The following is a 68605-nucleotide window of genomic DNA, read 5'->3' as shown; positions in this document are numbered from 1 at the left end:
ATATGTATGTGAATATTTAATTTCAACTTTTTTAGAATCCAAAAAAATATGATTTTGAAAAACAAGAGTACTGGTGCTCATGTGCCAAAGACACTTTTCATCTGGTGGTAGACTATAAACAGAACTAGCAACGTAAGACAGGAATGCGAGTCGGAGAGGGATGAGACTCGTGAGTAGTCTAACGGGCACCATGGTCTACCGATCAAGCATCCGCCACTAAAATAAAGTCGTGATTCGTGTGCACCATTAAGTTAAGGACTAAGTTACAAATATTGAAATTTTGTATTATGTAGCATGGATCACAAGGAGAAACGGATAATGGAAATTTAACCAGTAGGTCACGGCTCCGCTAGAAAATATCGCTTTTACCCCGTAAGTCGTTTCTCAGCTTCGTCTTATCAAGATTTAGTTATTTTCGATGTAAAATGAAAAAATGTATTGAAAAAGAAACAAGTTTGGCCCTAAACCGTAAATCTTAAACCCTAAACACACTAAGTACAAATTGTAAATGTCTTTAAACCCTAAACCCTAGATCTAGACAAATCAGCGACATCTTTCCTTAACAGGGGGTATATGCTTGTAAATGTCTTGCGAAAAGTTTTTTTTGTGACACCAAAAATTGTCTTTCTTACACATGTCGTAAAAAGTTGTTTAATATAATATCACTAGTACAAAAATGTTACGAGCGGGGTCGCAAAACCATCCTTAGTGGCATGGATTGGGTAGCCTCCTATTTGATACCGGTGGCATGTGCCAGCCATGTCACTGGTATTTGATATACCGGTTTCGGAAATTAAAAAAAGTTGTTGCTATCACTGATTTGCCGACAACATTATATATCACAACATCAATAGCATATAACAACAATAAAGCCTTTCCAAACAAGTTGGGTGGGCTAGAGGTGAAATCCATAAGATCTTGTAACCAACTCATGATTCTGGCACATGGATAGCAAGTTTCCACGCGGTTCTTTCCATGGCTAGTTCTTTGGTGACACCCCAGTCCTTCATATCTCGCTTTACGGACTCCTCGCATGTTAAGTTTGGTCTACCCCGTCCTCTCTTGACATTATCAGCACGTTTTAGCCATCCAGTATGCACTGGAGCTTATGGAGGCCTGCACTTAATATGCCCAAATCATCTTAGACGATGTTGGACAAGCTTCTCTGCAATCGTTGCTACCCCAACTCTATCTCGTATATCATCATTTCGGACTTGGTCCTTCCTCGTGTGGCCACACATCCATCTCAACATGCGCATCACCGCCACAGCTAACTGTTGAACATGCTGCCTTTTAGTCAGCCAACACTCAGCGCCATACAACATTGCGGGTCGAACCGCCGTCCTATAGAATTTTCCTTTTAGCTTTTGTGGCACTCTTATCACAAATAATGCCAGAAACTTGGCGTCACTTCATCCATCTGGCTTTGATCCGGTGATTCACATCTTCGTCAATATCTCCATCCTTGTGCAGGATTGACCCCAAGTATCGAAAAGTGTCCTTCTAAGGCAACACCTGCCAATCTAGGCTAACCTCCTCCTCCTCGTGCCTAGTAGCACTAAAACCGCACATCATGTACTCAGTTTTAGTTCTACTAAGTCTAAAACCTTTCGATTCCAAGGTTTCTCTCCATAGTTCTAACTTCCTATTGATCCCCGTTCGACTATCATCGATTAGGACCACATCATCCGCAAAGAGCATACACCATGGGATATCTCCTCGTATATCCCTTGTGACCTTATCCATCACCAAATCAAATAGATAAGGGCTCAAAGCTGACCCTTGGTGTAGTCCTATTTTAATAGGGAAGTCATCGGTATCGCCATCTCTTGTTCGAACACTTGTCATAACATTATCGTACATGTCCTTGATGAGGGTAATGTACTTTGTTGGGACTTTGTGTTTCTCCAAGGCCCACCACATGACGGGTCGCGGTATCTTATCGTAAGCCTTCTCCAAGTCAATGGACACCATATGGAGGTCCTTCTTTTGCTCATTGTATCTCTGCATGAGTTGTCGTATCAAGAAGATGGCTTCCATGGTCGACCTCCCAGTCATGAAACCAAACTAATTTTTGGTCACGCTTGTCATTCGTCTTAAGCGTTGCTTAATGAATCTCTCACATAGTTTCATTGTTTTGCTCAACAAGTTGCCATTAGAATATAACATGATGTTGCCATGATGATGGAATTATTGACCCCCCTGGTAGGATCTCTAGCGTCCACGCCGGCCGCCATGGTAGTAGGTTTGGGTCTAGACGGGGGAGTGATACGCGTACAGCACGCGTTCGTTGGGAACCCCAAGAGGAAGGTGTGATGCGTACAGCAGCAAGTTTTCCCTCAGTAAGAAACCAAGGTTTATCGAACCAGTAGGAGCCAAGAAGCACGTCGAAGGTTGATGGCGGCGGGATGTAGTGCGGCGCAACACCGGGGATTCCGGCGCCAACGTGGAACCTGCACAACACAACCAAAGTACTTTGCCCCAACGAAACGAGTGAGGTTGTCAATCTCACCGGCTTGTCTGTAACAAAGGATTAGATGTATAGTGTGGATGATGATTGTTTGCGGAAAACGAGTAGAACAAGTATTGCAGTAGATTGTATTCGATGTAAAAGAATGGACCGGGGTCCACAGTTCACTAGAGGTGTCTCTCCCATAAGATAAATAGCATGTTGGGTGAACAAATTACAGTCGGGAAATTGACAAATAGAGAGAGCATGACAATGCACATACATGATATGATGAGTATTGTGAGATTTAATTGGGCATTACGACAAAGTACATAGACCGCTATCCAGCATGCATCTATGCCTAAAAGTCCACCTTCGAGGTTATCATCCGAACCCCTTCCGGTATTAAGTTGCAAACAACAGACAATTGCATTAAGTATGGTGCGTAATGTAATCAATAACTACATCCTCGGACATAGCATCAATGTTTTATCCCTAGTGGCAACGAGCACATCCACAACCTTAGAACTTTCCATCCATCGTCCCAGATTTAATGGAGGCATGAACCCACTATCGAGCATAAATACTCCCTCTTGGAGTTAAGAGTAAAAACTTGGCAGAGCCTCTACTAATAACGGAGAGCATGCAAGATCATAAACAACACATAGGTAATAGATTGATAATCAACATAACATAGTATTCTCTATCCATCGGATCCCGACAAACACAACATATAGCATTACAGCTAGATGATCTTGATCATGTTAGGCAGCTCACAAGATCCGACAATGAAGCACATAAGGAGAAGACGACCATCTAGCTACTGCTATGGACCCATAGTCCAGGGGTGAACTACTCACTCATCACTCCGGAGGCGACCATGGCGGTGAAGAGTCCTCCGGGAGATGATTCCCCTCTCGGCGAGGGTGCCGGAGGCGATCTCCTGAATCCCCGAGATGGGATTGGCGGCGGCGGCGTCTGCGGAAGGTTTTCCGTATCGTGGCTCTCGGTGCGGGGGTTTCGCGACGGAGGCATTAAGTAGGCGGAAGGGCAACGCGGGGGCCACACCGGGGCCCCACACACCAGGGCCGCGCGGCCAAGGGCCAGGCCGCGCCGCCCTGTGGTGTCGGCGCCTCGTGGCCCCACTTCCTTTCCCCTTCGGTCTTCTGGAAGCTTCGTGCAAAAATAGGACCCTGGGCGTTGATTTCGTCCAATTCCGAGAATATTTCCTTACTAGGATTTCTGAAACCAAAAACAGCGAAAACAAGAATCGGCTCTTCGGCATCTCGTTAATAGGTTAGTGCCGGAAAATGCATAAATACGACATAAAGTATGCATAAAACATGTAGATATCATCAATAATGTGGCATGGAACATAAGAAATTATCGATACGTCGGAGACGTATCAGCATCCCCAAGCTTAGTTCCTGCTCGTCCCGAGCAGGTAAACGATAACAAAGATAATTTACGGAGTGACATGCCATCATAACCTTGATCATACTATTGTAAGCATATGTAATGAATGCAGCGATCAAAACAATGGTAATGACATGAGTAAACAAATGAATCATAATGCAAAGACTTTTCATGAATAGCACTTCAAGACGAGCATCAATAAGTCTTGCATAAGAGTTAACTCAAAAGCAATAAATCAAAGTAAAGGTATTGAAGCAACACAAAGGAAGATTAAGTTTCAGCGGTTGCTTTCAACTTGTAACATGTATATCTCATGGATAATTGTCAATGTAAAGTAATATAACAAGTGCAATAAGCAAGTATGTGAGAATCAATGCACAGTTCACACAAGTGTTTGCTTCTTGAGGTGGAGAGAGATAGGTGAACTGACTCAACATAAAAGTAAAAGAAAGGCCCTTCGCAGAGGGAAGCATTGATTGCTATATTTGCGCTAGAGCTTTGGTTTTGAAAACAAGAAACAATTTTGTCAACGGTAGTAATAAAGCATATGTATCATGTAAATTATATCTTACAAGTTGCAAGCCTCATGCATAGTATACTAATAGTGCCCGCACCTTGTCCTAATTAGCTTGGATTACCGGGATTATCGCAATACACATGTTTCAACCAAGTGTCACAAAGGGGTACCTCTATGCCGCCTGTACAAAGGTCTAAGGAGAAAGCTCGCATTTGGATTTCTCGCTTTTGATTATTCTCAACTTAGACATCCATACCGGGACAACATAGACAACGGATAATGGACTCCTCTTTAATGCATAAGCATGTAGCAACAATTAATGTTCTCATATGAGATTGAGGATATATGTCCAAAACTGAAACTTCCACCATGATTCATGGCTTTAGTTAGCGGCCCAATGTTCTTCTCTAACAATATGCATGCTCTAACCATTAAATGAGTGGTAAATCTCCCTTACTTCGGACAAGACGGACATGCATAGCAACTCACATGATATTCAACAAAGAGTAGTTGATGGCGTCCCCAGGAACATGGTTATCGCACAACAAGCAACTTAATAAGAGATGAAGTGCATAAGTACATATTCAATACCACAATAGTTTTTAAGCTATTTGTCCCATGAGCTATATATTGCAAAGGTAAAGGATAGAAATTTTAAAGGTAGCACTCAAGCAATTTACTTTGGAATGGCGGAGAAATACCATGTAGTAGGTAGGTATGGTGGACACAAATGGCATAGTGGTTGGCTCAAGGATTTTGGATGCATGAGAAGTATTCCCTCTCGATACAAGTTTTAGGCTAGCAAGGTTATTTGAAACAAACACAAGGATGAACCGGTGCAGCAAAACTCACATAAAATACATATTGTAAACATTATAAGACTCTACACCGTCTTCCTTGTTGTTCAAAACTCAATGCTAGAATTATCTAGACTTTAGAGAGACCAAATATGCAAACCAAATTTTAGCAAGCTCTATGTATTTCTTCATTAATGGGTGCAAAGTATATGATGCAAGAGCTTAAACATGAGCACAACAATTGCCAAGTATCAAATTATTCAAGACATCTTAGAATTACTACATGTAGCATTTCCCGATTCCAACCATATAACAATTTAACGAAGAAGATTCAACCTTCGCCATGAATACTATGAGTAAAGCCTAAGGACATATTTGTCCATATGCAACAGCGGAGCGTGTCTCTCTCCCACACAATGAATGCTAGGATCCATTTTATTCAAACAAAACAAAAACAAAAACAAACCGACGCTCCAAGCAAAGCACATAAGATGTGATGGAATAAAAATATAGTTTCGGGGGAGGAACCCGATAATGTTGTCGATGAAGAAGGGGATGCCTTGGGCATCCCCAAGCTTAGACGCTTGAGTCTTCTTAGAATATGCAGGGGTGAACCACCGGGGCATCCCCAAGCTTAGAGCTTTCACTCTCCTTGATCATATTGTATCATCTCCCTCTCTTGATCCTTGAAAACTTCCTCCACACCAAACTCGAAACAACTCATTAGAGGGTTAGTGCATAATAAAAATTCACATGTTCAGAGGTGACACAATCATTCTTAACACTTTGGACATTGCACAAAGCTACTGGACATTAATAGAACAAAGAAATTCATCCATCATAGCAAAAGAGGCAATGCGAAATAAAAGGCAGAATCTGTCAAAACAGAACAGTCCGTAAAGATGGATTTTATTGAGGCACCAGACTTTCTCAAATGAAAATTCTCAAATTTAATGAAAGTTGCGTACATATCTGAGGATCACGCACGTAAATTGGCATATTTTTCTGAGCTACCTACAGAGAGGCAGGTCGAAATTCGTGACAGCAAAGAAATCTGTTTCAGCGCAGTAATCCAAATCTAGTATGAACCTTACTATCAACGACTTTACTTGGCACAACAATGCACAAAACTAAGATAAGGAGAGGTTGCTACAGTAGTAAACAACTTCCAAGACTCAAATATAAAATAAAATACTGTAATAAAAACATGGGTTGTCTCCCATAAGCGCTTTTCTTTAACGCCTTTCAGCTAGGCGCAGAAAGTGTATATCAAGTATTATCAAGAGATGATGCATCGACATTATTTTCACAATTTATCCCATTAGGTATCTTAGATGCTCCCTTATCTATAGTGGTTTTAAGAGCTTTATCAATTTTAGGCCTATAATAGCTTTTTGGTTTAGGCCCCTTAGAGATATACATGAACCTTTGCTCCTTTCCCACATAAGCTTTCTCTCTAAACTTTAGAGATGAAAAGGTTGAACCCAATGTTCCCATAGCCTCTTCAAGTTCGCTAATCCTTTGGGTTTGATTATCATGAATAGCACAAGATTCTAAGATGGCGATTCTCTCATTAATTCCACCTAGAGATTTATCAAGTTTATCAGTGCTATCAAGTAATGCTTTCAAAGTAGTATCAATAATTGGAAGGTTTTGCTCTATGGTTTCCAACTTTTTCATAACATCTTCAAGAGAGGCTTCAATTTTAACTTCATTAACAGGTGGTATTCCAAATAAACTCTCAATAATGCAACTAGCTTCTAAAGCGAGGGCGCCTAGGAAGTTACCTCCCGCGAGACAATCAAGAACATACCTATTCCAGACTAGAGATACCAACATAAAAATTCTCGAGTAGGATAGTGGTGGAGTGTTTCTTAGTGCACCTATTATGGGCATCACTAATTCTATACCAAGCATCTTTTAAACATTCTCCCCCTTGTTGCTTAAACGAACGAACTTCAACTTCAGGATTACTCATTTTAGCAGTAGTAAATAAAGCAAACTAGATAAAATAAATGCAAATAACTAATTTTTTTGCGTTTTTCATATAGAGTGCAAGACAGTAAATAAAGTAAAGCTAGCAACTAATTTTTTTGTGTTTTGATATAATGCAGCAAACAAGGTAGTAAATAAAATAAAGCAAGACAAAAACAAAGTAAAGAGATTGGATTGTGGAGACTCCCCTTGCAGCGTGTCTTGATCTCCCCGGCAACGGCGCCAGAAAAGTAGCTTGATACGCGTACAGCACGCGTCCGTTGGGAACCCCAAGAGGAAGGTGTGATGCGTACAGCAGCAAGTTTTCCCTCAGTAAGAAACCAAGGTTTATCGAACCAGTAGGAGCCAAGAAGCACGTCGAAGGTTGATGGCGGCGGGATGTAGTGCGGCGCAACACCGGGGATTCCGGCGCCAACGTGGAACCCGCACAACACAACCAAAGTACTTTGCCCCAACGAAACGAGTGAGGTTGTCAATCTCACCGGCTTGCTGTAACAAAGGATTAGATGTATAGTGTGGATGATGATTGTTTGCAGAAAACGAGTAGAACAAGTATTGCGATAGATTGTATTCGATGTAAAAGAATGGACCGGGGTCCACAGTTCACTAGAGGTGTCTCTCCCATAAGATAAATAGCATGTTGGGTGAACAAATTACAGTCGGGCAATTGACAAATAGAGAGAGCATGACAATGCACATACATGATATGATGAGTATTGTGAGATTTAATTGGGCATTACGACAAAGTACATAGACCGCTATCCATCATGCATCTATGCCTAAAAAGTCCACCTTCGGAGTTATCATCCGAACCCCTTCCGGTATTAAGTTGCAAACAACAGACAATTGCATTAAGTATGGTGCGTAATGTAATCAATAACTACATCCTCGGACATAGCATCAATGTTTTATCCTTAGTGGCAACAGCACATCCACAACCTTAGAACTTTCTGTCACTGTCCCAGATTTAATGGAGGCATGAACCCACTATCGAGCATAAATACTCCCTCTTGGAGTTAAGAGTAAAAACTTGGTCAGAGCCTCTACTAATAACGGAGAGCATGCAAGATCATAAACAACACATAGGTAATAGATTGATAATCAACATAACATAGTATTCTCTATCCATCGGATCCCGACAAACACAACATATAGCATTACAGCTAGATGATCTTGATCATGTTAGGCAGCTCACAAGATCCGACAATGAAGCACATAAGGAGAAGACGACCATCTAGCTACTGCTATGGACCCATAGTCCAGGGGTGAACTACTCACTCATCACTCCGGAGGCGACCATGGCGGTGAAGAGTCCTCCGGGAGATGATTCCCCTCTCCGGCAGGGTGCCGGAGGCGATCTCCTGAATCCCCCGAGATGGGATTGGCGGCGGCGGCGTCTCTGGAAGGTTTTCCGTATCGTGGCTCTCGGTACTGGGGGTTTCGCGACGGAGGATTTAAGTAGGCGGAAGGGCAACGCGGGGGGCCACACCAGGGCCCCACACACCAGGGCCGCGCGGCCAAGGGCCAGGCCGCGCCGCCCTGTGGTGTCGGCGCCTCGTGGCCCCACTTCCTTTCCCCTTCGGTCTTCTGGAAGCTTCGTGCAAAAATAGGACCCTGGGCGTTGATTTCGTCCAATTCCGAGAATATTTCCTTACTAGGATTTCCGAAACCAAAAACAGCGAGAAAACGACAGAATCGGCTCTTCGGCATCTCGTTAATAGGTTAGTGCCGGAAAATGCATAAATACGACATAAAGTATGCATAAAACATGTAGATATCATCAATAATGTGGCATGGAATATAAGAAATTATCGATACGTCGGAGACGTATCAGGGAGCGAGAAGCAATCACGATTATAAATTTTAGTCGCCCTTCCATGTGAAAAAAGAGGCAAGCTAGTCCACAAGCCCACATCAGCCTTCTTCGGGTGGGGCCACTCTCTCTATGTATATACAGCCGCCAGAAATATGGAATATAAAGTTTTCTATATCATTCGCAAAAAAAAAGCCTGCCACATGTTTTTTTTAACCAGGTGTAATGGCATATGTGGGATGAACAGAAAATGGTTCTAGCATTTTTCGGATGTTGAAAGTTGCGGTGGCGTTTCTAAAATAGCTGAAAATTACAGTGATATGTATCTAATTAACCCAACTTTCAGTGCAGAGTGAAAGATATATAATTTACTGAAATACTTTAATTTTTTCAGAGGTTTAATTTTTGTGTTAAAAATTTAGATTAACCGTGTTCATTGGATTTTAATGCTCACAAAGGCAAAATATGTCTCTCAAACTCTATCCAAAGAGGATGTCGGCGAAGGCAAGGCACCTACTACCTCCGTTTTTGATAAATTAGACCCCACGTATTCCAAGGCAAACTTTGATCGAAAAATTGAGGAACAATATCTTGTTTATATCTTACATAATCAAGTATCTTCGGATTTCTATTAAAGACACTTTCTAATTATGTCAATTTTATAGAAACAATCTTTATATATTCGGAGTAACTTTGGTTAAAGAAAAACTTAAAAAATAAGGGCGCCTTATTTAATGAATAGATGGAGCAAGGTTTGACCTGTGGTATAGAGATAACTGCCGGTGAACATGCGGGGTGTTGCCTACATTTATTTACAATGTAGCTACATTGTGAACTAAAGTCGGAGTTGAGGCTGGGTCATTGACGCTCATCATAGTAGAAAGTAACAGTAGTAAAATATTCATGTTAGTAATATATATGTGCTAACATATTTATTAGGTGCAGACTTATCTTCTTTTGAGAAGTGTGATACCAATTACACTCAGTTTCTGTAACAATGAAATATCCTAAAGACATTACAGATGCATGATGTCTACGGGTGCTTCTATTCTTGTAGATAGTGTTGGGCCTCCAAGAGCAGAGGATTGTAGAACAGCATCAAGTTTCCCTTAAGTGGATCACCCAAGGTTTATCGAACTCAAGGAGGAAGAGGTCAAAGATATCCCTCTCAAGCAACCTTGCAATCACGATACAAGAAGTCTCTTGTGTCCCCAACACACCTAATACACTTGTCAGATGTATAGGTGCACTAGTTCGGCGAAGAGATGGTGAAATACAAGTAGTATGGATGTATATGAGTGGTAATAACAATCTGAATAAAATATAGCAGCGAGTAAACATGCAACGAACGGTAAATAAACGGAGATTCGATGTTTGGAAACAAGGCCTAGGGATCATACTTTCACTAGTGGACACTCTCAACATTGATCACATAATAAAACCACTCTATACTCTCTTGTTGGATGATGAACACCACTAATTGTGTAGGGCTACAAGAGCACCTCAATGCCGGAGTTAACAAGCTCCACAACATTCAATGTTCATATTTAAATAACCTTAGAGTGCATGGCAGATCATTGCAATTACACCAAGTACTAACATAGCATGCACACTGTCACCATCACACTATGAAGGAGGAATAGATCACATCAATACTATCATAGCAATAATTAACTTCATAATCTACAAGAGATTACAATCATAACCTACGCCAAGTACTACATGATGCACACACTGTCACCATTACACCATGGAGGAGGAATAGAGTACTTTAATAACATCACCAGAGTAACACATAGATGAATAGTGATACAAAACTCATATGAATCTCAATCATGTAAGGCAGCTCATAGTATTGAAGTACATAGGAGAGAGATTAACCACATAGCTATCGGTACCGTCCTTAGCCTCGATGGAGAACTACTCCCTCCTCATGGGAGACAGCAGCGGTGATGAAGATGGCGGTGGTGTCGATGGAGATGCCTTCCGGGGGCACTTCCCCATCCCGGTGGTGTCAGGGACCTTTAAATAGGCGAAGAGGCGGAGTCGGAAGGCTGACGGGGGCGCCACACAATAGGGGGGCGCCCCCCCTTGGGCCGCGCCGCCCTGTTGTCTGGTGGGCCTGTGTGTTGGAGATATGCCCAAGAGGCAATAATAAAAGTGGTTATTATATATCTTTATGTTTATGATAAATGTTTATATACCATGCTATAATTGTATTAACCGAAACATTGATACATGTGTGATATGTAAACAACAAAGAGTCCCTAGTATGCCTCTTAACTAGCTTGTTGATTAATGGATGATTAGTTTCATAATCATGAACATTGGATGTTATTAATAACAAGGTTATGTCATTGTATGAATGATGTAATGGACACACCCAATTAAGCGTAGCATAAGATCTCGTCATTAAGTTATTTGCTATAAGCTTTCGATACATAGTTACCTAGTCCTTATGACCATGAGATCATATAAATCACTTATACCGGAAAGGTACTTTGATTACATCAAACACCACTGCGTAAATGGGTGGCTATAAAGGTGGGATTAAGTATCCGGAAAGTATGAGTTGAGGCATATGGATCAACGAGTGGGATTTGTCCATCCCGATGACGGATAGATATACTCCGGGCCCTCTCGGTGGAATGTCGTCTAATGTCTTGCAAGCATATGAATAAGTTCATAAGAGACCACATACCACGGTACGAGTAAAGAGTACTTGTCAGGAGACGAGGTTGAACAAGGTATAAAGAGTGATACCGAAGATCAAAACCTCGGACAAGTAAAATATCGCGAGACAAAGGGAATTGGTATTGTATGTGAATGGTTCATTCGATCACTAAAGTCATTGTTGAATATGTGGGAGCCATTATGGATCTCCAGATCCCGCTATTGGTTATTGGTCGGAGTGAGTACTCAACCATGTCCACATAGTTCACGAACCGTAGGGTGACACACTTAAAGTTGGATGTTGAAATGGTAGTACTTGAATATGGAATGGAGTTCGAATATTTGTTCGGAGTCCCGGATGAGATCCCGGACATCACGAGGAGTTCCGGAATGGTCCGGAGAATAAGATTCATATATAGGATGTCATTTTATGTGAATTAAAATGTCGCGGAAGGTTCTATGGAAGGTTCTAGAAGGTTCTAGAAAAGTCCGGAAGAAACCACCAAGGAAGGTGGAGTCCACATGGGACTCCACCTCCATGGCCGGCCAACCCTAGTGGGAAAGGAGTCCCAAGTGGACTCCCCTTAGGAGGCCGGCCACCCCCATATGGGAGGTGGAACTCCCACCTTTGGTGGGAGTCCTAGCTTGGCTAGGTTTCCCCTCCTTTTGGAAGGTTTTGGTTCGGGTCTTATTCGAAGACTTGGAGACCAACTCTTGGGGATCCACCTATATAATGAGGGGCCAAGGGAGGGGGCCGGCCACCCCAAGACCACAACCTGGCCGCCCCCTTGAGTGGCCGGCCACCCCCTCCCAAACCCTAGCCGCCCCCTTCTCCTCCATAGCTCCCGCGTGCTTTAGCGAAGCTCCGCCGGAGTTCTCCACCGCCACCGACACCACGCCGTCGTGCTGTCGGATTCAAGAGGAGCTACTACTTCCGCTGCCCGCTGGAGCGGGAGGTGGACGTCGTCTTCATCAACAACCGAACGTGTGACCGAGTACGGAGGTGCTGCCCGTTCGTGGCGCCGGAACCGATCGTGATCAAGATCTTCTACGCGCTTTTGCAAGCGGCAAGTGAACGTCTACCGCAGCAACAAGAGCCTCATCTTGTAGGCTTTGGAATCTCTTCAAGGGTGAGACTCGATACCCCCTCGTTGCTACCGTCTTCTAGATTGCATCTTGGCTTGGATTGCGTGTTCGCGGTAGGAAAATTTTTGTTTTCTATGCAACGTTATCCTACAGTGGTATCAGAGCCAGGTCTATGCATAGATGGTTGCACGAGTAGAACACAATTATTTTGTGGGCGTTGATGCTCTTGTTATCTTTAGTTGAGTACTTTGCATCTTTATGGCATAGTGGGATGAAGCGGCTCGGACTAACTTTACATGACCGCGTTCATGAGACTTGTTCCTCGTTCGACATGCAACTTGTATTGCATAAGAGGCTTTGCGGGTGTCTGTCTCTCCTACTATAGTAAAGATTCAATTTACTCTTCTATTGAAAACATTAGTATCAACGTTGTGGTTCATGTTCGTAGGTAGATTAGATCTATATCGAAAACCCTAAACCGCGTAAAATATGCAAACCAAATTAGAGAGCGTCTAACTTGTTTTTGCAGGGTTTGGTGATGTGATATGGCCATAATATGATGATGAATATGTATGAGATGATCATTATTGTATTGTGGCAACCGGCAGGAGCCTTATGGTTGTCTTTAAATTTCATGTTGAGTAGTATTTCAAAGTAGTTGTAATAGTTGCTACATGGAGGACAATCATGGAGACGGCGCCATTGACCTTGACGCTACGCCGACGATGATGGAGATCATGCCCGAAGATGATGGAGATCATGTCCGTGCTTTGGAGATGAAGATCAAAGGCGCAAAGACAAAAGGGCCATATCATATCACATATGAACTGCATGTGATGTTAATCCTTTTATGCATCTTATTTTGCTTAGATCGCGACGGTAGCATTATAAGATGATCCCTCACTAAAATCTCAAGATAATAAAGTGTTCATCCTTAGTAGCACCATTATCAAGTCTTGTCGTTTCGAAGCATCTCGTGATGATCGGGTGTGATAGATTCAATAAGTACATACAACGGGTGCAAGACAGTTTTGCACATGCGGATACTAAGGTGGCCTTGACGAGCCTAGCATGTACAGACATGGTCTCGGAACACATGATACCGAAAGGTAGAGCATGAATCATATGATTGATATGATGAACACTTTGAGTGTTCGCCATTGAAATCACACCTTTTCTCGTGATGATCGGGTTTAGGTGCGGTAGATTTGGTTCGTGTGATCACTAAGACAATGCGAGGGATATTGTTTTGAGTGGGAGTTCACCTAGATTTTTAATTATGTTGAATTAAAATTTGAACTCATTTTGTCATAAACTTAGTCTAAACTATTGCAAATATATGTTGTAGAGATGGCGTCCCCAATCAATTTTAACCAGTTCCTAGAGAAAGAAAAGCTTAAGAGCAACGGTAGCAACTTCACCGACTGGTTCCGTCATGTGAGGATCTTCCTCTCTGGCGGAAATCTGCAATATGTGCTTGATGCACCGCTAGGTGACCCTCCTGCGGAAACTGAAACCGATGAAGTAAAAGCTGTTTACGAGACTCGGAAAACTCGGTACTCTCAAGTTCGGTGTGCCATCCTGTGCAGTCTGGAATCCGATCTTCAAAAACGTTTTGAGCACCACGATCCTCATGAGTTGATGAATGAGCTGAAAGCTATTTTTGAGACTCATGCGGCCGTGGAATGCTATGAAGCATCGAAACATTTCTTCGACTGTATGATGGAAGAAGGCAGCTCCATTAGTGAGCACATGCTTGCCATGACCGGGCATGCGAAGAAACTCGGTGACTTGGGAATAGTGATTCCTAACAGACCGGGGATTAATCGTGTCCTTCAATCACCGCCACCAAGTTACAAGAACTTTGTGATGAACTACAATATGCAGAACATGAACAAGGAGTTACCTGAACTCTTTGGCATGCTAAAAGCTGCTGAGATTGAGATCAAGAAAGAGCACCAAGTGTTGATGGTCAACAAGACCACCAGTTTCAAGAAACAGGGCAAGTCTAAGGGAAAACTCAAGAAGGGTGGCAAGAAAGCTGCCACACCTCCTGTGAAACCTAAGAACGGCCCTAAGCCTGATGCTGAGTGCTATTACTGCAAGGAGAAGGGACACTGGAAGCGTAATTGCTCCAAGTATCTGGCTGATCTGAAGAGCGGCCTTGTCAAGAAGAAGAAAGAAGGTATATCTGATATACATGTTATAGATGTTCATTTTACTGGTTCTCGTTCTAGTACCTGGGTATTTGATACTGGTTCGGTTGCTCATATTTGTAACTCGAAACAGGAACTAAAGAATAAACGACAACTACTGAAAGATGAAGTGACGATGCGCGTTGGAAACGGATCCAAGGTCAATGTGATCGCAGTCGGCACACTTCCTCTACATCTACCTTCGGGATTAGTTTTAAGCCTAAATAATTGTTATTATGTACCTGCGTTGAGCATGAACATTATATCTGGATCTTGTTTAATGCAAGACGGTTATTCATTCAAGTCTGAGAATAATGGTTGTTCTATTTTTATGAATAATATCTTTTATGGTCGAGCACCTGAAAAGAATGGCTTATTTCTGTTAGATCTCGATAGTAGTGATACGCATATACATAACATTGATGCTAAACGAATTAAATTGAATGATAATTCTACTTATATGTGGCACCGTCGTCTTGGTCATATTGGAGTGAAACGCATGAAGAAACTCCATACTGATGGATTACTTGAATCACTTGATTTTGAGTCACTTGATAGATGCGAAGCATGTCTGATGGGAAAAATGACTAAGACTCCATTTTACTGGTATGATGGAGCGAGCTACTGACTTATTGGAAATCATACATACCGATGTGTGCGGACCAATGAGCGTAGCATCGCGCGGTGGTTATCGTTATGTTCTAACCTTCACAGATGATCTGAGTAGATATGGGTATATCTATTTCATGAAACATAAATCCGAAACTTTTGAGAAGTTTAAGGAATTCCAAAGTGAAGTAGAAAATCAACGTAACAAGAAGATTAAATTTCTAGGGATTTCTATTTTCGTGCCCTCCGGTCCTTAGTTGTACTCAGTTTTCCCCAGCTCCTTAGTTTTTCCTCAGTTTTCCCCAAGCCCTTGTTTGAAACCCGCAGAAGCAGCTCAGACGGCAGGATTCCCGTTTAGTTGACCGTTCGTCACGTGTGGGGCCGCGTCTTGTGGGGCCGAGTCGTGTGGGCCCGCGTCGCGTGGGGCTGGTAGAAAGGGCCCGCGTGGGACAGGACGAGAAGCGTTTGGTTGCACGTGAGCAGGGAGCTGGGTTCTGTCTCTCTCGGCCCCAAATTGGCATCCCTATTAAGTGCACCTTTTTCCCCTCTTTCTCTCTGTCCTTTTCACCAAATTAGTATAAAATCTAGAGAAGCTTGCATTTCGACTTTCTTCAATTATTTGTGCCTTTTGGCCCTCGTTGTTTGCCCAATATGGCAGCAAATCTAGTACTCCCTCCGGTTCATATGTATGTAGTTAAATCTAGAAGCAAATCTCCAGGATAATGTACGATAAATTCACAGATCATAGTAAATCAAGAAAACTAAGTACGGCCAACAAAATATAGTAGACTAGGGATAGATAATCCCTAGATAATATGGATAGATAATAGGCTGCATACACAGCAGCCAACATAGTAACTGAGTTCTTCACAGCACCATCATACTAACATAACAACAAGGGATCCCTAGCTAACAACAAAGGGATCCCAACAACAAACTAGGAGGCAGACGAGCAGCAGCAGCACACGTCCAGGACTCCGCCTACCCCATCCGGCTCTCCCTTCACTTGTTGCTCTTGCTCCCCTTGGGAGCCTTGGGCTTGAGCGGAGGCATGCGCCCGGCGGAGATCTCCACCCGGCCGCAAGCCGCGGAGGTGCATGCCGAGCGCCCGTGCTTGGCGCGGAAGGAGTGGACGTTCACCGTCGTGCCGACCTTGGGGAAGGTGTTGCCGATGTTCTCAGCATGCGTGACGAGGCAGTTGAAGTCCGTGGCGCCGAGTCTCCTGGTGCGAAGGGGCACCTGTACACCTCCTTGGCGAAGTAGGAGATGTATCGGCCGACCCGCAGCCTCCGCAGCACACTGGCGAGTCTTGACGTCCTCCTCGCTCTTCGTCGCTGCCGACGTCGTCGCCAGTACATCCGATCCATATCAAACAGAAACTAGTGAATGAGTTGCAACGATGACTAACGTACATGATAACAAAGTTAAGAAAAACAGAGTCGGCCTCGGTTAGAGTGGACATGATTATATATCTACAGGGAAGGGGTAAGCGAACTAAAGCTCATGCACAACAGATTTGTACACAGCAATGGTTCGCTGAACCCTCCCCGTAAAAATTTGTGCCCAACCATTCATCATAGGCAAAGAAACGATTCTAGATCTGAACTAGATCTGAACTTGAACACATTCGAGATTATTTGCAAAATTAAACGGTTGATATCTTTTGATTAGTGCATAAAATAACCGATTGAGATCCCATGATTACTTGCATAAATTAACCGATTGAGATCCAATATTACTTGCATAAATTAACCGAACAGCCGAACCCCAAATCAAGAAGTGATCAAAACAAAATGGAATAAAATCGGCGCAAATATTAGCCCAATACTCGATCCATCTACAGATCCATCTACACCAGCAAAAATAGGGTTCAAAAAGGAATGGGGAACAAAAAAGGAAGCAAACCGTAGTTACCTCGTTCCATGGGTCCTCCAGGGAGGTGTCGTAGGGGTTCGGGGCGGGACGTACGGCACGGGGTCGTAGGGGTCCCATCCCGCCGGGATCCGATCGCCACCGGCGGCGCAGCCTCCGATGCACCGGCGGCGGCGGCGGCGGCCGTCCGAGGGGACGGGGCCGAAGATGGAGGCGTCGCGCTTCGAGCCAACCTCGACGATGGGATTGGCATTCTCCTTGTCCATCTCTCCGGCGGAGGAAGAGGAAGAGGAAGAGGGAGAGGGAGAGGGTTTTTGCTTTGGAGAAGATGATGGGACGTGGGAGAGAGTTGGCGATGCGTGAGCGAGTGAGAGTGACAGAGACGAGTGGGAGGAGGCGTCTATAAAGGCGAGGGGTGGTTAATGCGACCCGCGTCCCTACGCGTGCACAGGTGCACGTCCGCACGTCTTGGACTTCGCAACGCGACACGCGTCCACGATTGCACGTCTCGACTTCTCCACCGCGACCCGCGTCTACGCGTCAACAATTGCACGTGTCCTCGAGTCTAACCCCGGAAATTTAGATATACTCAGGTATACCCTCGAGTCTTATACTAGCATTTTTTGTGTGCTCAATTTTTCCCTCGAGTGCTAATACTCGGCTAGTGCAATATACTCAGTTTTACCCTCAAGTGGCTGGTCAACAGAGAGTCAACAAATGGGATTAACTAGTTAAATGAGTCATTTAATGTGCAAAAAAATCCTAAAAAGAGTGGCACTTACTCATGGAGTCTTTACCACAAATTGACACTTCTCAAATCATAGATAAATCATAGATAAATCAAGTTTTACCACAAATTGCCACTTCTCAAATCACCTAGTAGCTATGAAGGTGCATGGTTTTCCACAATAAGCCCTTCCCAAAACAGCTTCCCCCAAATCATACTTTGTCTAAATGAGGCCACAATTCTCACACTGATGTATATTGGTATTGCAAATAGTTTGAGGTAGGCCAAGATGGGTTTCATTGTACAAAACACGCATTTTCCATTTTTTAAATCTCATATTTGAATCCCTTAGTCTATTTACTACTCAGGTGCCCTTGGTTTCTTGATAGTACTCAGCTTTTGCCCTCTCTCTTCACAAATTCTCGCAGACGTGCATCATCGCTCCGATTGGTCTAGCCCATGTCACGCGGATCGTGCCCACCGACCGTTGATCGTATGATATAGGGAACGGGCAGGATAACCCCTCTCTCTCTCGTTGGCGGTTAATTAGCTTGCTCTGAAGGGCGGTTTTCCGTATTATTTTTCACGCGCTAAAAATTATAAACTGTTTTAGGCGTTATTTTTCACGCAAAAAATGATAAACCATCACCGATTTGTTGTTACCATTACTTTTCACGCAAAAAAATGATAAACCATCACCGATTTGTTGTTGCCATTACTTTTCACGCAAAAAATTGATAAACCATCAACAATTTTTTGTAGCCATTACTTTTCACGCAAAAAAAAATGATAAACCATCACCGATTTGTTGTTGCCATTACTTTTCACGCAAAAAATGATAAACCATCAACAATTTGTTGTAGCCATTACTTTTACGCAAAAAATGATAAACCATCAACAATTTGTTGTTGCCATTACTTTTCACGCAAAAATATGATAAACCATCACCGATTTGTTGTTGCCATTACTTTTCACGCAAAAAATGATAAACCATCAACAATTTGTTGTAGCCATTACTTTTCACGCAAAAAATGATAAACCATCAACAATTTGTTGTAGCCATTACTTTTCACGCAAAAAAATGATAAACCATCAACAATTTGTTGTAGCCATTACTTTTCACGCAGAAAAAACCTAATTTGTTACAAAAGCTGGTTTCAGTGAGACCTAACCAAGTTTGGCATACATGATGGCATACCTATAACAACAAGGAATATCTAAAAGGGAAAGTTTCGAGAAAATTTAGGGTGAAAATGATGCCATACATGATGCTTGTTTTTCGAGGTTTTGACCTGAAAATCAATTGGGTATTGTAAAGGGAAATAAAAAGTTCGAAAAATGTAAAAACGAAACAATCTATCTATCTATGTATAGAAGATCAGCTGTATGAAATTTGAGGTTATTTAGAGAAGGTAGAAAAAATCACCTTGTTAGAAAAGCTGGTTTCAGCGAGACGAAACGGCATGCGCTTAAGCAAAGTGATTTTTTCGAACATCTCCAAATGACCCCAAATTTTCCATACATGATGCCATACGTGTAACAACAAGGAACCCTATCTAAAAAGTGTCAAAAAAGTTTGCCCAACCGTATAGCTCTATCAAAAAGAACCTCACCATGGCGCTAGTATAATTTTGGGATAGTTACAAACTTTCGTTACCTAACCTTCAACATGAAACTTGTTTCAAATTCATTTTGGCCTACAAGAAACAAATCCCAACTTGATTCGAGCACCACAGCCTCCAAACGATGCCGATGCCGATATCGGCATGGTCGAACGGCTATGCTCGCCGCCACTCGCTAGGTCAACGTCGGGATGCACCCTCAATCCCGTCCCCTCATTCGATCACCGACACACCGGAGATACCGCCGAGGCCAATGCCGAACGTACATGCTGATGCCAATGCCGATCATGCATGCACGCCGGCTGTGGGCACGGCCACGCCGACCCGCTATGCTTCGGACGCCACGAGACCGCCGCGAGATCTTTCCCTTCGCCACCACACTCTCCTAGCACCCACCTATACACGCCGGAAAGGAGAGACACTAGTTTTCTCTACATTGCTCGCGTTAGTGTCCGACACGGTCGAGTCAAAGTTTTGAGGTGGTCGTCGATGTCGTCGACCATTTCTTCTCTTCTTTGCATGGTTAAACGCGTCTAGTTCATATCTATCTAATGCGTCCGGTCTCGCCTCATGCAGTTCTTTGTGGACGTCGATCTCATCTCGGCACCCCGCATGCCACCTCCTCCGTGCCATCGCTGTAGAGCTCCGTTTAAAAATCTAATCCTACCCGTGTATTGCCCCTTGTATCAGCGTCATGGCCGTACTTGTCATTTGATATACCGAAGCCCCACTCGTTCGCGTTTTGGTCGGGGATACGGCGATGCTTACGGTCAAACAAAGATGGATGGTCCGACGTGTCTTTGCGGGCTCTACGTGGCCCCACTAGTCGGAAGATAACGGTCAACCGTCGGGCAACCGGCCGTTACATCACGTCTGATGGTTTCAGACAAACGCTTGGGTAAAACTGAGGAAAAACTAAGGAGCTGGGGAAAACTGAGCACAACTAAGGACCCGAGGGCACGAAAATAGAAATCCCAAATTTCTACGATCTGATCGCGGAGGTGAATATCTGAGTTATGAGTTTGGCATGCATTTAAAGAAATGCGGAATACTTTCACAATTGACACCACCGGGAACACCACAACGAAACGGTGTGTCCGAACGTCGTAATCGAACTCTATTAGATATGGTTCGTTCTATGATGTCTCTTACTAATTTGCCGTTATCATTTTGGAGTTATGCATTAGAGACAGCCGCATTCACTTTAAATAGAGCACCATCAAAATCCGTAGAAACGATGCCGTATGAATTATGGTTTAATAAGAAACCTAAGCTGTCGTTCCTTAAAGTTTGGGGTTGCGAAGCCTATGTAAAAAAGTTACAACCGGACAAGCTAGAACCCAAAGCGGAGAAATGCGTCTTCATAGGATACCCTAAGGAAACTATAGGGTACACTTTCTATCACAGATCCGAAGGCAAAATCTTTGTTGCTAAGAACGGAACCTTTCTTGAGAAAGAATTTCTCACTAAAGAAGTGACTAGAAGAAAAGTAGAACTCGATGAGATTAATGAATCTATACTCGTTGATCGAGTAGCGCAAGATCGGAAGTTGTACCTGTACCGCCTACACCGGCAACGAGAGGAAGCTAATGATAATGATCATGAAACTTCGAACGAGGAAACTACCGAACCTCGCAGATCGACAAGGGAACGTGCCACTCCTGATTGGTATGATCCTTGTCTAAATGTCATGATTGTGGATAACAATGATGAGGACCCTGCGACGTATGAAGAAGCGATGATGAGCCCAGATTCCAACAAATGGCAAGAAGCCATGAAATCCGAAATGAGATCCATGTATGATAACAAAGTATGGACTTTGGTAGACTTACCTGATAGCCGAAAGGCTGTCGAGAATAAATGGATCTTCAAGAGAAAAACAGATGCTGATGGTAATATTACTGTCTATAAAGCTCGACTTGTCGCAAAGGGTTTCCGACAAATTCAAGGAGTTGACTACGATGAGACTTTCTCACCCGTAGCGAAGCTAAAATCTGTGAGGATTTTGTTAGCAATAGCTGCATTTTTCGATTATGAGATTTGGCAGATGGATGTCAAAACGGCGTTCCTTAATGGAGACATTGAGGAAGAGTTGTATATGGTACAACCCAAAGGTTTTGTCGATCCTAAAAATGCTGACAAAGTATGCAAACTTCAGCGTTCAATCTATAGACTGAAGCAAGCATCAAGAAGTTGGAACCGACGCTTTGATAAGGTGATCAAAGACTTCGGGTTTATACAGTGTCATGGAGAGGCATGTATTTACAAGAAAGTGAGTGGGAGCTCTGTAGCATTCCTGATATTATATGTAGATGACATATTATTGATTGGGAATGATATAGAACTATTAAGCAGTATAAAAGTTTATTTGAATAACAGTTTTTCAATGAAAGACCTTGGTGAAGCATCGTATATATTAGGCATCAAGATTTATAGAGATAGATCAAGACGCTTAATAGGGCTATCACAGAGTACATACCTGGACAAGATTCTAAAGAAGTTTAGAATGGACGAAAGTAAGAAAGGGTTTTTACCTATGTTACCAGGCAAGGTCTTGAGTAAGACTCAAGGACCGGCTACGGCAGAAGAAAGAGAAAGGATGAATCAGATCCCCTATGCTTCGGCGAGTAGGCTCTATTATGTATGCCATGCTATGTACAAGACCGGATATAGCGTATGCTCGTTAGTTTGACTAGCAGATATCAAAGTGATCCGGGAATGGAGCACTTGGACAGCGGTCAAGAATATCCCGAAGTACTTGAAAAGAACTAAGGATATGTTTCTTTGTTATGGAGGTGACCAAGAGCTCGTTGTAACAAGTTACACCGATGCAAGTTGGAACACCGATCCCGATGACTCTAAGTCACGAGTCCGGGTACGTGTTTATATTGAATGGTGCTGCAGTAAGCTGGGCAAGCTCGAAGCAGTGCACGGTGGCGAAGTCTTCAACAGAATCGGAGTACATAGCGGCTTCAGAGGCTTCATCAGAAGCGGTATGGATGAAGAGGTTCATTGTAGAGCTCGGTGTGGTTCCTAGTGCATTGGACCCACTAGTCATATACTTGTGACAACATGGGTGCCATCGCCAATGCACAAGAACCAAGGTCACACAAGAGGCTGAAGCATATCAAGCTGCGTTACCACTCGATTCGCGAGTACATCGAAGATGGAGAAGTAAAGATTTGCAAAGTACACACCGATCCGAATGTCAGATCCGTTGACTAAAGCTCTCCCTAGGGCAAAGCATGACCAACACCGAATGCCATGGGTGTTAGGTTCCTTACAATGTAATCTAGATTATTGACTCTAGTGCAAGTGGGAGACTGTTGGAGATATGCCCAAGAGGCAATAATAAAAGTGGTTATTATATATCTTTATGTTTATGATAAATGTTTATATACCATGCTATAATTGTATTAACCGAAACATTGATACATGTGTGATATGTAAACAACAAAGAGTCCCTAGTATGCCTCTTGAACTAGCTTGTTGATTAATGGATGATTAGTTTCATAATCATGAACATTGGATGTTATTAATAACAAGGTTATGTCATTGTATGAATGATGTAATGGACACACCCAATTAAGCGTAGCATAAGATCTCGTCATTAAGTTATTTGCTATAAGCTTTCGATACATAGTTACCTAGTCCTTATGACCATGAGATCATATAAATCACTTATACCGGAAAGGTACTTTGATTACATCAAACACCACTCGCGTAAATGGGTGGCTATAAAGGTGGGATTAAGTATCCGGAAAGTATGAGTTGAGGCATATGGATCAACGATGGGATTTGTCCATCCCGATGACGGATAGATATACTCTGGGCCCTCTCGGTGGAATGTCGTCTAATGTCTTGCAAGCATATGAATAAGTTCATAAGAGACCACATACCACGGTACGAGTAAAGAGTACTTGTCAGGAGACGAGGTTGAACAAGGTATAAAGAGTGATACCGAAGATCAAAACCTCGGACAAGTAAAATATCGCGAGACAAAGGGAATTGGTATTGTATGTGAATGGTTCATTCGATCACTAAAGTCATCGTTGAATATGTGGGAGCCATTATGGATCTCCAGATCCCGCTATTGGTTATTGGTCGGAGTGAGTACTCAACCAAGTCCACATAGTTCACGAACCGTAGGGTGACACACTTAAAGTTGGATGTTGAAATGGTAGTACTTGAATATGGAATGGAGTTCGAATATTTGTTCGGAGTCCCGGATGAGATCCCGGACATCACGAGGAGTTCCGGAATGGTCCGGAGAATAAGATTCATATATAGGATGTCATTTTATGTGAATTAAAATGTCGCGGAAGGTTCTATGGAAGGTTCTAGAAGGTTCTAGAAAAGTCCGGAAGAAACCACCAAGGAAGGTGGAGTCCACATGGGACTCCACCTCCATGGCCGGCCAACCCTAGTGGGAAAGGAGTCCCAAGTGGACTCCCCCTTAGGGGGCCGGCCACCCCCCATATGGGAGGTGGAACTCCCACCTTTGGTGGGAGTCCTAGCTTGGCTAGGTTTCCCCTCCTTTTGGAAGGTTTTGGTTCGGGTCTTATTCGAAGACTTGGAGACCAACTCTTGGGGATCCACCTATATAATGAGGGGCCAAGGGAGGGGCCGGCCACCCCAAGACCACAACCTGGCCGCCCCCCTTGAGTGGCCGGCCACCCCCTCCCAAACCCTAGCCGCCCCTTCTCCTCCATAGCTCCCGCGTGCTTTAGCGAAGCTCCGCCGGAGTTCTCCACCGCCACCGACACCACGCCGTCGTGCCGTCGGATTCAAGAGGAGCTACTACTTCCGCTGCCCGCCGGAACGGGAGGTGGACGTCGTCTTCATCAACAACCGAACGTGTGACCGAGTACGGAGGTGCTGCCCGTTCGTGGCGCCGGAACCGATCGTGATCAAGATCTTCTACGCGCTTTTGCAAGCGGCAAGTGAACGTCTACCGCAGCAACAAGAGCCTCATCTTGTAGGCTTTGGAATCTCTTCAAGGGTGAGACTCGATACCCCCTCGTTGCTACCGTCTTCTAGATTGCATCTTGGCTTGGATTGCGTGTTCGCGGTAGGAAAATTTTTGTTTTCTATGCAACGTTATCCTACACTGTGGCCCCCCTCTGGTTGCTCTCGGGTGTTCTGGAAGCTTCGTGGAATTCTAAGATGTTGGGCGTTGATTTCGTCCGATTCCGAGAATATTTCCTTACTAGGATTTCTGAAACCAAAAACAGCAGAAAACAACAACTGGCACTTCGGCATCTCGTCAATAGGTTAGTTCGGGAAAACGCATAATAATGACATATAATGTGTATAAAACATGTGAGTATCATCATAAAAGTAGCATGGAACATAAGAAATTATAGATACGTTTGAGACGTATCAAGCATCCCCAAGCTTAGTTCCTACTCGCCCTCGAGTAGGTAAACGATAACAAGGATAATTTCTTTAGTGACATGCTATATAATCTTGATCAATACAATTGTAAAGTATATGAGATGAATTAATGCAGCGATTCAAAGCAATGGTAAAGACAATGAGTAAACAATTGAATCATATAGCAAATACTTTTCATGAATAGTACTTTCAAGACAAGCATCAATAAGACTTGCATAAGAGTTAACTCATAAAGCAATAAATTCAAAGTAAAGGCATTGAAGCAACACAAAGGAAGATTAAGTTTCAGCAATTGCTTTCAACTTGTAACATGTATATCTCATGGATAATTGTCAACACAAAGCAATATAACAAGTGCAATAGGTAAACATGTAAGAATCAATGCACACAGTTGATACAAGTGTTTGCTTCGGGATAGAAAGAATAGGTAAACTGACTCAACAATAAAGTAAAAGAATGGCCCTTCGCAGAGGGAAGCATGGATTACTGTTTTTGTGCTAGAGCTTTTATTTTGAAAACATAGAAACAATTTTGTCAACGGTAGTAATAAATCATATGTGTTATGTATAAGACATCCTATAAGTTGCAAGCCTCATGCATAGATTACCAATAGTGCTCGCACCTTGTCCTAATTAGCTTGGATTAACATGGATTATCATTGCATAGCATATGTTTCAACCAAGTGTCACAAAGGGGTACCTCTATGCCGCCTCGTACAAAGGTCTAAGGAGAAAGTTCGCATTGGATTTCTCGCTTTTGATTATTCTCAACTTAGACATCCATACCGGGACAACATAGACAACAGATAATGGACTCCTCTTTAATGCATAAGCATACAACAATAGTTAAAATTCTCATAAGAGATTGAGGATTGATTGTCCACACTGAAACTTCCACCATGGATCATGGCTTTAGTTAGCGGCCCAATGTTCTTCTCTAACAATATGCATACTCAAACCATATGATCATGAAAATCTCCCTTACTTCGTACAAGACGAACATGCATAGCAACTCACATGATATTCAACAAAGGTAAAAGTTGATGGCGTCCCCAGAAGCATGGTTACCGCTCAACAAGCAACTTATAAGAAATAAGATACATAGCTACATATTCTTCACCACAATAGTTTTCAAGGCTACTTTCCCATGAGCTATATATTGCAAAGACAAAGAATAGAATTTTAAAGGTAGCACTCAAGTAATTTACTTTGGAATGGCAGAGAAATACCATGTAGTAGGTAGGTATGGTGGACACAAATGGCATAGTTTTTGGCTCAAGGATTTGGATGCACAAGAAGAATTCCTCTCAATACAAGGCTAGGCTAGCAAGGTTGTTTGAAGCAAACTCAAGTATAAAACGGTGCAGCAAGACTCACATATGAACATATTGCAAACATTATAAGACTTTACATCGTCTCCTTGTTGTTCAAACACCTTAACCAGAAAATATCTAGACTCTAGAGAAACTAATCATGCAAACCAAAATTTAACAAGCTCTATGTAGTTCTTCATTAATAGGTGCAAAGTACATGATGCAAGAGCTTAAACATGATCTATATGAGCACAACAATTGCCAAGTATCACATTATTCAAGACATTATACCATTTACCACATGCAGCATTTTCTATTTCCAACCATATAACAATGAACGAAGGAGTTTCAACCTTCGGCATGAACATTAAAAGTAAAGCTAAGAACACATGTGTTCATATGAACCAGCGGAGCGTGTCTCTCTCCCACACAAGCATTTATTCAGAGAATGAAGATAACAAAACGAAAATAAAAGCACACAGACGCTCCAAGTAAAGCACATAAGATGTGACGGAATAAAAATATAGTTTCACTAGAGGTGACCTGATAAGTTGTCGATGAAGAAGGGGATGCCTTGGGCATCCCCAAGCTTAGATGCTTGAGTCTTCTTGAAATATGCAGGGATGAACCACCGGGGCATCCCCAAGCTTAGACTTTTCACTCTTCTTGATCATATTGTATCATCCTCCTCTCATGACCCTTGAAAACTTCCTCCACACCAAACTCAAAACAAACTCATTAGAGGGTTAGTGCATAATCAAAAATTCACATATTTAGAGGTGACACAATCATTCTTAACACTTCTGGACATTGCTCAAAGCTACTGAAAGTTAATGGAATAAAGAAATCCATCCAACATAGCAAAAGAGGCAATGCGAAATAAAAGGCAGAATCTGTCAAAAATGCAACAGTCCGTAAAGACGAATTTTAAAGAGGCACCAGACTTGCTCAGATGAAAATGCTCAAATTGAATGAAAGTTGCGTACATATCTGAGGATCACGCACGTAAATTGGCAGATTTTTATGAGTTGCCTACAGAGAATCATACCCAAATTCGTGACAGAAAGAAATCTGTTTCTGCGCAGTAATCCAAATCTAGTATGAACCTTACTATCAAAGACTTTACTTGGCACAACAATGCAATAAAATAAAGATAAGGAGAGGTTGCTACAGTAGTAACAACTTCCAAGACTCAAATATAAAACAAAATTGCTATAGTAAAATAAAAACATGGGTTATCTCCCAAGAAGTGCTTTCTTTATAGCCATTAAGATGGGCTCAGCAGTTTTAATGATGCACTCCCAAGAAATAAGAGTTGAAGAAAAAGAGAGCATCAAGAAACAAGCTTAAAACAAATTTAAGCCTAACCCACTTCCTATGAAAAGGAATCTTGTAAATAAACAAGTCACGTAGGCATAATGCAACAAGCATAGGAAAACTAGACAAACGCAACTTCAAGATTTTCAGCATATAGAGAGGTGTTTTAGTAACATGAAAATTTCCACAACCATATTTTCCTCTCTCATAATAATATCCAGTAGCATCATGAGCAAACTCAACAATATAACTATCAAATGAAACATTCTTATCATGAGTCTCATGCATAAAATTATTACTACTCCCAACATAAGCATAGTCATTCTTATTAATTGTAGTGGGAGCAAATTCATCAAAGTAGCTATCATTATTATTCTCATCAAGTGTAGGAGGCATAGTATAATCATAATAAAATTCACTCTCCATAGTAGGTGGCACCAAAAGACCACTATCATTATAATCATCATATATGGGAGGCATGTCATAATCAACATAAACTTTCTCCTCAATACCCGGAGGGCTAAAGAGATCATTTTCATCAAAACCGACCTCCCCAAGCTTAGAATTTTCTATATCATTATCAACAATGGTGTTCAAAGCGTTCATACTAATATTACTACTAGCATGCAAATAAGGTTCCATAGGTTTTTTAATTTTCGCATTAAACCATTCATGTCTTGACTCATGAAATAGTACAAAAAGCTCACAGATGTTTTCCATTATGCCTTACTAGTGTTTAACAAGAAACAAAAAGATGCAATTGCAGGATCTAAAGGAAATAGCTTCGAACACTCACACAATGGCACCAGAAAAGTACTTTTACTTGGGACCGGAGTATGAGTGCCTTTTACCTTTCCTCCCCGGCAACGGCGCCAGAAAAGTGCTTGATGTCTACGGGTGCTTCTATTCTTGTAGACAGTGTTGGGCCTCCAAGAGCAGAGGTTTGTAGAAAAGCGTAAAGTTTCCCTTAAGTGGATCACCCAAGTTTTATCGAACTCGTGGAGGAAGAGGTCAAAGATATCCCTCTCAAGCAACCCTGCAATCACGATACAAGAAGTCTCTTGTGTCCCCAACACACCTAATACACTTGTCAGATGTATAGGTGCACTAGTTCGGCGAAGAGATGGTGAAATACAAGTAGTATGGATGTATATGAGTGGTAATAACAATCTGAATAAAATATGGCAGCGAGTAAACATGCAACATAACAGTAAATAAACAGAGATTCGATGTTTGGAAACAAGGCCTAGGGATCATACTTTCACTAGTGGACACTCTCAACATTGATCACATAATAAAACCACTCTACACTCTCTTGTTGGATGATGAACACCACTAATTGTGTAGGGCTACAAGAGCACCTCAATGCCGGAGTTAACAAGCTCCACAACATTCAATGTTCATATTTAAATAACCTTAGAGTGCATGACAGATCATTGCAATTACACCAAGTACTAACATAGCATGCACACTGTCACCATCACACTATGAAGGAGGAATAGATCACATCAATACTATCATAGCAATAATTAACTTCATAATCTACAAGAGATTACAATAACCTACGCCAAGTACTACATGATGCACACACTGTCACCATTACACCATGGAGGAGGAATAGACTACTTTAATAACATCACCGCAGTAACACATAGATGAATAGTGATACAAAACTCATATGAATCTCAATCATGTAAGGCAGCTCATGAGATCATTGTATTGAAGTACATAGGAGAGAGATTAACCACATAGCTACCGGTACAGCCCTTAGCTTCGATGGAGAACTACTCCCTCCTCATGGGAGACAGCAGCGGTGATGAAGATGGCGGTGGTGTCGATGGAGATGCCTTCCGGGGGCACTTCCCCGTCCCGGCGGCGTGCCGGAATAGAGACTTCGTCCCCGCATCTTGGCTTCGCGATGGCGGCGGCTCTGGAAGGTTTCTCGTACCGTGGCTTTTTCGTATCGAAGATTTAGGTCAGGGACCTTTAAATAGGCGAAGAGGCGGAGTCGGAAGGTTGACGGAGGCGCCACACAATAGGGGGGCGCGCCCCCCCCCCCCTTGGGCCGCGCCGCCCTGTTGTCTGGTGGGCCTGTGGCCCCCCTCTGGTTGCTCTCGGGTGTTCTGGAAGCTTCGTGGAATTCTAAGATGCTGGGCGTTGATTTCGTCCGATTCCGAGAATATTTCCTTACTAGGATTTCTGAAACCAAAAACAGCGTAAAACAAGAATCGGCACTTCAGCATCTCGTCAATAGGTTAGTTCCGGAAAACGCATAATAATAACATATAATGCGTATAAAACATGTGAGTATCATCATAAAAGTAGCATGGAACATAAGAAATTATAGATACGTTTGAGACGTATCAATGCACACGTGCCTAACACAAAAAGAAGAAGAAAAAACAAAAGATCCTACTACGGTGATATCAAATTATTGTAGCTGCAACACAAACCACTATCAAGACAACACCCAGAGTTCAAATTCTCCAAAAGTAACGTCTCTAGGAAGGAAACATGGCAACTGTCGCCCGATCATAGATCTTAGTTTTCACTCTAGAGAAGGTTTGTGCTCTTAAATCAACTAGATGATACCCCGCACGTTGTCGCGGAAAGTGGTAGTAGACACTTCGCTCTCAAAAAGGAACAATTGGAAATAATTTTCGGGAGAATTTGTTCTTTAGAGCCGAGGTCCTAAGTCTATTCTAACTGATATTGTAATATCACACCAATAGTCAATAACAAAATGATAATGATTGTTGGAAATAGTTTAGCCCATCAAACATGCTCTTTCGCACGGAGAAATACTGATGCACATAAAGCTAAACGAAATCTACATTTGAGAACGGAATGCACGTTGCATATACTTCTGAGAATGTGAAGTTGACGCTTAATTACATACTATTTTCCACCTCCAATGCTAGGGGCCAAGTGGGATCTTCGCATGTTTCTAGCAGCACCAAGTAGTTATCATTGTTGGTTTGTAATGATGTTCATAAAATGAGACTTAACACAAAATACTATGCTCATGTTGCACGTGTACTTTATAAATAAATAAACAATATGGTTGCATTACCTGTATATATTCATTTTGATGCATCCGACTGTATGCAGACTCTTTTAATGTCTTGTGCTCCCAATTCAGACACACCCCATAGCATTAGAAGCCTAAAAGTGGAACAGAACATATGTGACGTGAGACCAGTGCAGCATCCATTATTTCATTATGTATTCCATGGTTCCGTTGCTGCTACAAACTGAACACACATGTGGATACCAGATCTATATATAAAATGCTAAACAAATTAACTTTCCCTCTTTCTAGAATCACAACCTGGAGCCCAATATGAGACGTGCAATCCTAAACCTTAACTAACAGATAACAGAACGGGAAATCTAACGTTGTATATGATGCCCCCCATAGGGGGCCTCACAGCGATCCTCGCACGTGAGCCGTCGGATTTTTCTTGCGACGAATCTCGGCCGTCCGTTTTTCTTCACTGTGACATATAAAAGCTGCAGCCCAAGTTAGAAACCCTAGCCGCCGCTGCCCAATCCCCTCACGCTTCGCCTCCTCTCCCAATCCCACCACGTCTCTCCTGCTCCTCCCTCCTCTCCCTTGGCAAGAAGACGAAGGGGGACCGGCAGATCGAGCGGGCGACCATGCCGGGATGCGGAGAAGGGGGGCGTTGGGGCGGCGCTTGCTGAGCAGGGAGAAGCCCGCGGCCCGCCGTTGCGGCCTTTGCCGCCGGAGGGCGGAAGAGTGTCGGCGACTCGCCGTCGCTGGCAGCGGAAGAGCGGCGGCGCCTCCGCTCGCCGGCCGCGGTAGAGCGGCGGCTGGCCGGCCATGGACACCGAGCTAGATTTTGAGGTTCTTTTCTGTTGCTTTTTTATCCGGTGCGTCCGGTTATCGTTCGGGCGATCCGCCACTACCAAGTGAGTACCGTGGATGAAGAAGAGGAGGCGGAAAGGAAGATGGAAATGGGAATCTGAAGAGTAGTTGACAAGGCCAGCCAGCGAGGGTAATCAGGTTGGGGTCTCACAATTTTTTATTGCTCGTCCTGTTCGGCGGATACAACTACATCACCGATTCAGATTGCGAGGTGAAGCCGGATGCTAGCTAGCTTGGTATGTGGCGCTGGTGCTAGCTAGTGTTTATTTGCCAATTGCCAGCTTTTTTTTTTCTGCTTTGTTTGATAAGAGATACGGACCTAGCTAGCCTACCGCTATGTTCGATGTAGACGACACTCGTTATTCTTGCTCTCACTTGATTTTCTCGCTGATGGGGTAAAGTATGCTCACATTTTTGGCTTTTTGCATGTGCCACGAGATCAGATCTAATACATTTTCAGATTAAAGCTTTTAGATCAGGTTATGGTAACGTCCAACATTTTGTGCTCTGTAGGTGCGTTTATGCCTAACATGATCAAAGCTTCTTGATCAAGCTTTTTCACAATTGATGGATCATCCGCGGCTCGCATTTACTCCTCCGCAATGCTCGCCATGCCCTCCTCTCCATGTTCTCATACGGTGATGTTCGAGTAACGCAGGCCGTGACGGACACATTCGGACAGCCGGAGCAGATGTGGGTCTCTCTTCCTTTAACTTTAAAATTTTCTATTTGGGTTTTGCAGCCCATGCTTTAATTTTTTGCCGATTCATATATTCCACTCTAAGACTATTGTGTTCTATGGTGTGGATTGATGTTGTATGACGATGGAGGTGCAACAGAGCGGATGCAGCGGCGGAGGAGGAAGTGTCGGAGTATGGGAATAAAGCGGATAAGCGTGAAGAGGCAAGGCCGGGTGTGTTTCTCTTGGACTTTTGGTGCCCACCTAGGTTTCCTTCACAATCTCGGGTGAACTTCCCATATTCTTGATATATTTGTGCTCCTGCATCTTCCCCTTATTCTTGTTTGAGTCACACTCCTTCCTCTTTCTTTCATTCTCTCTACGGACCAGCCATCTAGAGTAGGGACCAACGGATAAAGGACCCGTGTGAAGTCTAGGACCTCTATGCAAGTTCTCAACGCGGCATTGTTTGTACCTTCTAGTGAAGGAAGGCGATGCCATCGTCTCGGTGAAAACATGACGGCTACAATTTGCGGAGTAATTAAGAGCCCGATGCTGCGTATACTTGACGGTAAAGAGCGCCTCCATGTCAACTCCGTAGCATTTCATGCTTTAATGTATGCTCTCTATCAGCAACATTGTGTGCTTCCTAAATAGGTTTACAACAATTTACCCTTATATTCAGTGGTATGAGCCGATGCTTATAGCATCTTAAATTATTTAATGGCATGCACGCGATCAGTTCCATGATTATAGATGGACAATCACTTACTGTGGGTTTGCATTGAGTTTTCTATTACCAGATGATGGACTCCTTGGTATAACCAAATAACATTGACCAAACTCAAAAAAGATCTCTGAAAACATGTTTTATAGTCGACATTGTACTTTGGATAAGTAAGATTGTTCCGTTTATTGGCTAGACGATTGCAGCTGTTATTGGCTAGACAACTGTAGTTGGTGTCTTTGTTGCATTATTTGTTGTGTGTAATTGAACACCTCTGTAGTGATTTCCTTGGTCCTACATTGAACAATATATGGCTACTTTTCTGTACCTGAGTATATTTTTCTGTAAAAGAAGCTTCATTTTGATTCTTCCAAAAAAAGCAACAAAGTTTGCAACTAAATCCTTGATCTTATTTTTCATGCACCCATCCTATAATTTGGATGTATGTTAATGTAAATTTTAAACCCCTGGCCCCAGTATATGGAGTTGTGGCAGTCTAGCACTATGGAACTGACTTGCTTCTTTTTTGGAATGTGCAGTAAAGCACTTGCAGGTTTGAGAAGAATCGATTTAGAAAAGTTGTGATGGCTTGTGTGTGACACAAAGGGCCTCTTTTGTTTGTTCAAAAACTGCAAGGATTTACTCATGGGAAATGGTTTTGCAGTAAACTATTTTATATATTTGGTAGGTGCTTGGACGGTTGGCATCCCAAATTGTTGTGAGCTTCAAGGTAATGACAAGCCAATCTATGCACCTCCAAGTGGAAAATGGAGACATGTCCATTATACTCAATGCACAAGATATTAGTGTTACAGGAAGAAAATGGACTGATAAAATTTACTATCGGCACGTTGGGTTAGTATTCTAGCAAATGCTCGTTGAATACTTTGTTTGGTCTTATTGTTAATTTTCTTCTGTTATGTGCATTTTTCAATAGGTACATTGACCATCTTAAGGAAAGAAGGCTCATGGACCAGATGGAAAAAGACCCAACCGAAGTTATGTAAGTGAAATTTCATTTCTCGCTTGTTTCCAGGATCTGGGCATAGTTTAATTCATTTTTCTGGTTGAAGACATGATACTAGCTTTATTTGCTTATATTTGGCAATTTAGACAACTGTATGCATATTCTACTTGAAGCTTCTACGAACTCCGTATGAACTATTGTAATAACAATGAGCATGTTATAAACCAAACACTCTTTAGCAATTAGCTGGTCATCATGCTAATCTCCTTATTCCCTAAACCGTGAGATACCAGCCTATATTAGCTAAAACCACAAGAGAAGTTCAGTCATGTGTACGATGCAACCTATGTTTTTCTGAAGTTTGTTCAGTGGATTTCCATACCACAATATCCCTCCCATCTCTTATTTTCTTGTTAGATTCTTGATTTATGTTACCTGGCTATGATCTAATAACTTGTATTTCTCTATGCATATATTGACTGATGTAGGGCCAAAGTCCCTTTTTAACGCTGCTTATTTTGTATAACTAGGAGGGCTCCGCAAAGTACGGAGAAGAGTAGCTATTTGGAATGCCAAGTTAGGATCGTCTTCCTCTGTAGGATGTTCATTGTGTTCTGATGGAAAATGGTGAGTTCAGGTGATGTATATTAAGCGCAACATATGAAGGAGGGTTGAGGGCATGTATATTAAGCGCAACATATGAAGGAGGGTTGAGGGCATATAGATTAGTAGATGCGGCCCAGTGAGCGTCTATGGAGGTTCTTAATGAGCACTTCCTCTAAGATGCTTTCAGGTTGTTGATTCTTTTGTACTGTTGTTTTAAGAGGCCAGAAAAATGGGGTTTTTTTATCTGGCCTCCAGGTGTATATGAAGAGTAAAGTGGGGTTTTTATATGACTTCAGGTCCAAGCTAAGCACATCAGTTTTTGTAGTTGAGAGGATAAGAGCTTTACTGGTTGTAGCTGCTCGAGTTTTCGAGCCTTTGCTAATTGCAATTGTTGTTCATTTTTTTATAGATTTACAGAACTGTAGCCCATGTATTTTTTATTAGGAATAAATGGATAAGTATTGATTAGACCTGCGCGTTCCTCACATTTTAGACACTCATTACATTATTTCCTAGTGTTTCTCTCTTTTTTTAAGATTCTCTGTACCTAATGTTTAACTTTCGTGCACGAAACAAATATTGATGTATGAATTTGTGCTTGGTGTATGGATGTGAACGTAATGTTTTCTTCTACTATTTGATATGAAAATCTTCTCTTAATCTTGCAGGTTATATTACTATTTCAATTTGCTACTCATTCTGATCCAACGAAACTAAACCAGTGGGATTGAAGTTGTCGTTCATGTCGGGTTAGCATCCGTCCATATCCGTATCAATAACCTTATTGGTCCAAATATTCTCCTTGCTATATTTCTTAAATCATTCCACATAAAAAGTATATTTTCTTATTTTTGTGTGTTTTTCACAAGCTACATAGGGCGGTACTTGATATTGGTGGGAAATGGCTTCCCTGCATGTAAAAGCATGATATTTGCTGGTGTTTGTATTTTTAGTACCGAGAGATCAATGAAATTGAGGCTTTATTATAAGTATACTTACTCTATTACTCATATAAGAATTCCAGAAAAGACATAGCTGTACACAAAATGAGAAGCCCAACGAGTCAGCCTTAAAAAGAAAGATGATTGATCTGATTTAGATCATAAATATCTGCTATGTTGCTGCTGATTCGACTACTCATCATTGGTGTGTTTAACACATCGTTTTCACGAGACACTCCAAAATCTATGGACTCTATTCCTGAAGAAGGTCACACTTATGCACTTCGGTTTACCTACTTAGTGGTCAGATTGTCTATGCTTCTCAGCCTGCTAGCTGCTACGGTAATCTTAGAACGGTGGGGTTGGGCTTGGTTGAAAGGTAAAGAGCTAGCAATTTGTGCTGCTACACTGTATGGTAAATAGGACAAGCTATTTCTATGCATGTTGTTGGTACAGGGATCTGAACAATTGAATTCCTAGGTTTACCAAAAGTGATGATATAAATATCGATTTCAGTACTAAAATGTATATTGGGAACAAAATAATTTTACAAGGAAAGTTTCCATCAAATATTTTATCTATATAGATTCTTCCGAATTCAATTAATACGGTTCCTCGTTGCGTGCCCATTTTCTGTCGCGCCTAGCTTTTCTCGTCATTGTTATCCTATGAAAATTAAGATTTCCAGGAAACATGTGGTCTTATTCAGGAGTTCCGGCAAACCCGCTATACCCTACGAAGAAGGATCCTCTTGGGAGGATTGATCGTGGTGCCATTCAGAATTTCTACTTTGTAAGTTCTTTTTTTTTATCTCGAGTTCGTATTAAATGGTGCTTCTCACATCGATCATATAGTTTCTATTATTTTGCAAGAACTCTGTACACAAACATATCAACAATCAGAACCATCAACCATTCTCATGTTATGAATTGCTTTGATAGCATCTGAAAGTGGCGGACAAGACTCAAGTACAGCAGTACACTTCTAATACATTATTTGTATGGTATGTATATTCAGTCGGATGTTCCTTTCCAGACCTTAACGACAACGATCAAATACCAGAAAAATAGTGTTTGCTTATGTGCATCTGGAAAGAAGATTGTTGAGCTTTTTTGTGCATCTTAACAATTAAAGCCATTTGCTATATAAATGTAAAGAGCATCTTTATTACTGCAACAGGAAAACTAGACTGCTACCCGCTTGGTTTTCCTACGTAGTGTGATCATTTCAGTTGAGGACATCCTCAACATCCAAAAATGCCTTTATCGTAAATATTGTGGTACCGATAACTACCGATTAAGATGAACAATTCTATTTATAATACTGCATCATGGATTGTTCTTTAAATACAAACGACCATACAAGCATGTTGAAAAATGCCATACAGAAATTATGGAAAACTCCTACACCTGTGACTTAGCTAGGCAACATAAATGAGCCAAATATCATTTTAACATAATCCATGATATTGACAGATGAAAAAAAATGGTGTTGACTATGATTTATTTGGCCTCCCTGGTAGAACAGTGTCTTCTACTGATAGATATGTTGCATCTCAGTCTACCTTTGTGGACTGGTGTGAAAATGTTGTTGAGTTTGTATTGTCTACCATATGATTGTTGTAAGTTGCGACTGAGTGTTGATTGCTGTTGGATTTACTTTTCAGGACCGTTGATTCCAGGTGACACAAACCACGGATAGTTGTTTGCTTCCTCTTATCTACGTACCGTGGGATTTGAGAATTGTCCCCTTTGCTGTGGTATTGGACATATGAATCAAGCGTCTGCTGCAATGGTTGTATGCAAGTGCTTTTGCTTCATGCTGCTATCAGCTCTTAGTTTTGTAGTTTCTTTCGTCCTGTGGTGTGCTTCCTCAGAAAACAGATTTGTGTATATATTTTTGATTGTTCCACTTATTATTAGTGATATGTGCAATAATTTCACGATACTTATTATGGATTGGAGGGAGTATAGCTTAGTTCTACTGGTTTTGCTTTTCAAATCTAATAAAATGTATTTCTATTTACACTTAGATTTGTGCGATCTTCACGGGACCGTGCGCCAAGGCGCACATCTAAATCTAGTATACCTGAATCTCACCCTAGGAACTCAGTGCTTAGAGAATTGGATGACCATTACATACAGGCTGAGATAACCACACAACCTTGATCGATGCGACACCAATACACGATAAGTCCGGCATGGGCATGTTCCGGTCATCGCCCCGTCTTCCTCCTAACCCTCTCAATCCAGCGCCGTCCGCCGACACGAACGATGAACACCCTGCGCACGGTGCTGGTGCGGACGACCAAGAAGATAGGACAGAGGTGCCCCCTCCCCCGCCGGCGCGCAGCAACTGTACCACTCCGAAATCATCCGTGTAGCTCGGCCACCGGCCGACCGTACGTCAACAAAGAGCCGCCAAAAAGGAAGAGCTGCAAAATCAAAGCAATAGATCACATGAGTAATTGCTGGCACAGACCTGAAGAAACGGGTAGACAAAAAAAAACCCACACAAGATGAAAAGGGCAGTGGGAGCAAGGGTTGGAGTTCGGCACTCTGGTTGAGGTAGAGATAAGTGACATGTAAGAAAAAATCGATTTTGGCTGGCTGGAGATGAAGTGGGCGATATCCATGGCTGAATCTTAAAACTGGTAGATGAGCACAAGGTAGATAAAGGCACAGAAGAGGAAAAGTAGACCGGCACCTCAATTAAACTCTCATGGCTGTCCATTTGTAGAATTATCCCTCACCGAGCTAGTAGAAACTGAAGATGAAGATAAAAGGACAGAAAATTAAAGAAACATAATAAATGACATCTGCCGATTAGTGCATGCATGGGATGACATGTGGATGCTACTTGTATGATATTGTGGGGCCGCTGATGTGGCATGCTTGCATGTTGAGAGAATTCAACTTAGTGGGTTCCTCCTATTTAGGTATTATAGATGCCTTCAACAATGTCATTGTCTTACACAACCAATTTTAGGATAGACCTTGGATTTTATTTGAAAGAGATGACTATGTACTCCTCCTGTGTTGCTGATCCCTCTTGCCAATGTCGCAACTGCAAGTCAACAAACACCAAGCAAAGTCCTCATCACCTTGAAGACTCACTCTGCCATTACTAGACCTCAGACCTCAGCGAAAATCGACATGTCCCATGATGGCAACAGACAGCGAAGCTCCGTGTCACTCCCTCTCCGGAAGCCGCACGGCTACAAATATGGGTGCACACAGCCGAATATCATCTGATCTAGCAATCTACAGGCCACGGGCGGCACTGGAGATCGCTGACGAGCCTTTTGAAACTCGTCACCTGCCAGATCATTGAGGAATGACATCAAGCAGAACACCTTCTTGACACGAGAAGAACCCAATGACCACCTCTTTTATTAGGCAGATCGGCAGGCCCCACACCATCGTCTGCTCCCAACAGCAGATCGGAAATCTCAGTGGGCACCACCATCACCACCCGCACCATGCAGAGATGAAGGGCTGAGTCGTGCCAAATCCCCCAAGCCAGGCAATGTGCCGGCCTTGCGGCCACAGCCTTTGATCGCTGACATCCTTTCATTCTAGAGAAGATACACGCTCTCAAAGCAATATTTTCAACAAGATCATTGTCAGACACAATAATGTATTTAAACAGTCCTATCCAAGCAGGTTTCTCCTCGTTTAATAACATGTCATTACATGTTATCACGTCATAGCAGAGACATCCCCCGCAGGAGCAAAAAAACAGATTTACCAGCCTGGATGACTTCTTCCAGAGACCAGAGATCTAACGGCCAATACTACACTGTGGAAAGCCTTGAACGGGAGGGAAGGCAGTAGTAATAAATTCTCTCGGCCACGCACAAACACACAGAAGACAGAAGCATACGAGCATAGAACACTTCGCTACTGCCCTCCTCCTTCCCCCACCTCCTCGCCTTCCCTTTGCTGCGGCGCGTGATCCGGCCAATGGACCTCGACTCCTCCGACGGCCACGCGTGGCTGCTCGACGCCCTGGCCTCCTCGCCCCTATTCTCGGCCACGTCCCCGCCGCCGTGGCCGTTCGGAGACCAGCATTCCTCGTCACAGATGGATGCGGCTACGGCCGCCCCGGACGAAGCCCCGAGCACGCGCTCCGGTGAGCTCCCTCTTGTACCTAACCAGTAATTTTCTTGTTCGTTTCCTTACTTTGCCGTGCTGTACGGGGGCGATTAGCGCAAGGTTGTTCTGAACGCGACGCGCGCGTTCTTTAATTTCTGCGAAAACTTCATCATCGTGGGTTGATTCCTACAAGGCAAAGCCTTTTCTCGTTGACTTTGCGTGCCGTGGTGTGGCTAGCTTTCGAACTTTTCTATGCGCTCGAGGTCTCAGTCAAATTGGTGCGTTGCAAATTGGATTCCACTACGGGGCATCATGGAGGCCTTACTTAATTTAAAGCTGCCAGGTTAACCACTAGATTATAGTAGTATATATAGTGGGTTCCGTCGGCGCATTGTTTTCTGCACTAGAACGTGTGTGTCTTTGCTTTGCTACCAAGTGGTAGAGTATTATAGTAGGATAATCCTTGATGAAATGCATTTCAGCATTTGGTTGTTTGAACTGAAGGCCTCAAGGACCTTTTACTTTAGCATAGAAAATATGTTGAAAACATGTCAGAAAATTCAGATCCAAATTAAATAATCCACAACTGAAGATACTAAATGGACAAATTCACTTATTTTGTCCTTTTATCAAGTCATAGATCAAATTTGAATATGAAATTTTGTGGCACGATAGGTAATACTGTCTCTATATAATTGTTTGTCTCTGAAATTTTCATGGCCTATAGTGAGTTTGCACCCCCCCCCCCCCCCATTGTACCTTACACGAAAAATCATATTAAAACTCGTGGTACCATTGTACCAAGCAAACATAAACTTATTCACTATGAGCAGTTTTTTGCGATGAATGGGGGCAATACGTGTGTTATATTTGTGATAAATATGAGGATCGACGGTGTTGAACTTATTTTTTCCGGATTTAGCCTGGATTTATTTATAGTATCCTTCTATCTTGGCCATCGAACTCATCACCCTTTGATCTAAGGATCTCTAGAGTTTGCCAAAACCTTCCTTCTCTCGTCATGAGTCCATAGGATCAAATCACAATCATATCCATGACACACTTAGATAATGCAGAGCTCCTCTCCTTATCCCCGAGCAGGGGCAGAGGAAAATTCATCAGGAGACAACACCAAAAGAGGCAACTATAAGAAGGGCCAAAGAACGAAAAGACACAAACTTTTAGCTTAAAAAACTAGGGACCAAAGCAAAAAAAAATCTACATGTTAGGGGGGTCAGCCCCCTGTTGGACTATGTGCTAGGCGATTGGTGCTTTGGCACTGTTCTTGGAAAGTGGTGCCCAAATCTCAGTTTCTATGCTAAAAAACTTTAGGTCGGACCTTCATTGGCTGTACGTGGCAATGGTGGTTCTCTAGCTGTTTACTTGTTGAAGGCATTGTCTGGAAATTGGACCTTCTCCATGGTGAAAACCCATGATCTGACTATGGTGGTTAGACCTTCATGGAGTCGTCACTTTGGAGAACCTTTCTTGAAGTCTAGGTGTTGCCAGTGGTGGTGGTGTGTTCATGCTATTAGATTGATGCACTAGCCAAGTTTTCCAAAAGTCCAAACTGTTGGAAAGTGCTAGGCTATATATTTTAACACCCCCCTCACGTTTAGGCTGGACAAACATGAAGACACTAGACGTGGGTAATCGGGAGCCGCAACTATTTGGAGTAAATTAAATAGTGCGTTGGGTGGGATTTGAACTTGAAACCTCCTGGCTCTGATACCATGTTAGATTGATGCACTAGCCTAGTTTTCCAAAAGTTCAAACTGTTGGAAAGTGCTAGGCTATATATTTTAACACATGCTGTTGTGAGTCTCTGATCGCTTAGGCAGAATCTTTTTCTTTTTTATATTTCTTTTTGTATATGTTCATCCTTGATGTCTAGACTATCTCTTACGTTATATGTTGCAGAGGTTAGGTGTATTTGGTTATAATATATTCCATTTATCTAAAAAAAAGAAGGAAAAACCTCATGCTTACGTAACTTTCGATTGTTACTTTATTATTTCTTACACCACTTATCACATGGAGCATTGTCTATCATGAACAAATTCATCTTTAAGAACATAAGACCCAGATTCCGTAAAAGTTTAAGGAGGGGTTGGATCTTGTTAAACATATAGCCAAGAGAAACGGAAAGTGTCTTTGGCTCCCGAGACCCAGTGATCTCTTCATTTTTTTAAAGTTGAAACTCGTATATATAAGTTTTTTAAAAATTCTGAAAAATATCTGGACAAGTTAATGATGTAAGGATGAAAATTTTCAGTGTGAAATTCTTTGTATGGCTACAAAGAAATGACAAAAATCTGATCAATTTTATCATTTTTGTGTAGCTCAGAATACAAAGTATTTGAAATTGATATTTTGCACACTTGTGGGATAAATTATTGGCTACATCCAGCTATCTGTTTCAATGTTTTTTTGAAACTCCTAAATGTGTTTGTCGAATTTTTCTAAACAACAAGATCACTGGCGCCCAGGAGCAAAAAATCTTCACTCCAAGAGAAAGTCTTGTTTTTTTGCCTTTGATGACTGGGTAGGGCCCTTTATGTAACCACCATATTGTACCCTGCAAATATTATGTGTGAGTGAAAAATGCTGTACGATGTTTTTATACTGTTACCCCTAAAAAGGAAAGTTACAAAGCTCTGTTGTATTCTTTTGTGTAGGGAAATCTGAATCAGCTGGTACGAAAGTAAAGAACATCAGTGCAAAATTCCAGGTTCATGTTTCCCTGGATGACGATTTTTCAGATAGCTCTTATTTCTTGAAGGAAAGGCTTACACTAGCTCTCAGGTACTTCAAGAACTCCACTGATCAGCATATGTTAGTTCAAGTTTGGGCACCCACCAAGAACGGAGATCGGTACATGCTGACTACTTCAGGACAGCCCTTTGTGCTTGACCAACAGAGCATCAGACTTCTTCAGTACAGGGCTGTGTCCATGGGATATGCGTTCCCTGTAGATGGGGATAATGTCCATGAGTTGGGGCTACCAGGACGGGTATACAGGCAGCGAATACCTGAGTGGACACCAGATGTGCAGTATTATAGCAGTGCTGAGTATCGGCGGCTTAACCATGCCATAAATAACAACGTTCATGGTACTGTTGCCTTGCCTGTGTTTCATCCCTCTGTGCAGTCATGTGTTGCTGTTGTTGAACTTATAATGACATCCAAGAAGGTCAACTATGCAAGCGAGGTCGATAAAGTCTGCAAAGCTCTTGAGGTGGGTTTGCTTTAGCCTTGTACAAACTTATATCTATATAAATTGACATCATAGATGTTATGTTAATACATTTAGGACATCATAGATGTTAAAAATACAGCCTGTAATGACGGCTGGACTGTGGTATAATATTCTCCACAAGTTTCTATTGTGTTACGTTGTGGTTAAAAGAATAGTGCTATTTGCAGGCAGTGAATCTTAAAAGCACTGATATCGTGGAACATCCATACGTCCAGGTAATCACCAAATAACTGCCATTTGAATGATATATTCCCATGTTTTATTATGACAGTAATTATTTAAAGGTTTTTTCAGATATGTAATGAAGGCCGCCATAGTGTTCTGGTAGAGATACTGGAAATCTTGACTGTAGTCTGTGAAGAGTTGAAACTGCCCTTAGGTCAAACTTGGGTGCCTTGCAAACATCAGAGTTTACTGTCACATGGTGGTGGGGTGAAGAAGAGTTGCTCGAGCTTCGATGGAAGTTGTATGGAAGATGTATGCATCTCAACCAGTGATGTTGCCTTTCACGTTACTGATGCTTGCATATGGGGCTTCAGAGATGCCTGTGTAGCTCACCACCTACAGAAGGGGCAAGGAGTTCCTGGAAAGGCATTCATCTCACGCAGACCATGTTTTTCGAAAGATGTCAGTAGATTCTCCAAGATGGAGTATCCTCTTGTACACTATGCTCGCATGTTTGGATTAGCTGGATGTTTCTCGATATGCTTGCAGAGTGCTTATACTGGTGATGATGATTATATATTAGAATTTTTCCTGCCACCTGATTGCAGAGAAGATAATGAACAGAAGGCTCTTCTGGAGTCCATCATAGTTCTGTTGAGACAGCATCTTCGTAGTTTACAGGTAGCCAGTGATAAAGGCTCGGATGAAGCTTATGTTCAAGTTGATGCTGTTACTCTAATTCATAGTGAAGAAATGAAGAATACATTCCATACATTACTTGATAGTGATATGCATGGAGGAATCGATGAGTCCGATAACACAAATGATAAAGTTTCAACAGTGTCTAATAAACATCTGTTATCTGGTAATTACTCTAAATGGAATGACAACCCAGTGGCAGAACCAAGTGGCAGCGGGACCTGCAATTCTACATTGCTTTACAAAAAGAAAAATTCAGAACGAAGAAGAGGAAAACCAGAAAAGACATTCAGTTTAGAGGTTATCCAACAGTATTTTTCTGGAAGCTTGAAAAGTGCAGCCAAAAGTCTTGGAGGTACGCACAGTTTGAATTACTGTAATACATGACATATTGATTACTGCTTAACATTTACTGTAGCTTAAATCACTGATGGTCACCAAGTGGTCTATTCCATGCCTGCGTTCAAGATCATAAAGTTTAAATTTTCTGTCCTATCTTTGAGAGATCATAGATGAAGATGTCATGTGCAGACCTGTCATTGTTCCCTTGAATGTGCTCTGCCACTGCCGCTGAAAGGCACAATTTGGAGTGGTTGAGCTAGCAGTTGTATTATCAGTTTTCAGTATCCCTGCAATCCGAGGTCGTAGTAACATGTTAGGTAGGTTGGATTATAACACACAAGTGTTTGCTATTAGGTTTCATGCACCAAAAAGTAGAAAAATTTAGCTCTTATCGAGCCAAACATGAAAGTGGGTGTTGAAGTATATGTGGATTTTTTTCCATCAGTTCAGATTTTTTTATTCTAATGGTGCATTAAACTTAATATGGTAACAGAGAATATGTCTTCGGTTCAAGTCTAGCATTTCAGAATTTAGAGTGAAAATTGATTGCCCTCTTTCTGTCTACGTTTAGGCCTTATCGAGCCATATCTATATATGTGGATTCCCCAACCTTGTCCATCAGTTTGAACTTTTGGTTCTACTAGCTGGTGCATCAAACTTAATATGGTATCAGATCGGAGGTCTTGGGTTCAAGTCTCAGCTTTCGCAATTTAGATGAAAAATAATGCTTGCCCTCTTTATGTCCACGTTTAGGGCTTGTAGAGCCACAGGAGAGGGGGTGTTGTTGATCCATTCCAAGCAATCAGTCATCCAATAAAACCGGTGAACATGATAAGTTCTAATCTTTGTCGATTTAGGGTATGTGTTACAACTTACAATTAGGCTTAATAGTTGGTGGTTTTTTACAGAGACTCAAAAGCTGGGTTTTCTTGTTACTCTGACCCCAATAAGTCTTGTGTTTTTGTAATTTACTTTTCCTATTTACCCATATCACATGGTAACAGAGTATCAACCATTTTTTTGCGAGCCCTATTTTCTTTTTCTTTTTTTTGCGGGAAAGATCCAATACATGAGTTCACAAGAAGTACACAATACCCAAACATAATAAAAATTACATCGAGGTCCTTGGACTACTACTGCCAGAGCGAGCCGCCGACGTGCCATTGTCGCTGCTCCCTTACCGGAGCCGGCCCGACGTTGTTGATGACAGTCGGGAAGTCTTCGTGCACGTGCCCCTAAGGACCGGCGCCCCAGAGCCGAATTCATCGCCATTGAACCCTTGAATTGATCCAAATCTTCTAACACCAAACCTATAACAAACGTAGACTGGACGAGATCCACCACTCCAGGGAAGCGGCGACCAGGCGAATCCCCGCCCTCCTCAACGCCGCCGGCGAGATCGCCGCTGACGAGGTGGACGAGGAGGCGGGTATACCTTATTCTTGTCTCGCATAACGCCGCCATAGCCACCATAACAACGATGCCGGTTGACCAAACTCTAACTTTAGGGACCCTTCTACAGCTAGCCCTATTTTTGTCCATTTCACGATTAATCTAACTAACTGAGTTTATCATGTATAGTGTATACCATGACACTAATAGCCAGCAATAGGGTCTTCCTCTTGAATATGCTTAACTGAATTGTTTCTCCTTTTGACAGTATGTCCTACAACTTTGAAGCGCATTTGCAGGCAACATGGGATTTCCAACTGGCCATCGCGACAAATTGGCAAGGTTAACCGGTCGATTTCAAGATTACAGAAGGTAATTGAGGCTGCTCAAGGGTCAGAGAGTGCATTTAATGTCATCGCACCTCCTGTTCCTGTTCCTGTCAATCTTTTGGATATAGAGAAAGCAACACAAAATGGAACTGCTGAACCTTACAATCATTATGGTGAAGAAAACAGAGGTCCATTCTCACAGAATTTGCAACAAAATGGTTGCAACCTAAGCGCACCCATCTCATCGCAGACCTTTTTAGCTAACAATTGTACCCAGATTGAAGAAGATAAATCAACTAACTCGAGAAGCTCATCTGGTCAACATAGCACGCATTCGCATACTTCAGAAGGGTCGTTCCGAGGAAGCCTGGGAAAAAGGGCATCAGTTTGCAAGACATTCATAGGGCCACAGCAGAACTTGTTCAATCCGGAAGTACCATTTGAAGAGCAAGACCAGCTGCTTTCTAGGATGCTCCTTAAAGATTCTGTCAGACCGACTGTTATCTCTTCAGGTAGGATCGTGACAGTGAAGGCGCGTTACAATGAAGACATTCTAAGGTTTCGCTTCCCGTGTTCTGGGAGTGTTAGCGCCTTGAAAGATGAGGTGGCCAAAAGGATACCAATTGATGTTGGTAATTTCGTCATCAAATATCTGGATGATGATCACGAGTGGGTTAATCTGACATGCGATGCAGACTTAGAAGAGTGCATGGAGATCTACCAATTATCAGGTACCAATGTTATGAGACTATTGGTCACAGACATCGCCGTCGTTTTCGGGAGTTCTTGTGGAAGCACTGCTTAATTCTACACTTAGATATGGTAGTATATATTCTTCAGCGAATTCTTCATGAGGGTGCCCTGTTAGTCTGCTGTCAATGCTATATTTAGCTGCTTCGTTTTTTGGCTACAGTATCTAGTTCTATTTTTTTTGTATAGACATTTCTCTAATGGCCAGCGGTGCTGCCAATGAAATTTGTGAGTCCGTGGTCGTAGATATCAAACATTTTTTACATTTTGATGTTTTATGGGGATAATTCAGTTTTAATAGAAAGCATGCATCGGTTGAATGCTGAAATTTGTTGGCCAAGAGAGACTGGGTGCCTCACCCTTCTTCTGTTCCGGAAAGAACTGCGGGGCTCCTCCCCCTTAAGCCTTTCATTTTCCCATTCAAAAAATAAATGGAAATGTGTCAGCGAAATGACTTGAATGAGTGAATGACCATGCTCTAGGATCACACACAACAGACACCACATATATAATTAAAAAAACTAAAATGGAAACACCCAAATACATTTTTGAAAGGGAAAAGAGTCACCTAACTGCTTTTGTTGGCCAAAAGTAAACCGGTAGTTCAGCATCAATTCCACAAGAAACAACCAACGCCGGACAATTTTCTCACATTGCCCAACTATCATGGTACGGAGATGTTGACATCAAGAGAGACAGAGGATGTTTTAACATGGCGACAAGTTGAGTTAATTTTGCTTAGTTGCTTACCAACAAACCAGCTGCCCACACATATCGTTAGTCCTACTCTTCCACGTAGCTGAACAACCAAAACTGCTCCACGAAACCTGACTACTTATTTGACGGCATATGTCACCACCAAAGCATCTGAGATCTTGTGCACCGTCTCCCCGATTACCACTGATACTGGGTAGGCTAGCAAGGGGCAATACAAACCTTACCCATTATGGCCAAGGTGCACCGGCTCATCTCCGTCGTGCTCAGGGTCGCCGCCGCTGCCGCTGCGGCAGCCGCGGCGATTATCATGGTGACCAGCCACGAGACCACCAGCTTGTTCGGCTTGGAATTGGAGGCCAAGTACTCCCACATCCCGTCGTTTATGTAAGTACCTGTACTCCAGAATCCAGATATGCAGTTGCGAGATGTTAATAGCTGCAATTGCCTACTACTTTGTGGTAACTGCATTGTGTAATTTCGCAGCTTCTTTGTGGTGGCATTCGCCGTGGCGTGCGTCTACAGCCTGCTCGTCGTCCTCGTGCCGCCGGGTAGCGCCGCCTCCAGATTGGTGGTCATGACCGACGTGGTAACTTAACAAATTAACACAGCTAATCGATGAAGAAAGACAAGATAGCTTGATTGAATTCTTAACAATGCTCCCTCCAATGCCTGCGTGCAGCTAATGGGGATGGTGCTGACCGGCGCCGTGGCGGCCTCGGGAGCTATAGCGGAGGTCGGGAGGAACGGCAACTCGCACGCCGGGTGGCTGCCCATCTGCGACCAGGTGCACGGCTACTGCACACACGTCATGGGAGCTCTCATCGCCGGCTTCGTCGCGCTCATCCTCTACTTCCTCATCATCATGTACTCGCTGCACGTAGTCGCTGATCCCATGTGTCCATGCCATTAGGTCCTCGCGGCTGTTTGTTTGCCACCTGTTGCCGGTCTCCAATCTTTACTACGGAGTAATTATAATTTTGATGTTGGCGGAGTCTACAGATCTATTCCAATCATCTTCTTCTCCAGTTCAGTACGACGATTTGAAAGGAAATTAAGTGAGCAACATGTTTGCTTACAAGAAACATTTCTCCAGAAAAATATTTTGACAGGAAATCTGTTGTTTTTTTACCATAAATACAATCCGGCCCTGTAAATTTAGTCAAATGTAATAGAACCTAGTCGTGTAAATCTGGCCAATATATGAGCCTCTTTTAAACTTTCTGAGATATGTTGAATTGTATCTACCTACAAATGTAATAGAACACAGTCGTGTAAATCTGGCAACATGTTGAACCTATCTTACCGTGCAGCCAGGCTCCACGCGGCGTTGCAGCGATGGAGTTCGAGCGGCGTTTCATGGGTTTACTAGAAATTTTCTTAGTTCTGTGGTTTAAAAATTTCCCAAAACCTTCAGCAACCCTTTAGGATTATGTTTTGGATTATAATCAGTTATTTTTAGTTTGCAGCCAAATAACTGAGTTATAAAAATAAACTCTGTTTTTTAAGTTAAAAAATTGTGCTGACTAGGCTAATCTATGTGTGAAATGCGGTGCTTGTCATGATCTCGAGTGCACACCTTACCGTAGCATAAACTACTATCAGAACTTTGCAATTCACAGCGTAACTCCTAAAATACATGTTTTAGTCTTCTGTCTGAACAAAGAAAAAACAGACTTTTTGTGTAGGGAGCAAGCAAACATATTTTAATTTGGAGGGAATAGATGAGGGACTTGTAAACATATGCAGTATGTATGAGAAACATAGAAACTTTGTTGAAAATATAAAAGATAACAAAATTATGATTCAGCAAGGCCTCCAGGATTAGTTCACCCATCTTATACTTTTCATATTTCATTCCAACAGTCAACTCAAAATTGAAATGATTAAAATATAACATTGCAAAAAATTAGCTAGAATTTTCAATCTTATTGTTTTCAACTTCTATTCCACACTATTAAGTATTAACACAAGAAGAATATGCGCAAAATGTGAATATTGACATATTTTATCCACAGTGAACTCTTGGTAGTATGATGATTTTGAGATACGATTTCATAGTATACTTTTAATATTAAATTATTTATACAATAAAGTAATTATTATGCATACTATAAGTTTGTATAGAACATAGAAAAGTTTTATGACATATCTGGGCATTGCCCTCGCATTTGCGAGCGCCACCATGCTAGTTATTGACAAAAGCAAATGATAATACTTCAATTTACCAATTGTAATTAAGTAGTTTGTTATTCTACTCCCTAGATATGATCATGTTTTCCTAATTGTATGAGCTGGAATTAGTTACACGAGAGGACTTTAGCATATGGCTCGTTGTGTGACACACTCCTGCGCTAATGTAAGATATTTTTAGCTTTTTTCGTAAATGCTTTTACCTAGACGTGTTTTAGTGTGTAGCTAAGTTCACTCATTTTGGTCCGTGTATAGCCCACTTTGAAATATCTAAAAGACCTTGTCAAAAGAAAATCTAAAAGATCTTACAAATTAGTGAAGAGCGGTAGTGTTTTATTTGTCATGATGTATATATGACATGTTGGATAAAAGAGAGTGTTGTTTTCTCTACCATTTTTTTTGGTAAAAAGGACCACCTCTACGAGTTAATTGTCAAAAAGGACCGTCTCCAAATGAAATTGCCAAAGAAATCACATGCGTCGTGGCGGCAAGCTCCACCAAACGACACATGGCACCTGCCGCCACAGCCTGTGGCGGCATGTACTGTTCACACACCGACAAGCGACACATGGCACTTGCCGCCACCACCCGTGGCGGCAGGCACTATTCAACGTGTCGCCACAGCCTGTTGCGGCACGTGCCACGTGTCGCTTGGGGGAGCTTGCCACCATAGGCTGTGGCGGCAGGTGCCACGTGTCACTTAGAGAGCTTGCCGCTACGACGCAGACGGTCTTTTTTATCAATTTCACTTGGAGGTGGTCTTTTTTGACAATGCACTCCGTGGATGTGGTTCTTTTTACCAAAAATTCCTGCCTAAGGGCAACCAAGACAATCATGGGACATGGGAAAAAATTCCGACAACTCATGCATATGCAGGCATGTTACTACCTCCGTTTCAAGGAATAAGGCGCACGCGTATTCTAAGACGAAGTTTGACCATAAAAATTGAGCAACAAAATCTTGATTATATTATGTGTAATTAGTACCGTTGGATTCGTATTGAAAAGAACTTTTGAATGGTACTAATTTCATACAATTTTTTTTGATCTATTTGAAGTAATTCTTGATCAAACAAAAAGCTCGTAAAATGAGAGCGCCTTATTCCTTGAAACGGAGGTAGTACTTGTAACCGAGCTTTCTGATGACTGATTTTTATTGGTTCACACGGTACTACACTACTACTACCTGGTTTACTCGACTCATCATCCGTTGACTTGGCTGTGTGCATCTATTGATGCAGAGGCCGGAGCAATGCTCCCATATCGAAAAAAAAAAGGTCAACCAGCTAGCTAGTTTGATTGATCGGCGAGCGCACAGCGAGTTCACCACGTTCCAGTCTGAATCTTACCTCGAAGCTTGCTAGGGCGCCAAGTGCAGCGATTTGGATGTCTCCCTTGTGGAAGACCGTTCTCTGCCTGACACTGTTTGCCGCATGGCGATCGCAGGTCGAATTCAGGACAATGACCTCGCGGCGCCGGCTTTACTGTGCACAACAATGCCCTTGCAGCGGCGAGAGCTACCTCCACCACCCACACGGCCCTTACGGTCACGCACAGAAGCACGCAGAGTCGACGCAAGCACGCGGCGGCCCCATGCTTGCCACGGCGCCTCCGGGTGGCCACTCGGCGTCAATGGTAGGCAGCGACGCCGGCGGGGAGGCGTCGAGCCAGCTGCATCTCGCCAGGGAGGTCGGCGTCCGGGCGGCAGCCGGCAGGGGGAGCAACTTCATCATCTCGCCGCTATCCATCCACGCGGCGCTCGCGCTGGTGGCCGCCGGCACGCGGGGCGAGACGCGCCAGGAGCTCCTGGGCTTCCTCGGGTCAGCGTCGCTCGACGAGCTGCACGGCGCGGCGGCGTCGGAGCTGGTAGGCAAGCTCAACGGCCTGACGCAGACGTCCTTCGCCTGTGGCGTGTGGGTCGACCGGGCGCACGTGCTGCAGCCGGAGTTCGTGGCCACCGCCGGGTCGAGGTACGGTGCCACCGCGGAGTCCGTGGACTTCGCCATGGACGCCGAGAAGGCCAGGCAGCGAGTGAACGGCTTCGTGGCGGACGCGACCAACAAGCTCATCCGCGAGGTCCTCCCTCCGGGATCCGTTGACTCGTCCACGGTAGTCGTCCTCGCCAACGCGCTCTACTTCAAGGGGACCTGGGCTCAGCCGTTCGACAAGTCGGCGACCTTCACCGCGCCGTTCCATACCCCAGACGGCACCGTCGTGCGCGTGCCCTTCATGACGACGGGCCGGTTCGAGTTCAAGCAGTACGTCGCCGTCTACCCGGGCTTCAGAGCCCTCAGGCTGCCCTACAACATCGAAGACTACGACCACGCGGGGGCGAGGCAGCAGGCCGCGTTCTACATGCTTCTCCTTCTCCCGGACGGCGCCACTCTCAGCCTCGCGGATCTCTACGACAAGGCGGTCGCGGCGCCGGAGTTCATCAAGCGCCACACGCCGGCAGACGACGTCCCGGTCGGGCGGTTCATGGTCCCAAAGTTCAAGTTCTCCTTCGAGTTCGAGGCGTCGTAGGACATGCACAAGCTAGGAGTCGCCAGGGCTTTCGACGGCGGCGACTTCTCCGGCATGGTGAGCGGTGGGGAGGGGCTCTCCATCACGGGGGTGTACCATAAGGCCACCATCGAGGTGGACGAGCTGGGCACCGTCGCCGCTGCAGCAACGGCCGTGAGCATTCCTTTGAGTGGAAGCTCACGGCCTCCGGTCTTCTTCGTCGCAGATCGGCCCTTCTTATTCGCCATTGTTGAGGAGAAAACCAGCGCGGTGCTGTTTCTTGGCCATGTGGCCAATCCTCTCGCTGAATGACCACTTGACTTTTTTTTTTGAACTGAATGACCACTTGACTTGAGTTCGTATAAAGAATTCCGGTGAAGGTATCCTATGGATCTTGAATAACTATTTGAAAATTGTTTATGCTCAGTCGCTCAGTCCCACGAGCTCGATCACGTGGCAATATGGAAATACGCTATACGGGCCGATATGAAATTGATGTTTTCAAGTTAATCATATGCGCATAGAAGATAACGAGTGGCGTTTCATCAAGGTTTTATCGCTTAACACTACAAGCTGGAAATTTTTTATCACATAACCACAACTTTTTTTTCACAAAACACCAACATTTAAAATAATTGTTTTACCGAACACATAATCTTTGTTTAGCCTGTTTGATAGCCACTGTCAGGTGCAGCGTGGCACCATGTTTCCATCTCCCTGAGCGACATGGAATGGCCAACAAACCAGTCCTCTATAATTCTTGAACAGAGGCAGCGATCAGCCGACTGAACATGAAGGGACGATGCGCCCGGCAAACCCGACCGGCGACAATGGTTGGGATGGAGGCCTTCCAATGTCGAGGTTGAGGCTGGCGGTAGGAATTGGCATGGTTGTGGCAAGCGACGTCGGCTAGGACGGAGGCGCGCCGACAACAGTGGTAGCCTCCAATCGACCTGGCACCGGCGGCGGGGATGGCCATGCAAGTAGTACGTCGGATATGTGTTCCGACGACCCTATCTCATGATAAGCTTCTCCCACAATGCTAATTTTGTGAGGTTTTTCTCTTTTGGTTAGGGTTTGAGTGGTAGTGAATAACCCTAGTATATATGGCGGTGGAAAAATTCGGCTCTGATTGAGGTTGAAATTTAGTTCCTTTATAAAATTTGTGGTGATAGATTTCTGCATATTTCGTTTTGGGCTTGTGCAATGTCATGGAAGAAAATCCGGGGAGAAGTCAATGTATTTTAGTTCCTAATGACACCTAATGTGTTATGTGAAACAATTACCCAAAGGTTGGTGATTTGTGAAAAAAAAATCTATAGTTGTGGTTCTGTGATAAAAATACTCCAACTTGTGGTGTTAAGTGATAAAACTTCCATTTCATCGTAAGCCTGTGTATGTAGAAAGAGGGGCTCTAGTTTTGGTTGGAAACGGGCTCTAGTCCCGATTGTCCAACCAAAACAAAGAAATTAGGACTAAATGCCACGCTCTTTATATTAGTCTCGGTTGTCCACAAACTGGGACAAAAGGCCTCCACGTGGGGCAAGTCGAGGACTAGGGCTTGAGTATCTTTAGTCCCGGTTGGTAACACCAATAGGAAATAAAGGAATCCACGTGTCGGGTGCAGACGAGCGCTGGAGGACCATTATTTTGTGTTTTCCATTTTCATTTTGTGTTTACCATTCAATTCTTTTTCATTTTGTGTTTCAATTCTTTTTCATTTCAAATAAGTTTTTTGCATATATATCCTACGCTACTACATATTGTACACGTTGATGCATATATAATATAATTTATCTTACGAGCATACATATATATACCATATGGTATATTATCTATTTAATTACATGGAGATCACTAGATTACATGGAGGCATTAGTGGCAATGGAATTCTCTGGTTGCAGATATGATATCCGTAAGCAAAAATCCCGCCAAATTCTCTTGAATTGCTAGTAGACGGTCCTTTGGTAGAAGCTTGTCCCGCATCTTTTAGGTCTTCAAAGAAGGAGATCAATATGAATATATGAGTTGTGTGTATATATATCAAATCATCATGAAAAAATTATGAATGAAACTCAAGAAATTTCACCATGTTATGGGGACATGTGGCTAGTGGCTACAAGAGTACCATGCCTAAGTGGGAGCAAACTCCGCCCTGATTGCTAAAGGGATCACTCCAGGGACAGCGGGTTGGCTTGAACGGTCAAAGCATCGGCTTACAGGCATGGGGGGTCGTTGGACCCACAAAGAGGGCATATTATTCGAAGGGAACAAATTGCAAAACCTGATGAAGACCTTGTGCAAGCAATAACCGAAGTTCGAGCGGGAACATTCTAGCCCGAGAGAGAGAGAGAGAGAGAGAGAGAGAGAGAGAGAGAGAGAGAGGGAGAGGGAGAGATCAATATGAATATATGAGTTGTGTGTATATATCAAATCATCATGAAAAAATTATGAATGAAACTCAAGAAATTTCACCATGTTATGAGGACATGTGGCTACAAGAGTACCATGCCTAAGTGGGAGCACACTTGTAATGTCCCAGGTTTAGAGACGATCGAGGGGTAGATTTTAGAAAGGGATGTGCATTGCATTGCAAATTCTGGGGAAATTTCGCGCTTTTAAACAAAAACTGCATCGAAGGGGGACAAGTTTCTCTCTCGACACCTTACAGGGTTAGGGTTTCGAGAGTGCGACAAACCTGTTCCTTATTCAACTAAACTAGGGTTTTGAGAAGAGAGGGGAGAATTTGCATCACAACCTTAAGTTGCATGATTGAATTCTAAATTAAGTTGTATGATTGAATTCAAACCAAATTTGAATTTGAATTTCAAATTCAAACATCAAATGGATATCTCATTATTCACACTTGAGCTAATTCAATAAATAATTATAAGTAATCAAGAATATAAATAGAACAACAATTATAGAAAGCTCATTAAGGAAATTTGAGCTTTATTGATAATCACACATGATACATTGTCAATTACAATATTCAGACTTGGAACAAATGAATTATTACAACACATTACACAAAATGGGAAAAATAGAAAATGAAGATAAAAGAAAAGTACAAGTATGAATCTGTCCTAAATACTACAATGTGAATATTATCTAATCTTGAGCTTGATGATCATCATGTCTATTTGATCAACTTTTTGATCCCTGCACACAATCACAAAGAAAGCAAGTTATGCCAAGTGGCATAGCCACTTGGCAGGTTAGAAACTAAATGAAAAGGGAGTGGATATGATCACAGCTGCCGAGCTGATCTTCTCACAGCTCAAGTCCCAAGCCTCTGGTACACACATACACACAGGCAGCACACACAGCATGTGTGCATGCACAACAGCACCACACACACAGTGAGTCACCAAAGTGAACTGGTGGAGCTGTCGACCAGGGAAGCAAGGCAGGCTAGGTATAAAACCTTTTCACCAAGCCAAAACCCTAGCAGCTCCATCGGCAGAGTCTCCAGGGTAAGAACACAAGCACAGCAAGAACAGGAAGAACAGCCACTGCTGTTCAACCTGCCTAACTCACCACAACACTGAATCAAGCACCAGAAGATTGCAAGGAGGAGCAGGGCAAGCATCATCACCACACTGAAGAAATCCTCTACACCAACACCCATTTTCTAGGAGCTGGAGTGAGGTATACACAAAAGAACCTGAGCAAACACATGCTTTGCTCATCAATAAGCATACACATGCATCACAGAATCAAAAAAGGGTAGGAAACCCTGGATGTATCATCACTTGGTTGCAAAACCATTTGGTGCCAGCAAATAAAGCAAAGACTAGAAGGAAAACAATCAAGGGAACACTGGTTGTGTCAACACAGTGAAACAACCAGAGAAATCCATCATGGATTTGATCCTAAATAGCCATTCCAATTCACCAAGCACCTAATAGTCTAGCTACACCATCAGAATGGTAGAAATACAAGTTTCTACCAGTATTGTCAACATCAAAAGGTTTCTGGCAGTCAAACATGATCAGCCAGAAAGCATTTGTCCATGCACAGCAAGCCATAGAAAGGGGGAGCTACCCTTGACAGCATCACAGTGCTGCCAGGGCTACCTCAACCCACAGCCAACACTTAGAACCACCACATCATCACCAGAAAGGTTCAGTAGTGGGCTAGGGTACCCAACCAGTGGTTGGCATCCAGCTAGCCCTAACAAATTCATTGAAATGATCATCACTGAATCACAGTTCACATCATTCATCCATCTATTAAAGCCAGATAAACAGATAAATGAAACAGACAAGCAATTGATGCACCAGGGTCTTGCAAATGATCAAATGGATCATGGCAGGCATCAATTGATGCTTAAGCAAGCAACAGCACACATCAGGCAAAGCCTGTGTGATGCATACACAACACAGAGTGAGCCCCAGAGAGCCCCAGAAAGAAACACAGCAGTTAACTATCAAGCAAATGATGATCAGATGATCATCAGAGCTTGCTAGCTCTTGCTACAGATTGCCATAGCCAAGTACAACAACAGGAATTAACCAGCTACTGAAGAAATCCAACCAAGTCATAACTGAATAATTAGACAACTGAATTAATGACTTTATGATTGTATCCAGAAGCACATCAAAGGCTTGATGAACCACTGGATCAAGATACACAAGTAAAACACATAGCATTCATCACTGAAGAATACTATTAAGCCAATAGCAATGCTCAATTGAGCATGCTCATGAGTTTGAGCACAAGAAATAGCACACCATGGCACTGGCACTTGCAAAAATTGCCAGGAATACACACAGTAATCACAGCCAGGGCAAATAGTTGAATACACTTGATGATCTAGCAGTAATAGCATCAAGGACAAGATCACAGAGATAGAATTAAGCAAGAATTGCAAACATAAGCAAGCACAGAGCCTAGGAATCTTGCACAGAATCATGTATAGCATGGCAGGATAGCACATCAGTAGTAACCATGGCAGTAGCAGGCCAGCAGATTTACAGCAGCAGCACAGTAGCATAGCAACACAAGCATAGTAGCACATGAACAGACTAGCAAGGCACCGCAGCAGCGCATCGTCACGGCAAGCATCTCAACATGGAGATGCAGGCCAGTGGCTGAGCAAGACGAAGAGGATGAGGAGAGAAGTGAGCAGAGCAGAGAGGGAGAGTAGGAGGCGATGGATACTCACCGGTGAAGCGAAGCGCAGGGCACGGCCATGGCGGCCACGGCGGCACACGCCGAGGGCGCAGCAGCGCCAGGCCAGACCAAGCCATGGCGGCGCCACGGCACCAGCACCACCACGGTCAGGCACGGCGGCGCCACGGCATCTGGAGCGTCGGTGGCGACGAGATCGCCACGGCACTCCACGCCAGGCGACCAGAGACGAAGGGGGGCAAGACGAGCAGGCGGCGCTTCACAAATCGCCGCGGTGGATCTGAAGCGCCGTTGAACGGCGGTTCAGATGCGCCATATCTCGCCGGCGGCGACGGCCGGAGATGGCCGGAACAATTCGGAGAAGTCGGCGGCGACGCGGGTGTCGCGAGAGCATGGGCGAGGGCTAGGGTTTGCGAACGAATGAAGGAGAAGGGGTCGGTGCGACCGACCGAGCCACGAGTGGCTCGGGTTAGGGTTAACCCGCTGGGCCACCCTGACAGGTGGGCCCAGGGGCAAATATGTCTTTTCATAATTCCATTAAATACAGAAACTTTGAAATTGTATAAGAAATGTTTAATAGCTCTAAAAAAATAATTAAAAATATGAAAATAGATCAGCATAAAATTCTCTATCATAATAAAATACAAAAGAGAATTTTTGAAGACAATTAAGAATAAGTCTTCATTTGATGATTTAAATAATCATTTAAATCACACATATAGTTTTCAATAATAAAAATAAGTCCATTAATGCATTTGGACTTTAAAAACACCTTGACAACATATCAAGGTTGTATATTACTTTAAATAAAGTACCCCCAAATTATTCTTAGTATTAACCTCTTACATGAAATAATAACGACATCGGAAGGGGGGAACAAACCCTAAAACTGGAACCATGCATAATTGCTTCTTTAACCATTGCCCTTATCGGACAATGATGCTATTTTTCAGAACCAGAGGACAAGGGTCAGTCCACACCATCCAACTGCAGAACTTTGCAGTGTTCAGGAAAGTTCATCACTTGCTCATGTCATTTGAGTATCTTTATCAAATTACTTACAAAGTACTATGATTATCACTATTGCATAAAAACCAAAACCACTATTTTCATAACTATGAATATGACTATGTGCTTGGCAATGGAACCATGGATTGTGTTGATATGGTGGAGGTTCCATTGCAAGGGTTTATATCCATCTAGGATTAAACAACAAATGTCGTCCGAGTGATTCTTGTGCCGTAATACCCGTGTTAACCATAAGATCCGGAGTGGGACGGAGTAGTCAAAAGTGTTTCCACCTCTCGTTCATCAACGGATGCGCTTCACCGTAGTACACTTGTAATCCAAGGGGGCAAGCGGTGAGGCTGGGGAGTCCTAAGTCCCCACGGCATTGTCCGTAGTACACTTGTCGCCCGAAGGAGCAAGCGGTGAGGCTCGGGGAGTCCTAAGTCCCCACGGTATTGCGGTCTATGATGGGTTGCAGCTGCCGGCGTAGGAATGTATGGTAGAGCCCCGCATTGTCGTCGTGGTCGGGGTCCACCCTGAAATCTATGGGAATAATGGGACCGGCGTGGACCCGGTGGTCGGAGTTTGCAACAAAGGGTGGGTGTTCGAGGTAGCGGAGGAACATGATTGGCTAGACCTTATACCGGGCCTCACACCATAGGAAGTGTGGACGGGAAAGCTGCCCGGTTGGCACCAAGGTTAAGATCTCTTATGGGTAAAGCAACACACCTCTGCAGAGTGTAAAGAACTGTGACCAGTCACTCCCTGTTCCGCGATATGGAACTACGAACGCGGCCGGAAAGGAGCTCCATGAAGTTCTAGTAAACCGGTGAAGGCTGACGGACATAGCTCTTTGAAATAAAAGCAATCTCTTGAAGAAATGTTTATCAAAACCTGCATTGGTATTAGACTTTCTGGTCTAATATCGTAGCTAGTGCATTAAACACCTCTTATGTATAATGAACTTGTTGAGTACGCTCGTACTCATCCCACTCTTAAATCCCTTGCTCAGATTGTCTGAATCGTCTGGAGGAGGACTACGACAACCCTGAAGGAGCCGAGATCATCGGCTATGAAGAACCAGACCTCTCGGGAGGTATTGAAGGCGTAGACTACCTCATAGTCTACGGAACCGGGGAGGCTTCCGGAGAAGAACAAGCCTAGAAGTACTGAGTAGTAGTAGTAGCCGAGCAGTGGGAACTCTTAGTATTTAGCTGCTCGAGGTAATAAATGTATAACCTAGTGAAACTTCTATATTGTAAGCTAAGTTGGGTTCGCCTCGAACCCAGGAGTATTCCTCTTAGGACCCAAGAGGAGCTCCGAGACGATAAATGTTTTATGCTTGTAATAATAAGTGAATGAGTTATGGACCTGCTATGTTCTGTTGTACTACTCTGAGGGATGTAATATTTGCGGAATGGTACTTCGTGAATGTTATATCAACGACTGGCATACTACAACATGCAGTGGTATGCGGGGTCACCACGGTTGGTATCGAGCAAAAGCTTTGACCTTAGGTTGGAACCTAGTAAATGGGACCGAACGTTAGGAGTCAAATAGGACTAGTAAAGAATTCTCTAAAAATATGGTGTATATTCAATTGAGAATACAACAATCATATCTTTTAGTGCGATAATTCTTTATTATATCTATTATGATGCATTATTACTAATCTTATATTCTTTCTATTTCTACAGCCAACAATGGAAAGTTCACGTCCGGGACGAAACGTGAAAGTGATGGATTCCACACTGAGTGAATATGAAGGAGGACTCGCAGATATTCTTCGTGCCATGTTACTTGAATTTGGGTGTGATCCCCAGATTCAAGTAAAGAAATACATGTACTATGATGGTACTGTATTGGCAAAGTGTAGGGTAGGGCTACGACTTCCCGAATCTTTGGGAATGAGCGTAGTAATGCCAGCGAGTGAAGCCGAACTATGAACACAGCCTACCATATAGCCGTTATGAGAGCCATAACCGATATTCGGGAGCATAGGACGAAAGAGCTTATGGGTTCCGAATTCACACACATTCCTCATATGGAGGAGGACGATGATCCCATGCTTAACCATTTCAAATATGCCAAACGCAAACCAGCAGAAGCTGCAAAATACATGGACAATAGCCGCAACTTGCTATCATTGTTCTTTCAGTTGAACCGTCATTTGACGGGAGCAATTGATACAATGTTGGAGGAGTTTACTGAACCCAAGGAGGAGACTAAGGGGAAGGAACCTATGGAGAATGAGGTGCACACACCAGTTTACTCAGCTGGTGACTATATTAGTATTGACCACCCTGAACGAGAAACTACACCCATTACACCTGGGAACTATCTTAGTAGTTCCTATAGAGGATATGAGGGTGGAGAGGAATCCGGAAACAATCAGCGTTCCGTGACTCCTATAGAAAACTCCACGGGTTGGCGTTGGGGGTCTGATACGGGAACTCATAGTACTTCAGTGTATTATGACGGGGAGATGAATGAAGATGCCACGACCCAGCACCAGAGTTATCAGTGGAATGGGGAAGAAGTTGGAGGGTATCCGACACAGGTTGAGTCGGATACGAATGTAGGAAACACCTATGGTGTAGGCACAGGGGAGTACACCCGATGGGTGGACTACGATGCACTGAATGATCAGTTCGTGAACACTGATTTCTCCCTAGGATCATCATCTGATTCCGACTACCAGCCGACGGGGAGACCTTATGTTCCAGGTTTTGTCAGGAGGACGACACGTTCGACCGGATGGAAGCCTGGAATGTATCGGGAGTGAAGATCGAATAGAGACCACCAAGGGGAAGCAAGGCTACAATACGCAAGTACCAGTGTATTGTAGTGTGTAATATTTTGTAGAAATTTGTACATATACTTTAATAAGTGAGTTTGCATACTCACATCGACTTGAGTATTGTAATAAGACCACTTAAGTATGTAAATATATGGTATATGTTTTGTGTGATTTGGATTTGCTTCTTGATTTCCATTGCGTGACTAGTTCTGTGCACAATGTTGAGCTCAGAAAACTTGCGCATGGAGTAATTATGAGTATCATCTTGTGTTGCAGAACTAGGGGTTATGTCGGGACCGGTAGGAGAGGAGAGCGAAGCGCAGCGCATGGAGCGCGAGGCGAAACAAAAGGAAGAGGCTGACGAAGCAGCCAGGAATCAGTTTCCACCACCACCACCACCCATGACGCAACAGAATTTTGTCCAGTACATGCAGATGGTGGAGGAGAGACAACGTGTGACGTTGGAGCAGCAGAATAAATTCTTCCAGGAGCTGCTGCAACAGAACAGAGTTGAGAGACCTGAGAATCAGGGAGTCACTTTGGCAGACTTCCAGAACACAAAGCCTATATCTTTCGCATACGCGCCCGAGCCAATGGACGCGGAAGACTGGCTCATGGACACTGAGCGAAAGCTCAACACTGTTGGTTGCAACGACCAGGAGAAGGTTCGTTATGCTACACACTTGTTATGTGGACCTGCTGCATCATGGTGGGACAACATCGTAGCCGTTTACCCGGCTGGAAAGGTATTTACCTGGGAAGAGTTTGCAAGGAAGTTCAGGGAATCCAATGTCCCTGAAAGTATTGTGGAACTGAAGCGTCGAGAATTTGAAAGTCTCGAGCAGAAGGACAAGGCCATCCTGACTTATGTCAGGGAGTTTTCAAAGCTGTCTCGGTACACTGTTGAGGAGGTCAACACCGAGGACAAGAAGAAGAAGAGGTTTTTGAGGGGGTTGAGTCCCCAGTTCAAGGTACAACTCCGAATGATGAGAGCGACGGAATTCCAAGAGTTGGTGGATGCAGCCATCACTCTTGAAGATGACTTCAAACAACTGCAAGATGAGAAGAGGAAAAAGGCCAAGTTTGAGCCTAAGAGGTTTGTCAGCAACAAGCCCAACACCAGCTTGAGTTTCAAGCCAAGATACAACAACAACAATAACAACAACAACAACAACAACAACAACAACAACAACAACAACAACAACAACAACAACAACAACAACAACAACAACAACAACAACAACAACAACAACAACAACAACAACAACAACAACAACAACAACAACAACAACAACAACAACAACAACAACAACTACTACTACTACTACTACTACTATAATAGCAGGAGGAACCAAGCATTCCAGACTGCAAATCAATCGGTTTGTCGAAGCTGTGGGCTCACAGGAAATTTTGCCAAGGATTGCAAGAAGCCAAGGATCATATGCTTTGGTTGTCGCCAGGAGGGGCACATGCTGAAGGACTGCCCCAAGAGAAATACTGGAGGAGGTCAGTCAGTGGGAGGAGGAAGCCGAGGAGGGAACTGGAAGAACAAGAAACCCTTCGGCAAGTTGAACTGCACCAGCCTGGAGGAGGTGGTTAACTCCGATCAGGCAGTGATAGGTACGCTCCAGATATTCACTAATCCTGGCAAAGTACTTTTTGATACTGGTGCAACTACATCATTCATTTCTCAGCAATTCATCATCAAACATGGGATTAGTTGCACTAAGTTAGAAACACCCATAACCATACTTTCCGCGGGGGAACGATAGTAGTAACTCATACCAAACAAAAACAAGTCATCATGATCAATAAGTGCGCATTTGACGCAGACCTGTTCATTTTACCGATGAAGGACATTGATGTCATTCTTGGTATGAACTGGTTAGAAGCTAACGGAGCATTGATCGACTGTGTGAACAAGACAGTGTCTTTGAAAAGCCCCGATGGAAGTAGAATGATCTACCAAGGAGACAAGCATACACAGATCGAAGTCGAGCTACAACTGAACAGTATGAAGGAGGTGAAGTTAGAGGATATACCTGTAGTGAATGAATTCCAGGATGTGTTTCCTAAGGAATTACCTGGAATGCCACCAGATAGGGAGATAGAATTCACTATCGACCTAATTCCAGGAACAGCCCCGATTGCTAAAGCACCATATAAGATGGGGCCTAAGGAATTGAAAGAACTTAAGGAACAATTGGATGACTTGGAACAGAAAGGATTCATACAAGAGAGTGTTTCACCATGGGGATCACCTGTAATCTTCGTGGATAAAAGAGATGGAGGTAGAAGGATGTGCGGAGACTACAGGAATTTGAACAACGTCACAATCAAGAACAAGTACCCACTTCCAAGAATACAAGATCTATTTGATCAAGTTAGAGGCGCGGGAGTCTTTTCCAAGATTGACCTAAGATCCGGTTATCACCAGATTAAGATCAAGAAGGAAGACGTTCCAAAAACAGCCTTTGTCTCAAGGTATGGACATCATGAATACCTTGTAGTGCCTTTTGGATTAACCAATGCCCCAGCAATTTTCATGAATCTCATGAATAAGATTTTCATGCCATGTCTAGACAAGTTCGTTGATGACCCACAAGTATAGGGGATCGCAGCAGTCTTCGCGGGTAGTAAAACCCAATTTATTGATTCGACACAAGGGGAGACAAAGAATACTTGAAAGCCTTAACAGCGGAGTTGTCAATTCAGCTGCACCTGGAAACAGACTTGCTCGCAAGAGTTTATCGGTAGTAACGGTTTTATAGCGATAGCGAGTAGTGAAATAACGAGCAGCAGAGTAACGGAGACAGCAGTAGTGATTATAGTAAACGAGCAGGATTAAAATACTGTAGGCACGGGGACGGATAACGGGCGTTGCATGGATGAGAGAAACTCATGTAACAATCAAGCGGGGCATTTGCGAGATAATAATAAAACGGTGTCTAAGTACAAAGCAATCAATAGGCATGTGTTCCAATTATAGTCGTACGTGCTCGCAATGAGAAACTTGCACAACATCTTTTGTCCTACCAGCCGATGGCAGCCGGGCCTCAAGGGAATCTACTGGATATTAAGGTACTTCTTTTAATAGAGTACCGGAGCAAAGCATTAACACTCCGTGAACACATGTGATCCTCACATCACTACCATCCCCTCCGGTTGTCCCGATTTCGTCACTTCGGGGCCATTGGTTCCGGACAGCGACATGTGTATACAACTTGCAGGTAAGACCATAAACAATGAATATCATGATGAAATAATAACATGTTCAGATCTGAGATCATGGCACTCGGGCCCTAGTGACAAGCATTAAGCATAACAAGTTGCAACAATATCATCAAAGTACCAATTACGGACACTAGGCACTATGCCGTAACAATCTTACACTATTACATGACCAATCTCATCCAATCCCTACCATCCCCTTCAGCCTAAAGCGGGGGAATTAGTCACACATGGATGGGGGAAACATGGCTGGTTGATGAAGAGGCGTCGGTGGTGATGGCGGCGATGATCTCCTCCAATTCCCCGTCCCGGCGGAGTGCCAGAACGGAGACTTCTGGCTCCCGAGACGGAGTTTCGCGATGTGGCGGCGTTCTGGAGGGTTTCTCGCGACTTCGACTTCTCTCCGTGCGTTTTTAGGTCGAAGGCGATAAGTAGTCCGAAGGAGGGCGTCGGAGGCCGGCCGAGGGGGGCACACGCTAGGGCCGCACGCCCCCCTCCTGGGCCGCGCCGCCCTAGGGTGTGGGGCCCTCGGGCCTCCACCGACTTGCCCTTCGGCTCCGTGAGTCTTCTGGAAAAATAGGACCTTTCGTATAAATTCCGAGGATTTTCCTGAAAGTTGGATTTCTGCACAAAAACGAGACACCAGAACAGTTCTGCTGAAAACAGCGTTAGTCCGTGTTAGTTGCATCCAAAATACACAAATTAGAGGCAAAACAATAGCAAAAGTGTTCGGGAAAGTAGATACGTTTTGGACGTATCAACTCCCCCAAGCTTAGCTTATTGCTTGTCCTCAAGCAATTCGATTAACAAGCTGAGCGATGAAAGAACTTTCACGAACACATTTGTTCATATGATGTAAATATTCTCATGCTATGGCTAACACTTAGGCAGTTCATAATAAGATACATGCAAATAAGATCATCTAATAGCTATGTCAATCATGGAAAGGTACCAACAATTAATAATAAGCATCATGAATCATGTATATAAGCAGGATTGCAATGTTCATAAAAGGGTATGATAGAGTGGTATCTCGCTTGCCCATATTTGATCAGCAAAACATAAATGCTCGAGCACCTCCGAAGTTCATAGAAAGACTAGAAATAGTGATTGTCAAAGATAAAAGCATCAAAGTTATACCACAATCAATCATATTTTGAGACAAGCATATTACACTAAGAATGACAGTTGTGCTCTCAAGAAAGTGCTCAAAGAAAGGATGGAGACACAACATAAAAGTAAAAGATTGACCCTTCGCGAGAGGGAAGCGAGGGATTAACATGCGCTAGAGCTTTTCATTTTTAAAACAGGAGTAAAATTGTTTTGAGAGGTGTTTGTTGTTGTCAACGAATGGTAATGGGTACACCAACTACCTCGCCAACCGGACTTTCAAGAGCGGCTCCCATGAAGGACGTTATCTCTACCGAGCAAGGTAGATCATCCCTCTTCTCTTTTGTTTACACACGTATTTTAGTTTTATTATGGGTGACACTCCCCCAACCTTTGCTTACACAAGCCATGGCTAACCGAATCCTCGGGTGCCTTCCATCAATCACATACCATGGAGGAGTGTCTATTTGCAAAATTAAGTTGCTTGCTGATGAATCAGAGCAAAACATGTGAAGAGAATTATTAGTGAAAGTTGATTAATTGGGGCTGGGAACCCCATTGCCAACTCTTTTTGCAAAATTATTGGATAAGCGGATGTGCCACTAGTCCATATGAAAGTCCGTCAAGAGTAAATGACAAGGTTGAAAGTTAAACACCACATACTTCCTCATGAGCTATGAAACATTAACACAAATTGAGAAGCATTTTGAAGGTTTAAAGGTAGCGCATGAGAATTTACTTGGAATGGTTTGAAATGCCATGCATAGGTATTTATGGTGGACACTCTGGAGTAACTTGGTTTTCATGTGTTTGGAAGCACGAGCAGCGTTCCCGCTCAGTACAAGTGAAGGCTAGCAATAGACTGGGAAGCGACAATCAAGAGAGCGATGACTTGTCATAATCATGCTTGCGGCAAAATAAATTAACTGAGGCATAAAAGTGATACAAGAATTCTGAAGCAATGTAAATCATCGAGGCTTAATTGACTTTTGTTCAGTCATATGCATGCGTGAGCATGTGCCAAGTTAATTCAAACGAATTATTCAGAGGAGGATACCACAATATCATACCTATTTATGAATAAAACAATGCAAGCAAACATCCATGACATGCTACTCATATTAATAAATTGGAGCTAAACATGAGAGATCATGAACTACTAGACTTTCTTAAATGACATATACCTCACATGAACCAACTAAGCATGCTCACATGGATGAGTATATGTACAAAAATGAAAACAAATAGAGTTCATACCAGCCTCTCACCACAATCAGATTGTCGAATATCGTCATTATTGCCTTTCACTTGTGTAGCTTGGATAATATGAAATGAAAACCACGCTCCAGCCACCGAAGACCATTGAACTCATAATGAACTTTATAAACCAAAGAAGAACAGCAAATATTTTTGGTGTTTTCGAGTTTGAGAACAAGAATAAGAGGAAACAAGCAAACAAAGCAAAATCTTTTTGGGTTTTCTTATAGCAAACTAGCAATAGCAAATAAAGCGAAACAAATGCAAGAAACCAAAATAAACAAATGGTGAAGAGAAACAACAGAAATATTTTTGGTCTTTTTGTGTTTTAGGAAAGAAACAAAGCAAGAACAAGAAATAAAAAATTAAAAGAAACACAGAAAAGCAAGGTGGCAGAAATCTGCCAAAACTTGACAGCAGTACAGAAATCGATTTTTACAAAAATCTTCCATTGCTCATCTCGAAAAGTGTTCAACTAATGAAAGTTAGATAACAACCTGGGGAACATGCACAAAAATTGGCAGCTCAAAATAACGTTCTGGCTGTGCGCACGGATTTTTCTAGTAACAGTCCAGAATCTGTTTTCAGGCAGCACTTCCCGAAATATCATCTCCCTCTCATTAGAAAACCACTCAAAGAAACTAAACAAGTATGTACAAGTATCCAGCAACCATAATATGCAAAGAATGAGTGATGCAGGTATACCTCCCCCCAAGCTTAGGCTTTTGGCCTAAGTGGAGATCAACCCCATGGTGCCCATGAAGAAGCACCCTCGTAGTACGAAGATGGATCATATTCCGGGTATGTGCTAGAAGAAGCACCCGGATACGTGACGGTGTAGTCGTAGGAGGGCTCGGCGTCCTCGGAGTCATGCTGCTGGTGGAAGTTGTGTATCTTCAGCTTCTCATCTACCTCCTCCTTAGAGCGCGACCATGGTTTCCTGTTGATACTGAACAAATCTGGTTGGGGCAAAGGGACTTCCCTCTCTTCCCCGTCAGCAAACAACACTCTATAGACAATATTATCTAACCTAGAGTCAGCTGTAACAAATTGATGACTCTTCATAGCAGCAATATCGAGCCTCATAGGAGCTATTTTTACATCACTAGGGTCAAGAGGAAGCTCTAAATATGCTAAAACGCGCGAAGCAATAATTCCTCCAAATATGGGCCCCTTGTTAGACAAGCGGCGAGCAACAAGAGCACCAAGATGATAAGTTGTTTCCCCAGTGAGTGCAGCAATTAAAAAAACCAAGGTGATAGCTAGATATGTTGCTAGTGTTCTCCCTACCAAGAATGCTAGTACCAATGTAATAAGCAAAATACTTAATGGCAGGGAGTTGAATGTTTCTTATCTTGCCACGCTGGATGGTGCGACAATCATCATTGGTGATCCCTCGATAGAGCTCCAACAATTCCCTTGGGTTTTCCTCGATCTTCCTTGCTGTACCTACAGGGACAATACCCAATGCAGCACAAAAAATTTCCAACTTCATAGTAACTAGCCGAGTGGCTCGCGCATTTGCGCGGCTAGACTAACAATACGATATTTGTGATACTTTTGTATATACGCTATTGGACAATGTGATCAATTTTTTGTAGGTAAATCCCAATGAAAGAAGGAATTGTAACAGATTGTTGTAGCTAAGAAGCAAGTTCTGGTGAACCACGGTCTGATTTGGTGGAAGTATTAAGTGTATTAGGTTACTAATTAACATGTTGCCTATGTCACAAACAAAAGTTAGCTAAAAATAATGTATGCATTGTTGTATTAATATTTTATTTTTCCTTTTTGATCTATTTCTTTTGCCTCTTGATATATATCTTGCATCAATGATTTTTTTGAATTTTTTTCTCGGAATTTAAATCCAAACATGGATGTCTCGTAGCTAAACTAAGTTATTGTTTTGCTCATTCTTATATGCCGTTCTTAATTAATAATGCATTTTTCCTACATATGGTTACATGCCGTGTCCCTTACTACAAATTCCCTATATGGATTATTTTCTTACATGAC

The 68605-nt window shown here is 43.0% G+C and overlaps 2 protein-coding genes, 1 long non-coding RNA gene and 1 pseudogene across 3 annotated transcripts; all 4 read left to right on the top strand.

The window, feature by feature from the left end:
• Positions 1-34457: 34457 nt before the first annotated feature.
• Positions 34458-37583, top strand: LOC124646609. The gene is made up of 4 exons (XR_006986391.1): positions 34458-34686; positions 35334-35414; positions 36316-36398; positions 37273-37583. It is a non-coding gene; the product is annotated as an uncharacterized LOC124646609 (long non-coding RNA).
• Positions 37584-39571: 1988 nt separating this feature from the next.
• LOC124647341 (protein NLP3-like) lies at positions 39572-46694 on the top strand. Its single transcript, XM_047187302.1, has 5 exons — positions 39572-39740; positions 42382-42941; positions 43130-43177; positions 43257-44181; positions 45829-46694. Exons 1-5 carry the CDS (start codon positions 39572-39574, stop codon positions 46692-46694), a joined length of 2568 nt encoding a protein of 855 aa, XP_047043258.1.
• An 891-nt stretch (positions 46695-47585) lies between these two features.
• Positions 47586-48266, top strand: LOC124706816 (CASP-like protein 1C1). Its single transcript, XM_047238485.1, has 3 exons — positions 47586-47740; positions 47840-47942; positions 48036-48266. The coding sequence occupies exons 1-3, from the start codon at positions 47586-47588 to the stop codon at positions 48264-48266; spliced, it is 489 nt and encodes a 162-aa protein (XP_047094441.1).
• Positions 48267-50931: 2665 nt separating this feature from the next.
• On the top strand, positions 50932-52359 carry LOC124647340 (annotated as a pseudogene).
• Positions 52360-68605: the final 16246 nt, after the last annotated feature.

This window comes from Lolium rigidum, chromosome 4 (assembly GCF_022539505.1).
Source record: "Lolium rigidum isolate FL_2022 chromosome 4, APGP_CSIRO_Lrig_0.1, whole genome shotgun sequence".
In the NCBI taxonomy this organism is placed as follows: domain Eukaryota; kingdom Viridiplantae; phylum Streptophyta; class Magnoliopsida; order Poales; family Poaceae; genus Lolium; species Lolium rigidum.
The sequence above is the reverse complement of the archived record's forward strand: the minus strand, read 5'-3'. Positions and strand labels throughout refer to the sequence as shown.

What these genes read in the sequence shown, in the direction of transcription:
- LOC124647341 (XM_047187302.1), top strand. Translation starts at nt 39,572, where the DNA reads ATGGACCTCGACTCCTCCGACGGCCACGCGTGGCTGCTCGACGCCCTG. An exon ending in AGCCCCGAGCACGCGCTCCG is followed by an intron (nt 39,741 to 42,381) that starts GTGAGCTCCCTC and finishes TCTTTTGTGTAG; the next exon opens with GGAAATCTGAATCAGCTGGT. An exon ending in AAGTCTGCAAAGCTCTTGAG is followed by an intron (nt 42,942 to 43,129) that starts GTGGGTTTGCTT and finishes TGCTATTTGCAG; the next exon opens with GCAGTGAATCTTAAAAGCAC.
- LOC124706816 (XM_047238485.1), top strand. Translation starts at nt 47,586, where the DNA reads ATGGCCAAGGTGCACCGGCTCATCTCCGTCGTGCTCAGGGTCGCCGCC. An exon ending in TCCCACATCCCGTCGTTTAT is followed by an intron (nt 47,741 to 47,839) that starts GTAAGTACCTGT and finishes GTAATTTCGCAG; the next exon opens with CTTCTTTGTGGTGGCATTCG. An exon ending in TGGTGGTCATGACCGACGTG is followed by an intron (nt 47,943 to 48,035) that starts GTAACTTAACAA and finishes GCCTGCGTGCAG; the next exon opens with CTAATGGGGATGGTGCTGAC.